The 71,751-nt window shown below is 45.6% G+C and overlaps 3 protein-coding genes and 2 long non-coding RNA genes across 6 annotated transcripts; 1 reads left to right on the top strand and 4 right to left on the bottom strand.

Moving 5' to 3' along the window:
• Positions 1–7,731: 7,731 nt before the first annotated feature.
• On the bottom strand, positions 7,732–18,138 carry LOC125970621 (uncharacterized). The gene is made up of 3 exons (XM_049723136.2): positions 16,617–18,138; positions 9,205–9,337; positions 7,732–7,962 (listed from the first exon to the last, which is right to left on the bottom strand). The coding sequence occupies exons 1-3, from the start codon at positions 16,865–16,867 to the stop codon at positions 7,732–7,734; spliced, it is 615 nt and encodes a 204-aa protein (XP_049579093.1). The 5' UTR covers positions 16,868–18,138.
• Positions 18,139–18,163: 25 nt separating this feature from the next.
• LOC125970600 (uncharacterized) lies at positions 18,164–33,291 on the bottom strand. The gene is made up of 3 exons (XR_007482152.2): positions 32,346–33,291; positions 18,819–28,357; positions 18,164–18,356 (listed from the first exon to the last, which is right to left on the bottom strand). It is a non-coding gene; the product is annotated as an uncharacterized lncRNA (long non-coding RNA).
• Positions 30,830–34,825, top strand: LOC125970614 (cuticle collagen 1-like). Its single transcript, XM_068651175.1, has 3 exons — positions 30,830–30,990; positions 33,442–33,497; positions 33,569–34,825. The coding sequence occupies exons 2-3, from the start codon at positions 33,458–33,460 to the stop codon at positions 34,162–34,164; spliced, it is 636 nt and encodes a 211-aa protein (XP_068507276.1). The 5' UTR covers positions 30,830–30,990; positions 33,442–33,457; the 3' UTR covers positions 34,165–34,825.
• Positions 34,826–35,769: 944 nt separating this feature from the next.
• LOC137840390 (cuticle collagen 2-like) lies at positions 35,770–36,918 on the bottom strand (the record flags this gene model as incomplete). The annotated part of the gene is made up of 1 exon (XM_068651178.1): positions 35,770–36,918. A coding segment is annotated over one exon (870 nt), but the record flags the coding sequence as incomplete, so codon positions are not given.
• A 16,389-nt stretch (positions 36,919–53,307) lies between these two features.
• On the bottom strand, positions 53,308–59,414 carry LOC125970550 (uncharacterized). Of its 2 annotated transcripts, XR_011087010.1 has the most exons (4): positions 58,670–59,414; positions 58,490–58,567; positions 58,144–58,415; positions 53,308–58,057 (listed from the first exon to the last, which is right to left on the bottom strand). It is a non-coding gene; the product is annotated as an uncharacterized lncRNA (long non-coding RNA). The 2 variants fall into 2 exon arrangements; XR_011087009.1 differs by having other exon boundaries at positions 58,490–59,414.
• Between the last annotated feature and the right edge of the window lie 12,337 nt (positions 59,415–71,751).

The following is a 71,751-nucleotide window of genomic DNA, read 5'->3' on the forward strand; positions in this document are numbered from 1 at the left end:
TGTCTTGTTTGGAGGCCGATCCAAACCAGGCAGTGATGGAGGTGCATAGGACAGACTCAGGGTTAGTTCAAGGTTGCAAATGTTGAAAAATGGTTGCCAGACTTTTGCCTGTACTTATTTATCACAAGAAAATTTTGAACATGTCCAAATCCACTAAACCTGTTGGAGAACGCCTGGCAACATTCGGCAAACATTTGCGACCTAGGACAATCTCTCACGCACACTGACGTGAATATGCATTTACCTTCGTCTTCGTCATTAGTCATAAATGATTGAGCCTCAATAATATACCGCATTGGCCCGAATATAAGACGATGTTTTTTGCATTGAAATAAGACTGAAAAAGTGGGGGTCGTCTAACATTCGGGGTCTAGACATTATACCAATTCACAACGCTAGATGGCGCCAGATATTTTTAAAGTGAATGCTGAATTTAACGCCCCAGGCCAAAGCGACCCCCTGTCACAAAGAAGAAAAATAAATATAGCGGTAGCACGAAGAAAAAAAATAAAAAATACATCATGTTTAAAAGTCAAAATAAAACTTCTAAATTGAGGAATTAAAGCACAAAACTTGCCCACACGCCAGCAGAAGGCGAGGAGTGCCCACACAATTGCAGTGCGTACACTTGTATCTTTTTACAAAAAAAATGGTATTCGATGATCGACTTTGTAGTCGTGTCATCGGATTTGCGGCCGCATGTTTTGGACACTCGGGCAAAGAGAGGGGCGGAGCTGTCAACTGATCACCACCTGGTGGTGGGTTGGCTCCGATGGTGGGGGAAGATGCCAGTCCAACCTGGCAGACCCAAACGCTCTGTGAGGGTCTGCTGGGAACGTCTGGCAGAATCCCCTGTCAGGAAGAGCTTCAACTCCCACCTCCAGCAGAGCTTTTCCCACATCCCGGGGGAGGCGGGGGACATTGAGTCCGAGTGGACTATGTTCCGCGCCTCCATTGTTGAGACGGCCGACCGGAGCTGTGGCCGTAAGGTCGTTGGTGCCTGTTGTGGCGGCAATCTCCGAAACCACTGTTAGACACTGGCGGTCGGGCCGTTTTGGCCTGCGGGACTCCGGAGGCAGCTGACAGGTACCGGATGGCCAAGCGGAATGCGGCTTCGGTGGTTGCTTAGGCAAAAACGTGGGAGGAGTTTGGCGAGGCCATGGAGAATGACTTCCGGACGGCTTCGAGGAAATTCTGGTACACCATCCGGCGTCTTAGGAGGGGGAAGCAGTGCAACGTCAACACTGTTTACAGTGGGGATGGCGTGCTGCTGACCTCGACTTGGGACGTCGCGAGTCGGTGGGGAGAATACTTCGAAGACCTCCTCAATTCCACCTACACGCCTTCCATTGCGGAAGCAGGGCCTGGAGACTCTGAGGCGGACTCTCGAAGTCACTGAGGTAGTTAAAAAACTCCTCGGTGGCAAGGCCCCGGGGGTGGATGAGATCCGCCCGGAGTCGTTAAAGGCTCTGGATGTTGTGGGGCTGTCATGGCTGACACACCTCTACAACATTGCGTGGACATCGGGGACAGTGCCTCTGGATTGGCAGACTGGGGTGGTGGTTCCCCTCTTTGAGAAGGAGGACCGGAGGGTGTGTTCCAATTACAGGGGAATCACACTCCTCAGCCTCCCTGGTAAGGTCTATTCAGGGGTGCTGGAGAGAGAGTCCGTCAGGAGGTCGAACCTCGGGATCAGGAGGAGCAGTGTGGCTTTCGTCCTGGCCGTGGAACAGTGGATCAGCTCTACACCCTCGGCAGGATCCTCGAGGGTGCATGGGAGTTCGCCCAACCAGTCCACATTTGTTTTGTCGACTTGGAGAAAGCGTTCGACCGTGTCCCTCGGGAGGTTCTGTGGAGGGTGCTTCGGGAGTGGGGAGTGCCGAGCCAACTGATAAGGGCGGTTCGGTCGATGCCAGAGTTTGTTCCGCATTTCCGGCAGTAATTCGGATTCGTTCCCAGTGAGGGTTGGACTCCGCCAGGGCTGCCCTTTGTCACCGATTCTGTTCATAATTTTTATGGACAGCATTTCTAGGCCAGGTATGGGCAAACTACGGCCCGCGGGCCACATCCGGCCCACGGGACCGTTTAATCCGGCCCGCCAACCCTAAATAAATTGTATTATTAAAAAAAAAATGTCGGTCATTTTGCCTGCAATGACTGTGTTTCCCCAGTAGATGCGCATTTACTACCGGAAGCCGTGTCAGAAAGCTCGGTGCACACTCACAAGTGCGTGTACGTACTCAGTAGTACGGAAATGGCGCACTCGCGCTCTATTTGTATCAGTGCCGAATTTAGAGCGTGGGTTGTGACGACAGCATTCTTGTAATTTGCGCGCCGAGCTTTCGGATACAGTTTTACGCTAAAGCCACCCACAAACCTTCCCCTGGAATCCTTCCATTAAAATGAGTCGCCCAAGGAAAAGCAAGGTGGACACTGAGTGCCGAGTGTTTAAAAAGAGTGGCCAATTTGGCTCGACGTACGCGACGTGACGTTCAGCCACATGAACATCAACATCAATCCGTCACAGATCTAGGTAAACGGACCAACACCTCGGATCTCTCCTAAGAATTGCCACCACAAATTTTACTCCAGACTATGACACACTAGCAAAAAAGGGAGACCAACAACACTGTTCCCAATGAAAATGAAGGGGAGGCTTTCAAGTTTGTTGTAAAAAAATGCATTTTGAATATGATGTGTACAAATAGCAGGGATTGAAACTAGCGACCATTCTCATTTTCAAACAATGCAGGATGCTCAAGGACATTGATGTTTGTGACTAATCTTAACCTGTAAAGTTCTTAAGGCTTACTTTAAGGAAGTGTTTCCCGTTTCCTCACCTCTGTTACCAGGTGTTTGTGAGTTAAAACTCTGCTCTGATTTTCAGATACCCCTCACCGTGTTGCCGTTTTGATTACTTTATTTGGATGTATGCTTTCACCGATTCTTCAAGATGATATATTTGGTCAGAATGTTTGCCGTTTGATGTGATCTCATAAAATAAACATCTTTCATTAATCTGACCTGCAGGCACTGAAGTGATGGAGACTGTTATTCATAATAACAGTGTCGTATTTTATGAGAATCACTGATAGCAGTTTTTTAGGGATTTTTTTTTTTTAATGCAGTTAATAAATGCATTTGTTTTCCAAAAACTTTTTTTGAATATCCATGCTTTACTACCTACTAAAGGCCAAAACCTTTTATGCAATGACCTTTACAGGTCGTTTATATTACTTCACACAAACACTACATCCATCTGCTCCTGGTTCGGCCCCCCGGTCAAAATTTAGAACCCAATTCGGCCCGCAAGTCAAAAAGTTTGCCCTTGTCTGGTCTATCCCATGGGTGGGCAAACCTTTTGACTCGCGGGCCAGAATGGGTTCTAAAATTTGACGGAGGGGCCGGGCCAGGAGCATTTGGACACGCAATGTAATTGATTAAACCTGGGGATTGAAATGTATGAAAAACAGAGACAATTGAAGGTGCACATTTAAAGAAATCAACGTTTACTGGAAAGATCAATGGAATCATTTTCAACATTCAGAACATATTATTACCCAACAAAAGAAAGCGGTCTTTAAATTGAGAGCGATGTGCGGCATGTTAATTAAGCTACTGTACCACTGCTGTTTGTAAATGCGCAACTTGCTATTTTTTTTCATAACACAGTAGAGAAACTCACATTTCAATGGGAACAGTGTTGTTGTTCTCCCTTTTTTGCCAGTGCATCAAAGTTTGGAGTTACCGTATTTGCCGGTGTACAGGTCGACTCGGTGTATAAGTCGACCCCCTAAAATTCGACGGAAATTTACGATTTTATGATATATCCTTTGTATAAGTCGAGCTCAATTGTTGCATTATATTAAACTTCAAAATTCAATATGCGAAATTTATTGACGAAATGTGTTCAAATTCCGGAAGGCCGTGCGCATGCGGCTGTTTATAAGCACCGCGGAGGAGATCGCGGAGCCTCATTCGACTTCCAGCGGCCGGCGAGCTCGCGCACGCCGCCCGGCACCAACGGGAGGCCGGAAATAGCTCCAAGCCGAGCGGATCGGCACTTTATAAGCACCGCGGAGGAGATCGCGGAGCCTCATTCGACTTCCAGCGGCCCAGCGAGCTCGCGCACCCGCCCGGCACATCCGGGAGGCCGTGCGCACGCGCCAAGTGGCCGAAAATAGCCCCCACCCCCGAGCGGATTGGCTGTTTATAAGCACCGCGGAGGAAATCGCTGAGCCTCATTCGACTTCCAGCGGCCGGCGAGCTCGCGCACCCGCCCGGCACATCCGGGAGGCTGTGCGCACGCGCCAAGTGGCCGAAAATAGCCCCCGCCGAGCGGATCGGCTGTTTATAAGCACCGCGGAGGAGATCGCTGAGCCTCATTCGACTTCCAGCGGGCCGCGCACTCGCGCACGCCGCCCGGCACATCCGGGAGGCCGTGCGCACGCACCAAGTGGCCGAAAATAGCCCCCGCCGAGCGGATCGGCTGTTTATAAGCACCGCGGAGGAGATCGCTGAGCCTCATTCGACTTCCAGCGGGCCGCGCACTCGCGCACGCCGCCCGGCACATCCGGGAGGCCGTGCGCACGCACCAAGTGGCCGAAAATAGCCCCCGCCGAGCGGATCGGCTGTTTATAAGCACCGCGGAGGAGATCGCTGAGCCTCATTCGACTTCCAGCGGGCCGCGCACTCGCGCACGCCGCCCGGTTCAAATTTTCTAAGTGCAACGCACAATGAGATGCATGAGAAACGGCCTTGGTTACCATCACATTTGAAGCGATGAATACGAAGTTAAATTTTATGACTCGGTGTATAAGTCGAGGTCGATTTTTTTCGGTCGATTTTGGATCGAAAAAGGTCGACCAATACACCGGCAAATACGGTAGTTTTGTTGTCACAATTCTCAGAATGGATCTGAGGTGTTGGTCAGTTCACTGGGCTCTTTGGCAGGCTTTGTTCATGACGCTGAAAGTCTGCTCACAGTGTACATATGTCGGTTACAATGGTACAGGAGTAATTGACGATGTAAGTGGGTCTCTTAACAAGAGAAATGAACGATCACGTGTCTAACCTTTAGGACAATGTAGTATTGCTCTAAATGTTCGTTTAAATTCCTTTAGAGGTCCGTTTTCGCGTGTTAGCACGATCGCGAATTAGCATCTTTCCGCTAACTCGTTAGCCTGCCCAGTACTTCTTGTTAACATGTTACACGCACACAGGTATAATATTCATACTTTCAATATTTATACAAAAATTTCTGTATTTTACTTATACTATTAATGTATTATTTACATGTTTGAAACAATTATTTTATGTTCTAATAATAAAATATGCACTTAAATGGTTTCATATACATCCATTGACACACATAATGTACAGATTAAAAAAAAAAAGTACAGATGAGAGGGTGACCGTACTTCGCGGATTTCACGTATCGCGGGTGGTTTTTGGAACCAATTATCCGCAATAAACGAGGGATTACTGTATACAATGTTTGTTTGTTTGTTTACACCTTGTTAGAGTGTTGCTCACTCTAATTTCTTTGCAAGAACCACACGTGAGACAGTTTGGCCATTTTACGCTTGCAAGCGGAGATGCCATCAGATGCCTGTGTGATACAGAGATGCTTGAAGAGCAGTCTGACTTAGACCTCTTGCAAGGGCATATTTATTGAGAGAAAACAGGGTGGGGGTGATAGTGGACAAGTTTGGTGTTCACCTCAGCAACTGGTTAATCAGTGCAGAGGGTCTTAAGTCTTTATTTTACAAGGTTGTGGAAACAGAAACTAGTGGAGCATTTTAGATAACTAACTAAGCAAGAATGTTTCCACATCTGTTGGATTTTGTCCACAATTTAGGGAGCGCGCTGTCTGCGCCTCACGGCAAAAGCCATTGCCAATCACCTGTTATCCAATTTACTCACTGCGTGCTCGTTTGATTTTTTCAGATTTAGGAAAATGCTAAGACACTGAAGCAGAAATTAGACTTACACAGGTTGGTTGACTTCAATCACAATTCTTGTTAAGAAAGCTCTGTTTTCAGGAAAGTACAATACAGCGCTGGGCCCTTCGTGCGACCATGCTCAAGAGCAGAAAGTCTTGTTGGATTTTGTCCACAATTTAGGGAGCGCGCTATCTGCGCCTCACGGCACAAGCCCTTGCCAATCACCTGTTATCCAATTTACTCACTGCGTGCTCGTTTGATTTCTTCAGATTTAGGAAAATGCTAAGACACTGAAGCAGAAATTAGACTTACACAGGTTGGTTGATTTCAATCACAATTCTTGTTCAAAAAGCTCTGTTTTCAGGAAAGTACAATACAGCGCTGGGCCTTTCAAGAGCAGAAAGTCTCCATTCAGAAAAGGCAACATTCAAAGTTCTTTGGTCAGTTTATATTCATTTGCACATGCCAGTGTGGGCCGAGTTTTATGGGTGATGAGTCTTCGGGGTGGGGCAAGTTCGAAGGAGAGTCTGCTTCCATGGGAGTGGTGCTGGTTATGGGCGATTCGGTGTGTAGGTGGGGGCTGTTGGTGTGTGTGGGTGGGGGCTGTTGTTTTCCATCCCGTCTTTCGGCCTTGGCGATCATCTTTGGCCGAGTTCTTGGGTGGGGGCTGTTGTCTTCCCTCCCGTCTTTCGGCCTTGGCGATCATCTTTGGCCGAGTCTTTGGGTGGCTCCTTCTGGCACCTGCTGGTTTTATCTCCCCGTGACCTCCCTGTGAACATTCTTCTCCAATCTTGGACATACACTGTCGTACCTCATTCTTTCAATTTTGTCATCTAGTACGAAATTATGTTAGCTTTTGGCTGTGACATCATTAATCTATTGCTGTTACCTGACTATGTAAAGTTTGTGCTTTTGATACTTCATGTCTTTTCTTACGTCATTATATTCTTAGTTTAATCATGTTTCCAACCGTATGTTTTCTTTGTTAGGCCAAAATATTTCCCTCTGTGCAGAGCGTTCAGTAGTAATCAAAAAGTTGGCGTCTCGCATTAGGCGACATATGGTGTTTAGTCAAAACACAAGTTATAAAACACAAGATACAATCAAATACTGAACGGTCACGACGACTCTGGCCGTGTCCATGATTTAGAGAAAAACATCAGGCATGCATTACACAGTTCTTTAAAGGTCATTAAGCTATTTAGGCAATATATCAAAATACATTTATTTTGCAGTGCACAGAAATACATATTGAATCGTGAAGTTGTAACAACCTCTGTTATTATCTTATATCAAAGAATGTCTAGTTATGTCGTCCTTATTGGTTGATTACGTGAGTATACTTGTCTGCTTATATACTTTATCCAAAGAGATGTGAGCCTATCTGTTATTGTGGCTAGGCGGGTTTTTTGTCTTTTGACCCTATTCCTTCACTCCCTCTGTTGACCTCAGTTTAACTGAGGTCACCAAAAACCCATATGTCTTCATACTTCCTCTTGGCACACATCAAACTGATAGGTTCGTGTGGTGCCCAGGGTGTAGTCCAGGGACAGCCCACTAAATCGTTCCAAGCACGTGTCAGCCTGTTTGACTGGCGGCTGTTCCCGACGCCACCTTAATGTTACTTGTGTCTCTTGTCTCGTAGGTTCAGAAATGCATTGGAATTTGAAAATGACTGCGAGCGGTACTACAACGATGAGTGTTACGATTAATACCTTACAGGACAGTGTCGCCCACTGCGAGGAAGCGGCGCAAGACGACGACTGATGCAGTGTCACCCAATGCATCAGTCGTCGTCTTGCGCCGCTTCCTCGCAGTGGGCTGGGGCGCACTGGCTCAAGTGGAACCATGTTGCCCCTTTTCCCCTCAAGCGGAGGGCGTGGGACGTCCTCTCGGTTACTTCGTACGGACCGGTCCATCTTGGCTCGGCCCACTTTTGCTTCAAACTTTTCAAGTAGACCCATGATGTAGTGAGAGTCTCCACCGGGTGCTCACTGCTTTTCCCTGTTGTGCCGACCTGTTTGGAGAATAATCGAACAAGACGGTTGAGCGCCTCGAAGTACGGCTTATACCTGAGGGGTTCCATTTTTTCCTCCGTCCCTGTTCCTGCTGCTGGTCCGGGGAACTGCTGTCCTCGAGAGAGAGCTCGTACGGCGTGAACTTGGTCTGTGAACTGACTGAGCTTCGAATGGACAACAATGCTAGCGGCAGCGCATCCAGCCATGTCAATTTTGTTCCTGCCATTATTTAGGCCATTCGGTTTTTTAGGGTCTGATTCATCCTTTCGACCTTCCCTTGTGATTGTGGGCGGTAGACGGATCCGGAAACATGTTTGAGTCCGAGAATTTTTTCTACAGTTTGAAGATGTTTGTTTTTAAAATGCCGTCCGTTATCTGATCGAATATGCCGAGGAAAGCCGTGAGTTGGAATATACTGGTTCACCAAGGCCTTGATGACAGAGGCCGCGTCCTCGCGTTTGCATGGGTATGCCTCGGGCCATCGTGTGAAGGTGTCCACAATCACCAGCAAATATCGCTGTCCTCTCACCCGATCAAGCATATCAGTAAAATCAATTTGTATTTCCTCACCCGGTTGCCGGGGCAATGGAAACGTGCCTTGGCCGAATATTGTGCAATTGACACACCTGACAATTATCCACCACCCTGTCAATTGTGTCTCGCATGTGTGGGTGCCACCAGTACAAAAGTGATTGTGTTATTTGCGTCTTACCCACGTGTGCTGCCCCATGCGCATCCTCTACCAGGACACGGAGCCGTCGAGCCGAGGGAATAGGACGTGCGTCTGGGTGCCGCCACAAGCCAGTGTCATCCTTGGAAGCTCTATTAGCCTTCCAAGCTGTTTTTTCTTCTGGGGAAGCATGTTTTTGGTCTTCTAACAAGGTCTCTACCGTTATCTTTGGAAACATTTCGACCGGATCTACCTCGGTGCTCATCATTTGGTATACCGGACGGTACCCTGCTGTCTGTTTGGCCGCCTGATCCGCGGCCTCATTTCCTTTCTCTACCCAAGTTGTGCCCTTACTATGTCCTTTGCATTTGATCACCGCGACCTTGCTGGGTTTCATCAAGGCCTCCCGCAACCTCATCACTTCTTCCTGATGTTTAATTGGCTTCCCTGTTGCTGTTAAAAACCCTGCTCTAAGCCATTGCATCAATTCCACATGTACAACTCCACAAACATATGCTGAGTCTGTATACACATTCACACTTTTACCTTTTGCCAATTCTAACGCTCTTACCACGGCTCTGAGCTCCGCTCCCTGTGCTGATTGTTTCCCTTCCATTTCTTCTGTTTCTTTGACTTCCAGCTGACCCTGCATGTTTTGCTCCACTATCGCATAGGCGGTCCGTAAGCCTCCTGCGTTGGGATCTCTGAAACAACAACCGTCAATGTACAAATTCATTTCCGCATCCGGGTATGCGTCCCCTTGTAACTCTGGTCTAATCTTAGACTGCTCCACTGCTCTCCTTGCGCACTGATGCCGTTCCCCTTCCAAAAGCGCGTCTGCCGTGTTGATGCCCTTGTGTGTGTATGTAATATCCGGTGCACTCACAATCTTCTTGTCTCAATGGGGATAGTGTAAATGCTGTAGATGTTACGAACGCCATTACACTATGTGTTGTGAGTACTGTAAGTGGGTGAAGCATCACAATGTGTGCAGTTTTCTGCAAGATTTTTGCCAGTCTTGCCACGTATCTGGTGCATGGTGGGTGCCTTTTTTCCGTCTGGTCGAGCTGTACACTTGTGTACATCAAGACTTGTCTGTCCCCTCCCCCCTTCTGAAAAAGAATGCCACCAATAGTGGCGGTCTTTTCAGACACGTCCAAATAGAAAGTCTTTGTGTAGTATGGTCGGTGTAGCTCTGCTGCTGTAGCTAGCGCCTGCTTGAGCGAGATGAACGCGCTCTCGGACTGGGTGTCCCAATCCAAAACTGCAGTTCGGTTGCGCATCCCCTTTGCCGCAATCAGGGCTCGCAAGGGTGCTGTCAGTTCTCCATAGTCTGCCACATAACTACGACTATACCCTGCCAGTCCCAAAAATGACAGGATGTCTCGCACAGTTTGTGGTCTAGGGTGTGATAAAATTGATTCACGGTGTGTTGGTGAGATGGCGGTCCCTGTTCGTGACAACATTCATCCTGTCATGTAACATGGGGGAGAAGAGATGGTGCTAATGGTGAATATGGATTGTTCAAAGGAATAAATTGGTAGAGCTGAAAATCCAAATTTTAGTAGCAGATGGTACACAATTTGAATTAAGGATTACTGAATAAATTGGCAGAGCTGAAATTCCAAATTTGTCCAAGAGATGGCGCCAGACCGAAACATGAGACCAAAAAGGCCCAAAATAAGCTAAACTAGTAAAAATAGGAATAAAACAGGAACACGGTGTCAAATTGGGGGTCACGCATGGAAGCACAAATGTAATTTTTACTTTTTGATTTCTTTGCTTGGCTAAAATGTATTCTGTAACAGCTTAGGCAATATTATCAGTCAATTCGATCAAGGGGCCCGCCGCTGTGAGAATAGCGGCGTGTTGTAAATTGTTTGGAGAAGCACAAATGTGATTTTTATTTTTTTATTTCTTTGCTTGGCCAAAATGTATTCTGTAACAGCTTAGGCAATATTATCAGTCAATTCGATCAAGGGGCCCGCCGCTGTGAGAATAGCGGCGTGTTGTGAATTGTTTGGAGAAGCACAAATGTGATTTTTACTTTTTGATTTCTTTGCTTGGCTAAAATGTATTCTGTACCAGCTTAGGCAATATTATCAGTCAATTTGATCAAGGTGCCCGCCACTGCGAGAATAGTGGCGTGATATAAATTGTTTAAAAAAATAGATCAAAGATTTGGATTTTTTATTTCAGAGTTGATTGAAGTGTAACTTTAAAGAGTTATCCTCATGAAGCAGGAAGTGAAGAAAAGAGGAAGTGGAAGGTTTTACCAGGGGCTAGCTGTACATTTGGTGGAAAGTAATGCGTGGTCGTAATAAGGGTGGAAACAGCTGCTGTAGAGCAACAGGTGCACGAGCGTGGGAAACTGGGCAATCTTACCCTGTGGGGAGGGTATAGGTACCAGAAGAAAGAAGGGGGGGGGGACAGAGAGGTCTATAAAAAGACCTGCAGGGGCAGCTACGGGGCTTTTTCCCCCAAAGAGCGCTCATACGTGAAGAAGCCCGAAGGAGTTTCAAGATTTTTTCCAAAGTCCCGGGATCTTTGTGTGAGACGCAGGATCGTTTGCTTGGATTAACTTGGATTTACTCAAAAGAATTGGACTGGACAACTTTGCATGAGGAACTAGGTGAGGGGAACGACTTTTCAGTATTTACGCGAGGGGGGAATTGCCATCGGGTCGTCGGTCCCCTCGAGGCCAACCTGTTTCTCTAATTTGGATTTTAGAAGTAAGATCGAACTGATCACTCGACTTTGCTTCCACCAAAAATAGCACCCAACTGGTATCTACCTTTTCCCTCTTTCATGAACTGTGTTTTGCAATCGAATTGTTCTGGGATTGAATGATTTTATTACCACGGGTATCAGTGAGTGAAGTTGTTCGGTTTCTGGAGTAATTGAGATTTGTAATTGTATTTCATGTTTCTTCAATAAATGTGTTTTGTATATTCATCCACTTCGTTGTGCGCTAATCTGTACGGAATGTGCAATCGATTGTTTGGGGTTGATTTGACAATTTGATTAATGTGCAGGTGCTTATTATGGTATAACATAGGACCGTAATAAATAAAAGTAACATCGGACAATTTTAGAGAATTAAATAACCTTCGTAGTTATTTGAGGTACAAGTGAATTTCAATCCGTTTGAAAGTTTGCTTCGTCTGAATAAATTAACGGAAGTGTTTAAATCGGATTAGTGTATTGGTGTAGAATTTAAAGTAATTTAATTCTTTGAAGGGCGCAGGCTCGTTTCCCTTTCTGACGGGCCGCGTAAAAAGTAACTCCGAACATGTTAGAGAATTAAATAGCCTTCGTAATTATTTAAGGGAAGAGTGAATTTCGTTAAATGTTAATCCGTTTGAAAATTTACTTCCTCTAAATAAAATAACGACGGTGGTTAAATCAGATTATTTGAGTTGGTGAAGGATAAAAGTGCTTCGATTGTCCGTCGGGCGCAGGCCCGTTCCTAATTTTGTCGGGCCGCGTCAAAAGTTAAATAGGACACGATCGAAAAATAGACTTGCCTTCCAAATCAATTACAGGGCAAATCTAATTAGAGTAGGACATTTTGATTCGTTTTAAGAGAGTTATTATTCTTTTTAAAGCGATCGAGTGGGTTGAAGCACTTCGACAGTTAAGTGCTGGAGCTACGTATAAGAAGTTAGAATTAATAATGTAAAGTGCATTAACTTTCTTCTCAAATGCTATTATTGTCACACTTTTATTAATTCGATTCTCTTTCGAATAAACAAGTTAGTCGTCTCGCTACTTGAGCGACCAAGTAGAACGGACCCATATCAACATTTACTTCGGCAAAACTAGTGCTAGGGTGCGCTATACAAACGAATCCCTGAGGTCTTAACAAAGACATCTAAAAATATCCGTAACATAATAAAAACTTCAAACAGCAAGCGGGGAGCCATCAATACGATGCGGTCACTTTGAAGTCTTGCCTCGAATTGAGTTACTCGGCTCGAGCTTTGGGTGACTTGAGAGGGATTGGCGTCGTAAAGAAATTAGATTGATTCCGGTGGAGTAAATTTAACTCGGGTGGTTAGATTACGGACGAATCTCCGTACCCCGGCCAAGACAAACCCGTTACCGGGAAGCCGGGGGCACCTTATTAAAAAGGTGCGTTTGACAGTCCCAAAAAGGATACTGTAGCCCGGCAACATTGTAATTTCTCCCTAGAAACCTTGAAACCACACTTGTGTAGGTGTCGCAATAGCAAATCAGTGGCTTCCAGGCATGCGGCGTCTGTTGGTGTCGCCAGCAACAAGTCATCCACATACTGAATCAATACCACGCCGCTAGGCAAGGTGAGTGGAGACAAAAGGTCTTTCAACACTTGATTAAAGATTCCTGGTCAAGATTCAAGATTCAAGATTCAAGAGTTTTTTATTCGCCATGTTTGAGCGTGACAAACAAGGAATTTGACTTCGGTAAATCACAGCCTCTGTTCAACATTTAGGTGACTAACAACAACACTCAGGACATGTGAAGAACGAAAGATATTCTCAAACACCCCCTGATCTTAAACTCCCAAGAGGGCAAGGAAAAACTCAAAACTCCAGCTAGGGAAAATGAGAAACCTTGAGAAGAGACCACAGATGGGAGGGTCCCTCTTCTAGGATGACCAGGCTGCAATGGATGCAGAGAGGACACATAGTCCAAACAGTGTAGACAAAAAAGGTGTGGCAAGCGGGATGTTATTGCACAGTAATGACTCTGAGACTCTAAGAGTGGTGTGAGTTCATCAGAGGGACAGCCTGGGGGAAGAAGCTGTCTCTGTGTCTGCTGGTTTTAGTGTACAGAGCTCTATAACGGCGTCCGGAGGGGAGTAGTTCAAACAGGCTGCAACCTGGGTGCGAAGGGTCTGTTGAGATGTTACTTGCACGTTTCCTGGTCCTGGACAGGTACAAGTCTTGGATAGATGGGAGGTTGATTCCAATTATCTTTTCTGCAGTCCTTATTGTCCGTGGCAGTCTGTGCTTGTCTTGTTTGGAGGCCGATCCAAACCAGACAGTGATGGAGGTGCAGAGGACAGACTGGATGATGGCAGTGTAGAAGGTCTTCAGCAGCTCCCGTGGCAGGTTGAACTTCTTGAGCTGTCTCAGGAAGTACAGCCTCTGCTGGGCCTTCTTCCGGAGAGAGTCTATGTGGCCGGTCCATTTCAGGTCCAGAGAGATTGTGGTTCCCAGGAACTTGAAGGTGTCTGATGAGAGAATAGTATTACTGCGGATAGTGAGGGGTGAAAGTGGTGAAGGGCCTCGCCTGAAGTCCACTGTCATCTCCACGGTCTTGAGCGGGTTCAGGTCCAGGTGGTTTTGGCTGCACCAGTGGACCAGCCGCTCCACCTCCTGTCTGTACGCAGTCTCATCACCGTTCTGGATCAGTCCGATGAGAGTGGTGTCGTCTGCATACTTCAGGAGCTTCACGGAAGAGTCACTTGCGGAGAAATCGTTGGTGTAGAGGGAGAAGAGCAGTGGGGAGAGGACGCATCCCTGAGGGGCTCCAGTGTTGGTGGTCAGGGTGTCAGATGTGATGCTCCCCAGCCTCACACGCTGTCTCCTGTTGGTCAGGAAGCTGGTGATCCACTGACAGGTGGAGGCAGGCACCGCAAGCTGGATGAGCTTCTGTTGGAGGATGTCAGGAGCGATGGTGTTGAACGCCGAGCTGAAGTCCACAAACAGGATCCTGGCGTACTTTCCTGGGGTGTCCAGGTGTTGCAGGATGTAGTGCAGTCCCATGTTGACCGCATCATCTACTGACCTGTTTGCCCGGTAGGCAAACTGGAGGGGGTCCAGCAGGGGGCCCGTGACATCCTTCAGGTGGTTCAGTACTAACCTCTCGAAAGATTTCATGACCACAGATGTCAGTGCAACAGGTCTATAGTCATTCATACCTGTGATGGCGGGCTTCTTGGCCACTGGAACGATGGTGGAGCTCTTGAAGCACGAGGGCACCTCACACAGCTCCAGGGAACGGTTGAAGATCCGTGCAAAGGTGGGCGCCAGCTGCTCAGCGCAGACTTTCAAGCAGGAAGGTGACACGCCGTCTGGGCCCGGTGCCTTCCTGATCTTTTGTCTCCGGAACATCTAGCGCACTTCCTCCTCGCGAATCTGGAGTGCGGGCGCGGCCTCTGCAAGAGAGAGAGTCGGTGACCACGGTGATGGAGGTGTGGACAGAGCAGTTGTGGGGGGAGGTGAGTATGTGGATTGTGTGGATTGTGCTGCAGGAGGTCCCGTTGTGTGGGAGGACCGATCAAACCTGCAGTAGAACCTGTTTAGCTGGTCAGCGAGCCTTGGGCTCTCCACAGGACGGGGGGTTCGTTTCTTGAAGCCCGTGATGCTCTGCAGGCCTTTCCACACTGTTGAGGGATCAGGATTAGCAGAGAGGTGTCTCTCCAGGCTCTCCCCGTAACACCTCCTAGCTTTCCTGACCTCTCGGTTCAGTGTGTTTCTCGTCTGCTTGAACAGGTCCCGGTCGCCGCTCCTGTAGGCCTCCTCCTTGACTTTGCGCAGCCTCCTAAGGTTCGGTGTAAACCAAGGTTTGTCGTTGTTGTACGTGCAGAAGGTCTTAGTCTGCACACACAGATCCTCACAAAAACTGATGTATGATGTGACAGTGTCAGTGAGTTCATGCAAGTCTGAATTTGCAGCATCAAAAACACTCCAATCGGTGCAGTCAAAGCAGGCTTGGAGGTCCTGCCTTGACTCCACTGTCCACTTCCTGACAGTCCTCACCACAGGCTTAGAAGTTTTTAGTTTCTGTCTGTAGGCAGGGACCAGATGAACTAGACAGTGGTCCGAGAGTCCTAAAGCTGCACGAGCCACAGAGTGGTATGCATCCTTAATTACGGTGTAGCAGTGGTCCAGTGTCTGTGCCCCTCTGGTGGGACACGTTATGTGCTGTCTGTATCTGGGGAGTTCGTGTGCGAGGTTCGCCCTGTTAAGATCACCCAGAACAATGATTAGTGAATTTGGTAGACGTTTCTCCATATCTGTCACCTGGTCAGCCAGCATCTGCGTGGCTTCACTCGCACGTGCGTGTGGTGGGATGTAAACAGCCGCCATGACGATCGAGGAGAACTCCCGTGGTGAATAGAACGGCCGGCAGTTTATGAAAAGTGTTTCTAGGAGAGGGCTGCAAAACTCTTTCAACACCATGACATCGGTACACCAACGTTCATTAATGTAGAAACAGAGACCACCTCCCTTTGATTTTCCGGAGAGCTCCGCGCTGCGATCTGCACGCGTTAGCCGAAACCCAGCTAACTCCATGGCGTGGTGGGGGGTTCGTTCGCTAAGCCACGTCTCAACAAAACACAGCGCGGCGGATCTGCTGAAGTCCGTGTTCCTTGAAGTGAGGAGCAGCAGTTCGTCCATCTTGTTCGCCAGGGAGCGGACATTCGCCAGATGAATTGACGGTAGGGCAGAACGGAACCCTCTTTGCCTCAGCTTTACGAGGGCTCCCGCTCGTTTTCCGCGTCGCCGCCGTCGCGCTAGCTTGTATAGCACCGCCGCTCCGGCTAAAATCTCCGACAAACAATCTGAATCAGAGAGAACAGGAGAGAAAATACCAGAAGAAGACTGACCGATGTTTAACAGTGCTTCTCTGGTAAAAGTGATCCGGGATGGACAGCAGAAGACACAGAAAACACACAAAATAAGACAAAGAAACAGAGAGCGACTCACCGTGGCAGCCATCCGCGGCGCCATCAGATGACGTATTGGTGACAGCAAAAAACCTTGAGGTAATCTTGTGTAGCGGAGTTGTTCCCCCTCATATGTGAATGAGAAGATATCACGCACTTCCTCAGCTAGGGGAAGGCAAAAGAATGCGTTTGCCAAATCAATCACGGTAAAGAATGCATGCGTGTGATCAATTATACTGAGGGCCGTAAATGGATTTGGTACAGGACTTGTTGGAGTAATGACAATGGCGTTAATGCGTCTGAGATCGTGTGCCATACGATACCCTCCAGCTACTTTTTCCACAGGCAGGATGGGAGTGTTCCATGATGACTGAGAGTACTCCAACACCCCCGATGCTTTTAGGCCCGCGATAGTCTCTCGAATTCCCTCCTCTGCTTGTGGGTCCCGGCGGTACTGGTTCTGCCAGACTGGGGAAAGAGTGGAGACGGCAAACACCACCGGGGCGACCGCCGCGCAAAACCCAACGTCCGTCGGGCCCCGCGACCACAGCCCCCCCGGTAGTGACACAAGCATAGACTCGGGTCTGGGATGATCGGTTTTCTCGCACCCATGATCTCGTGAAATTTGTTGATGTTCCAAAACCGAAGAATTCAATGTGTTTGCCGGAATTCGATAGGCTGACACAGACACAGAATATTCGACGGACGGCCAGGAAGTTGGGACCTAATCTTTAGCTTGTACACACTGCTTTACCATAGGTCCCAAATCCTTTGCCTGGTGTTGTGCCCCAATTGCAAGCGTGATGTGTGGCTCCGCGAACGTGCTCATCTCATACCAATCCCCCTGTTCAGGCGTCAAGGATACATGCGAGGCAATGCCTTTGGTGGTTATATACAAAGAATCAGACACCAATTGGTGTCCCTCAATTTGTTTGGCAAAAGCCTCTTGATAAACCAGATTGGATGTGTGATCATAGTACAATGTACAATGCAGTGGGTCCGCTGGTTGATCAAAGGGGTACAAGGTCAACAGCCAGGGGGACCAAAGTTGAAACAGCGCGTGTACCCCAACCTTAGCCGGTGACTCCGGGTTCAGGACCGCCCAATAAATGTCAGCATATTGTCCTTGTTCAGCCGCCGGGTAGGTGGAGAGCATGTTGTATGCCTTTCCGGACCAGTGTGCACACTCATACTTAGTTCCATCAGGAAAAGTCACTCGCAGTCCTTTTGTTGTACACCAAATGCAAGCTCCGCATTTGATGAGCAGGTCTCTCCCCATGGGATTTAGTGGGCACTTTGATGAAAACACAAAAGAATGTTCAAGTCTTTGTTTGCCCACCTCAACGATGGCAGGGCCGGTTAACGGCAGAGAATCAGGCAGTCCCGAGAAGCCAACGAGAGTGACGGTGTGGTTGGTGACACCGAGACGTGGAGGAAGTTAAATTGTAGAGTACCTTGCTCTATTGTCCAGCATGAACTGGAGGGTCTGTCCTTCCACCATCACCGGGATGCAGGGATCTGCCAGACCCTGCATGTTGAGGCCACTCGGGCAGCCCTATTGTTGTGTAGGGAACTGTCCTGGGAACGTCAGGGCCAGTTGAGCACCTGGTATTGTCGGTGTTGGCGCTGGGGCTGGTAATGCCAGTTGAGTCGGTGGGGCGGGCAGCTGTGGCAAAAACTGACTTTGTGCCGGTGCCATTTGGAAACTCCCTTGCGGCGCCATTTGCCCTTGTGGATGATACTGGGCAAATCCAGATGTTTGCGCAGGCTGGTAGGTACGGGCAGTCCCTCACCCAGTGCCCCCAGCCTTGGCAGTAATAACACACACCGCCCCGAGCACCCGGCCCCCCTCCACCCCGACCCCTCTGTCCACGCCCCCGACCCTTTTTATATCCCTGATAATTGGGATTTGGATTATTCATGAAACATTGTGTTGGCATTGCCTCACCTGGTATTGGCGCGTGAGCAGAAGACGAGGCCTGTGCTGAAGTAGCCAGTGATGTTTGTTGCGTCATTTGCTTGTCTTTCTTATAGGCAGTATTCGCCCGTTTCGCTTCCTGCACCTGTAATTGCAAAAGTTCTTTTCTCATTGCCTCCTCTTTATCCACATTCGATTTTTCTTTCTCCTGAAATCTTGAGTGACGGTGTAAAAAATGCGTTTTCCACTCAGCCTGATCAGCGTTTTTTAGTGACGGATCATCTCTTAGCTGGTCAGCCACTTCTACAGGGCTGCCTTTCAAAACCGCTTCCAGATATAGCTGTGTCATTAACAGGTTAGCTTAATAATTCTAGTCTACATTCCAACATAATCATACAATCAAGATAATTTGTCAACCCTAACAGACCTATTATATCTTTAAATATTAAGGCTTTTCAATACACAAATATATTCATCAAACAAGAGAAAACGTAAGAGTAAACCTTTTACTAGAAGGACTGAGTGAACAACTACGTAACCATTGTATTTGGACACTGCCATTACCTGTACGAAATGTGAATCTCTTTGCCGTTAATAAAACCTCTACCTGCCACAAAATAAGCTGTCATCTCGTCATCTTTGGCCTGTTTGATCCCATGTCGCAACTTCTTCCTGCTCTCTCTGTCCTCCTTAGACAGGTCCTCGCTCCGGCGCCGCTCCCAGGAGTGCAGATAAGCGTTGTTCCTCGCCTCCTGCCTCACCATCTATCTGTAGTGCCGAGCTGTGAATCTGAAGTTGATCCAGCGAGGCTGTCCATCTGGCTACTTTCTACCCAGCTTGTGATCAACAACGTCAGGGATTTTCTCCTTCTCACCTGGGAGTAGATGCTGGCAAATGCCGATAATCTCCTCCTGTACGTTCTCCCTATTGGCTTCAGGCAATCCCTTCAATATGAGATTCCACCATCGTGCATATGTCTCTTGATCCGAGGTCATGCATTTCTTAGTGCATTTCAATTGGCTCACAATTTGCAAATCCATCAAAGTCATTCTTTCATTCAGTAGTTTAATATCGGCAAGTATCACCTCACTCTTTCTCTCGAGGGCGTCAGTTTTGATCAGATATCATCAGAGGGAAGAATAGGTTTTTCAGCAAGAGGAGGCTTGATAGGAGTCATAGGTAGTGGCGGGAAGTTATCTTCATCTCGTATGTTTGAGCATTCCATCCCAGAACCACAGTCATGTTCCTTAGCATAGTGGGGTTATTTCCACCACACGACCATTACCGCCACTAGCTGAGTCTCCTCGGCCGGATTTTAGTAGTTGAAAAATGACCAAAAAAAAGGTCACAAAAGTTCAGAAATCTGTAAAAAAGTATATAATATTTTTCTCACACTTTATCTCATTGTTAGTGTTATTGAAAGTATAAAATAGGGATTTATGTGCTGAGAGCTCAAAAAAGTCCGTCTTATCACGCCGCCATCTTGGAAGCCTTCCATTTGGTCCTCTTCTTCTCCACACAGTCTGTTAGGGTTGATCGATTAGGTCGATCCTATGCTTATGTTGGAATGTAGCCTGTAATAAATAACCTAGCTTGTCCTGTCTTGCACAACGTCGTAAAACACCCCCTGCTATGCTTTGACCAGAGGTCAGGGGCTTCAACTCCATCCTGTTCAGTCTCACCCCCACCCTGTTTCTCTCAATAAAAATGCTCTTGCAAGAGGCCTGAGTCAGACCTCATTCGATCATCGCTGTACGCACAGCGACGAATGACTCTCCATTTGCAAGTGCTTGAAAAGGGCATACTGTCTCCCGTGTGGTTCTTGCAAAAATAAGTAAGAGTGAGCACCACTCTAACATTTTGGTGCCGTGACCCGGATTCTCTCATACCCGCCATCTGGCCGACGGAGGACGACGTGCTGCATTGTCGACAAGCCAGCGTCCATTAGGAGGACCTGGAAAAGAAATACCTGGGAAGAAAATTCTTCGCTGGGCCAGCATCTTAGGTCTGCCTTCGTCTGACAGAGGTGGATTGACGGGATCCGGCAGTGCAACGAACCATGGGACAAGTAAGTTAAAGCCCTAAAGTTGTGTGATTGTGCTGTTGTGAAACGCGTACAAGTAAAAGTAAAAGTGCACAGGGAAAAGTACAAGTAAATAGGCGGGACAGAAGATCTTCAGTCTTGTGGAAGGAGGGGGTGTTGTAGAGTCTCCCTCCGGATGAAGTGGCTCTTCTGGAGCAGTGGTTCTCAAACTGTTTTATATATTTTTGTAAAATCTCACGTACCCCTCCGTGTACCCCCATTTGACAACCACTGTTCTAAAAAGTACTAGTTCGCGTTGGCAGGGCTGGGTAACAGGACTGTTGTCTTTAGTTCCCAGGGAAGGAGGGGGTGTTGTAGAGTCCCCCCCTTCCGGATGAAGCAGCTCTTCAGGACTTCACGTAGGCAGGGATAAAAAACGTGTGTGGTTGAGAGTGTGACTGATAGGATAAATTGACTAAATAGCAGTTCAAGCATTGATCCACGGCAATAACACAGGCTAGTAATTTGTTGAAAGGTCAATTGAAACCTGCATTGAGGATCCTCAAAGAAAAAAAAAACCTTGAAAAAAAATTGTAAAAACTAAAACTACTAAAATTAAGATGGGAAATAAAAACGGTAAATCTCTAGCTCTTGAAGGTGATGAGAAGTCCGCGGATGGCCGAACACACCATTAGCACCCCCCCCCAGTCCGCGGATGGCCGAACACACCGGTAGCACCCCCCCTCGGTGAAGGCACATATGAACCTGATGGGGTTCGGTACCTCCAAAAAGGTTAAGAACCACTGTGCTAGAGTGTGGTTGAAAGCTTCGCAAAGAGATGAGAACAAATTCAAGAGACAAAACATAGAAAGATGAAAACCGATGAGGTCACAAGTGTTTGTCAGACAAGAACACAATAAGGCCCCAGTGCGCAGGTGCAAGGCCGCAGCTCAAGCCGCGGCTCAAGCAAAGGGGCAAGAGGAGCTTCCGCTCCTATGCAAATCATGTGTCCAAATTTAAAAGACCTGAAGCCTCCACCATATGACAGCAAAACATGTCATTGTCAGATTATTAGAGCATTTTTTAGATTATTAGAGCTCCTGTCCATACAAGAAGTATGACAATGCTGTTTGTATGCCCAATGACAAATGACCAGAGATCAAATTGTGTGCACACTAAAGTTAAAATTTGCAAATCAAGTGGTAAATAAATACAACTTGCTTCTAGAAGATAAATAAAAAATTAGAATGTGCTGTCCTCGTGTGCGTGGGAGGGACCAGCTCATGATCGACTGCAGGAAATGGCCAGCCTGTGACGAATCATTGGTGCTGGGACCTACCTTTCACGCACGAGAGCTGTGCATGTGTGTGCGTATGTGTTAAAATGATGAAAATTGGCAAAACTTTTAGTGTAAAGAAATTTGCTCGACTGTGGTCTATCCAATTTGCACCGCAGAACAGAAACGATTTTGAAAGATAAAAATGAGAGGAAAAGAGAGAAATCTGTTTGCGAGAAGAAACTGATCCACACTAGTGCATGTTAGTGTCGAGCCCTCATGAGAAATTCGAATAAAAAAACAGAAAAACCCCCGACAGAACATGCTTTCAGGAATTGCAAGAAACAAAATTGTGAATTTAAGACATTGCAATGCTACATTCAATAAGAATAATTGATTGATTGTGTTATAAGATTATACAAACTTCTATATGTGAGCTAAATCTGAGAGATTGAGTTCTTTAAATTTAAAAACAAAGAAAAAAAAATTCTGATTAATCTGCCAGCAGTTTTTTTGTGTTGAGTTTTTTTTGGATTGGTGGATTGTTCTATCAGGAACCTTGAGTTGAAAATGGTATATGAATGTTGTGTGGGGGGCTTGGATAAATTGGGACCAATGGGATGGAAAGACTCCTTTTTGGAGACTGTGTGTGAGATGCAAATGAGCATTGATGAATGATTGCCTGAATGAAAAGAAAATACAGGTTGAATGGTTGAAGTTGTTGGAGACTACTATGGAAAATTAGTAGAGCGACTTTGAAGAAAGTGTGATTTTGAGTAAGTTGAATGCTAAGAGGAAAAAAAAGTTGCTTTTGGATTGATAATTAACTAGAGAAAAAACTAGAGAACCAGTAACACATGCAGAAGATGTGTGAACTGGGAAATTGAGAAGCGTTTTGGAAAGAAAGTCAAATTAAATGATGATAGAATCATATGTAATAAAGAACACAAAGTGTGAGGCATGGGCGTTGCCAAGCCTCAGAAGGAGGGAGGGAGTAGGACAGATAGTGAAAGATAGTAATAATACAACACTTTACGACATATGGATTCTCTAATAGATTTGGCGTCATACCATTAAGTTAAAATTTTCTCAAGCTTTTCAAACTTTTGCTTGAAGCAATCGGAAGATGATTGAAAGGTGACTAAATAAGCTATGAGGAAGTGGTGTAGCTGTTAAGGGCACGCGCTTAGGCGCTTCCCTGGCTAATCAACACTTGTTTGAATGAAAAGGAGGAGGGGGACTTGGCTGGGCTTCCTGAAAAACTGTGGACAAAGGGCCAATCTGATGTAGGACTTTTACCATCCATTACCCCAGTACAAATCCAACCAAGATCAGAGAATCTCCTTTAAAACAGGAGGCAATAAATGGGAAAGCCCCTGTCATGAATGGTCTTTGGTTAGGAGGAATCATTAGGAAGTGCTCAAACTCTTCCTGCAAACACTCCTATCTGCCCAGTTCAAAAGGGCAATAAAATTGACTACAAGAGTTGCAAAAAGCAGACGAAGAACATTCCATGGCAGATAGCATGATCAGAGCACTCAAACTGAAAGATGTGTCAAATGCAAATTTACTGCCGCCTGATCTTTCTTCCCCACAGGTCAACAACCGCTCCAAGCCAGGAGACTGAGACGACATAAAGGTCGTCAAAAAGGACAAACTGGGCCAGCCATGGTGGGAGGGACCATTACAAGTCTTGCTGACTACCCCCACTGCACTGAACATTGCTGGAATGCCCAGCGAAGTTTCATCTCAGCCACTGGACGTTACAGAGAGTGCTGTACCCCATTTTCGGAGTGGGGGGAAGTCTGACTACAAAGGGGCCTCGTCGTTTAGGGCGGGGCGTCTCAATGTTGGTGAAGAATGGAATCCATAAGATCCCCACTCTGACTAGGCAATGGGAAATATCGGTGTCTCTGTCATCCTAGTAGCAACGGGGCTCCACATGCCAGGTGGATCCTCTGCTGCGTTGTGGTTGGAGCGTGCTATGGTCTATGGACTCATCTGAACAGACCAAGTGACAATGTTGACCGAGGTAAAAGATGGTCACATGATGAGAACTTTGAGGACTGGTCATGGGACCCCAAAAACCCATACGAAACCAACACTTGGTACCGGTGTGTGACGTTCACTGTGCGATCCCACACACAGGAGGGATGCTGTGTGTTCCAAACTCCCCCCCTTCCTCCACACAAGTTCACTTGGAGGCCAGAGCAATGAATGTCACTGAAGCAAAATGTATGGCATCCATGGGAGGAGTTGGATATCAACACCGTGCTGTCACAGTCAGTGATGCCGACCCTTCCCGCCCTGGACCTGCAGACGGTACCTGTGATCAGCTTTTCTGAACAAATCTCAATGTAACTGTTAAAGGACGAACATTGCCGCAAGTGGCCTACACAGAGAGACCAGCTGGAGTGAACTACACATGTTACATCCAAGGTAACAAAACCCACGAATGCATTAATGACTGCTCTCCAGGAGGAAACTGGATGGGAGCTTTGGACATCACCGCTGAGTGCTAGGATGGGAGAGCCATTTCAAGGCGTAAGGGCTCTCCTACCAACATGGCTGCACCATCGGACGAGACCTACTTAATTCAGAACGGATCGTGGCTTTGTGGTCACAAGGTTTATCCGATGCTGCCCGCCAACTGGACAGGAGTGTGTGCACCTGTGTGGGTGACAGACCACACCTACAGGATACAACATCATCAGCTGGCGATGGCACACAACTCTTCTGGACGTCGACGCAGGGCTGTTGCAGCCTTTGAACCACATGATCCCGTTTGGGGCACGAATGTCCCTGACAGCCATAAAGTGTGGTCTGTCTGTGACAAAGTCGTTCATGCAAAACGCTAGCCTTTTAGTTACACCGAGGGCCAAGAAAATGTCTGCAGGTTCTAGAGCATTCTCTATTCGGGCTCCAGAGCTTTGGAATGCCCTACCAATGGATATTAGAAGTACTACATCAGTAGAAACATTTAAGACACGTTTAAAGACACATTTCTATGAGATGGCCTTTAACTAACTTGTAGTGGCCGATTCGGCCGGAGTTTGTTTTGTTCTCTCTGCCCACCCCCTCCCTGGCTGGGGAGGGGGTTAGGGGGCGCAAAAGCTGATAGCGGCTAGCTGGATTCTCGGGGACCAATTCAAGATGAAGAAACTGCAGCTCAACCTCCTTGAAGACACTGCCAGGACAATCGAGGGCACCTCCGACATCCATTTTTTCATTGATTTTCATATTATGTATTACTTGTGCCCTCTCTGCATCCATTACAACCTGGTGATCCTGAAAGGGGGATCCTTCCATCTGTGGTCCCTTCTCAAGGTTTCTCATATTCCCCTGGCAGGGTTTTTTTGAGTTTTTCCTTGCCCTTTTGGGAGCTTAAGATCAGGGGATGCTTTGAGAATAATTGTCAATTTTTGGCTATGTGAAGCCCTTTGAGACTGTTTGTGATTTAGGGCTATACAAATAAACTTGACTTGACTTGACTTGACATGCGCTTTTTCCTTGGATCGGAGTTGGAAAACAATCACTCTTCATCGAGACACTTAACTATCATTTTCAATCCTTTGTGAATCTCTCACTAAAAGTCAACGGTGGACAAAATAGAGAGATTCAGGCTATTAGACTGATGGTCTTGCAAAACAGGATGGTTCTGGACTTGTTAACGGCAGCACAAGGTGGTGTGTGCCACATCATTGGGACTTCCTGTTGCACATACATTCCAGGAGATAACAACACGCACATCAAGGATGCCATGAACTCACTGAGGCATTTACAGCAGGCCATGTCGGAGGATAAAATCCCACATCAATGGGATTTCTTTTCATGGCTATTCTCTGGCGCTTGGTGGCAGTTGCTGTTGAAACTAGTGGTTCCTGTGCTTGCTGTGCTGGTATTGTTGTGCTTATTTACGACCTGTGTTATCCCATGTTTGAAGTCTGCTGTGACGAGGGTTGTGTCTTCTACCGTAGCACAAGTACATCTACAACTTCTCAGACATGGCGGATGTGATGACTATAATGTGCTGCGAAACGTGGATTACGTAGATGCTGTTTAGCTGAGCATGTTTTACAGAAACTTGATGATTTGACGATCGAAAATGCCTCGCAAGTGATGGATACAATGATGTACTGTTTCTGTGTTTTTCTTTTTCTTTTTTTATTGATAGCATTCTGGTCGCCTAAGGCAGAGGGACCGTGTGAGACTTTTCCTGCATTAAAACATCTTGCCGCAGGTTTTTCACTCGCACACTAAATTTGGACTGGAGTATTGAGGAAAAACCTCATCTTCACTGGAAATTATTACTGTCATTGTTTGTTGTTTTTATCATGTATCACCCTTCACGATTCCCCAACCCGTCCCCTATCATCTGTTTTTTTTGTTGATCTTTTTATTATTATTATTTTTTCTACTCTTCTTCGTTATATTTTCTTGCTTGTATTTGTTGATTGGGGTGACATAATCATATGATAAACAGGAGGGATATGTTAGGGTTGATAGATTAGGTTGATCCTATGCTTATGTTGGAATGTAACCTGTAATAAATAACCTAGCTTGTCCTGTCTTACACAACGTCGTAAAACACCCCCTGCTATGCTTTGACCAGAGGTCAGGGGCTTCAACTCCATCCTGTCCAGTCTCACCCCCACCCTGTTTCTCTCAATAAAAATGCTCTTGCAAGAGGCCTGAGTCAGACCTCATTCGATCATCGCTGTACGCACAGCGACGAATGACTCTCCATTTGCAAGTGCTTAAAAAGGGCATACTGGCTCCCGTGTGGTTATTGCAAAAATAAGTTAGAGTGAGCACCACTCTAACACAGTCCACCGATACACAATGTGGTACGTTCCCGAAGCTGATTGGCTGACGCGAGGCGTAACTTCACTTCATATCCCGCGGAGAGGCGGGATGAACGTTTCAATTCCGACTCCGGCTTTCCTCTACGGAGTTTGCATGTTTCTCCCAGGTACTCCTGTTTCCTCCCGCATTCCAAAACTGTAAATTGTAGACCAATTTACCATTCCAAACTGTTTTTAGTCAATGTAATTGACTATGTGTCCTGCGATTGACTGGCGACCAACTCTAGGTGTACGTCCCCCTCCTACCGCCCAAAGACTCCTTGGATAGGCTCCAGCACGCCTGTGACCCACGTGAGGATAAGCGGCTTGGAAGATGAATGAATGAATGAATGAATGAATGAATGAATGAATGAATGAATGAATGAATGAATGAATGAATGTGGATAACAGAAAATTATTTTATTGTCTCGAAGCAAAGCTAAATTGATTTTTAAAAAAGTCAATCTATTTTGTATTTATATCAATCACGTTTACCAGGCTTCATGGAGGCCAATCATGACTGCCTAGCTCACAAGATTAGGTCAATGTGGCAAGTAGACATTTGAAAAATGTAATGATGCTAGGTGGAGAACTCTAATTACAGATTAGTTGCCATTCAACAAATGTTGCTCGCCAAGACTCGCCCATTAAAAACATTTATACCTGCGTGAGAAATATCAATTAAACGCCTAGACTAATAACCCTAATGACAGCGTGACCTTTCCAATAGGCATACAAACTACAAAGCAAGTTGCGTCTTTCATTAGCAGCTGTGAGTCAACAGAAAACATCAGACCAGTACCGACAAGCGGAACAGCAAAGCGATTCTCCAAAAGCACATTTCTTTGGGCGTGGTAATTGTTTTGTACATCTTGATGTGTTCTCAATAAACACAGCATCCATATTGGATTTACAGTGGATTAAAAAAGTCAAAACGTGAAAATCCTGAATACATTTGTGGATTGAAAAAACTCATGAAAATCTTGAAGATATTTGTGGATTCAAAAAATATGTGAAAATGACAAACATCATGTGTGAAAATCGCAATTGTATTTGTCTGAATACTTTGGACACAAATCTCTCCTGATAAGGTTAAGGGGCCAATTACTTTTTTCAGAGGGTGAGATAGGTTTGGATGTTTCTTGGTAAATAAAATTGATTTAGAAACTGCATTCGATGTATCCTTGGGTTGTCTCAGTGTGATATTAACATTGATTGGATGAAATGAAACCTTTGTGAATTTTTATTGGCCATGTTTGAGCATGCCAAACAAGGAATTTGACTTCGGTACATCTTAGCCTCTGTTCAACATTTAGGTGACTAACAACACTCAGGACATGTGCGAAAATTGACAAATATTCTCAAGCATCCCCTGATCTTAAACTCCCAGGAGGGCAAGGAAAAACTCAAAATTCCTACTAGGGGAAATGAGAAACCTTGAGAAGAGACCACAGATGGGAGGATCCCTCTTCTAGGATGACCAGGCTGCAATGGATGCAGAGTGGACACATAGTACACATAATACAGACAATTAAAAATAAAGCGTCGGGAGCAGGATGTTATTGCACAGCAATGACTCTGAGACTCTAAGAGCGACAGCCTGGGGGAAGAACCTGTCTCTGTGTCTGCTGGTTTTGGTGTACAGAGCTCTGTAACGCCGTCCGGAGACTGCAACCTGGGTGTACGTTTCCTGGTCCTGTACAGGTACAAGTCCTGGATAGATGGGAGGTTGATTCCAATTATCTTTTCTGCAGTCCTGATAGTCCATTGCAGTCTGTGCTTGTCCTGTTTGGAGGCCGATCCAAACCAGACAATGATGGAGGTGCAGAGGATAGACTGGATGATGGCAGTATAGAAGGTCTTCAGCAGCTCCTGTGGCAGGTTGAACTTCCTGAGCTGTCTCAGAAAGTACAGCCTCTGCTGGGCCTTCTTCCGGACAGAGTCTATGGGGCTGGTCCATTTCAGGTCCCGAGAGACTGTGGATCCCAGGAACTTGAAGATGTCTGCGGAGAGAATAGTATTACTGCGGATAGTGAGGGGTGAAAGTGGTGAAGGGTCTCGCCTGAAGTCCACTGTCACGGTCTTGAGCGGGTTCAGCTCCAGGTGGTTTTGGCTGCACCAATGGACCAGCCGCTCCACCTCCTGTCTGTACGCAGTTTCGTCACCGTCCCATCACCGGTGTTTGTGAGTTAAAGCTCTGCTCTGGTTTTCAGGTATCTGTCACCTTGTTCCCGTTTTGATTTCTTTATTACTTTATTTCGATATATTTTTTCACTGATTCTTCAAGATAATGTATTTGGTCAGAATGTTTGCCGTTTGTGATTTCACCTCATTAGATAAACATCTTTCATCAATCTGACCTGCAGGCGCTGAAGTGATGGAGTGAGAATCACTGATAGTCGTGTTTTGGAATATGTATTTTTTAATGCTGTTAATAATTTCATTTGTTTTTAAAAAGCTTTTTTTATTATCCATGCTTTACTACCTACTAAAGGCCAAAACCTTTTATGCAATGACCTTTACGTGTCGTTTATATTACTTCACACAAACACTACATCCATCTGCTCCTGGTTCGGCCCCCCGGTCAAAATTTAGAACCCAATTCGGCCCGCAAGTCAAAAAGTTTGCCCACCCCTGGTATAGACAAAACAACCATTCACACTCTCATGTGCATTTAACACATTTGCCAGACTCATTGGTACAACTGCATGCCATAATTTCCGCCGTTGGGACAGAAAATAATGGAAAAATGTTGCGGAGAAATGAATGTATTGAAGTCGGCCTGGCTAGAGGTTGGTAACATAAGCTGTCCATCGGTGGATTAACTTCTCCCTACGGTGAGTAAGCAGCATTATTAGTCTAGTTCCTGCTAACCATTTTTGGCACCAATGGAGTTAAAATAGGTAATGCGGAATATTTTCTGAAAAACAAAATGAATCAAGTGAAACCTTTTATTTTCAAAGGAGAACTTGTGTCTTTTATGAAAGAGCAAATGATGAACAACCATTTGAAACAAACAATGGGAGGAAAACATAGAAAACTTGTGTGCTGTGTCACTGGTATCGGCACCCTTTCCTGGAAATCAGGAAAACAAAGGAGGCACGTCTACCTCACAGTTCAGAGGTTGTGGGATCGATTCCACTTCTGGTCCGGTTTGCATGTTTTCCCCATGCCTGCGTGGATTTCCCCTGGGGACTCCGGTTTCCCCCACATCCCAAAACATGCTTGGTAGGCTGATTGGGCACTCCAAATAGCTCATAGGTGTGAGTGAGTGTGCGGATGGATGTTTGTCTTTGTGTGCCATGCGATTGGCTGGACCCCGGTTCAACCCCGCCTACTGCCTGATGACGGCCGGGATAGGCTCCAGCACACCCGCGACCCCCGTGGGGACAGAAAATGGATGGATGGATGGATGGATGGATGGATGGATGGATGGACGGACGGACGGACGGACGGACGGACAGACGGACGGATGGATTACTCCTATGGTGTGGGAAGTGTTTGGACTTCTGTCTGGATTGTGAAACCTCTGTGCCACAGCCAGGCTCAGCTCTCCACCCGTCAGGCCACCGTTTACGGATTGAGGATAACAACGTAGCTTTCGCGCCCGTTCTACCCGCTCTATTGCGTGTGGTAGGCGGGTCTGTAGCTACACACCTAGCATATTTGACAATTCACACACAGAATTGAATATTTATAAATGATGAATACACACACTACCCGGGACCTGAGGTATACTATAGGCAGAAGGATGCTGAGGATGGAGTCAACAGGCAGGAAAAGAAGAAGGAGGCCAAAGTGGAAGTCTATGGATGTGGTGCACATGCAGAGGTGGTTGGTGTGACAGAGGAAGATACAGAGGATAGAGTCAGATGGAAACGATTGATCTGTTGTGGTGAACCCTAACGGGAACAGCCGAAAGACGATAACTGCACACACAACAGTAAAAAACATAGTATGTGAAAATCCTAAATATATTTGTGGATCCAAAAACAATGTGAAAATTACGAATATATCTGTGTATCCAAAAAACACGTGTGAAAATCACAAATGTATTTGTCAGAATAATTCTGAAACAAATCTCTCCCGATAAGGTTTAGGGGGCAATTACTTTTTTCACAGCTGGTCTGATAGGATTGTATCTTTTTCCCCTCTTTTTGCTTATGGGTACATATTCTTAACACACCCCACTGTCCTTTCTGTACCAAGTGTGCAATTTCATCCTGATTAGTCATTGCTGTTTACCAAGCGAATAAAAAAAGGAAACATGTACCCAGCATACAGGTTGTTTGAAAACAAGAGAACTCCAAGTACAACCACAAAAGGATACAGCGTCGGTGACCTTTTGTGTGCCCTATTCACTTCAAAGTGACTTAATCAACTTTAAAATGGCAGAAGAAAAAAATGCTAACTGGCAGGATTGCACTAATGGAAACTAATTAATGAATGCAATTTTGTTAAAATGAATGAAAAAGCAATTAAATGCCTCACCTTAAAGGCTACACCTTAAAGGTGGCCGGACAAGTGATTTAAAACCTCTGCTGAAGGCTTTGAGGCGACAGAAGATTCACGGGAGTAGGACCAATACCAACGCAAGAGCCGAAAGGGTCACCAAGAGCCAGCTTGACTAAGCGTGGTGAGTACTTTCTCTCTTTAAGGCTATGTTCACACCGCAGGTCTTAAAGCTTAATTCGGATATTATGGTGAAATACGATTTGTGTGTGTGTGTGTGTGTGTATGCGTGTGTGTGTGTGCGTGCGTGCATGTGCGTGTGTCACTTGATGGTATGCACAATAATTTAGAATGATGAACACACACACACGTTAAAAAACATGGAAAAACAATGACACACCCATTACAACATCAATGTTAAAAAATGGTAAACCTCACACAAAGTTAAGTCAAGTCAAGTTTATTTGTATAGCCCTAAATCACAAACAGTCTCAAAGGGCTCCACATAGACAAAAATTGACAATTATTCTCAAAGCATCCCCTGATCTTAAGCTCCCAAAAAGGCAAGAAAAAACTCAAAAAAAACCTACCAGGGGAAAATGAGAAACCTTGAGAAAGGACCACAGATGGAAGGATCCCCCTTTCAGGATCACCAGGTTAAATAATTGAATAGTTGAATAAAACAACAACACTCGGTTGACTACATTTTACTTTAAGCTACTTCGTACAATCAAACTCTCTAATATGGACAAAAACCTAATTAAAAGCTGTTTTGAATGAGTTTTCTGCATTAAACAGCACTATGTCCTCTTTTTGTGTAGGCCTACTATGAGACTACCTAAATGAAACAACAAAAATGGCACAAGTAATGGCCAACTTAACTGACAGCAGTTGCGCCGGAGGTTTAGTTTTGAAAGAGCAGAGCATCTCCTTGTAGAGTATGTCCTCTGCATAGATCTTGTCACCAAGGGTAGCGTAATAACAATTACTTAATTGAAGTTGATAAAATATGTTTTGATAAGACAAAAAGTCTTTCACAAGCACTAAAAAATGCAAAAAGGGAACAAATAGGGTATCGCCCGGTATCAGGGCGCCGATAGCATCTCCCAATGCGTGTGCCAGGGGCTTAGTGTGACTGTGGACTTTGAAGAGCATGGTTGGTGCTAGTGTGATGGTCATGTTTATAGCATTTGAAGCAATGACAGTATAATAAATGAGCAATTAGCAATTGCACACATTTTAAGTACCTCCAAAAAAGTAGTTTTGGGTGCTATGAGGATTCCAACAGCAACGACATGAAGATTAGCAGAGAATTGTAAGCCCTATTGCCAAGGACAGTCTAGGTCAGTGTTCCCCAACCTTTTTCGCGCCACGGACCGGTTATGTGCCAGAAATATTTTCGCGGACCGGCCTTTATATAAATAAATAATACATTTATATAAATAAATTATACATTTAGAATAAATATATAAATACGATGAAATAAATTGATACGACTGGCATAAAAACAAGTAAAAACGACATAAAAATAAAACTCACCATTACGTTGAATTAGTGGGAGCACTGAGCTTGTTTCTCATAAACAAGCCGGTCCCATGTAGGCGTAATCGGAGGCAATGAGACCCAAAGTGGTTAAGGTTTGTCTTTTAATACAGGATGCTTGGTCTCCATGTGCCAAAGCAGTTTTGAAGGCTTCATTACCTCGTCAGCTAGCCTGTCGCCACATATTATGCAGAGTGGGCTTGGGGCGTCAGAGTCATCTGTTGGCGATAAATCCATATTTTAAATAGGACTCCAGAAATTTTCTTTTAAATGCAGCTTTCCTTTTCTTAGAAGTCGTAGCCTCTTCTTCTTCCGGCTTTTTTCCCTTTCCGAAAAAGCTTTCCAAACATCTCTGTTTCTTGCTCATATTTGCTTGCTTCGCGGGCTCGGACATGTCACATGACCGAGACGAGCGTCTTGACCTGAACCGACGGATGTAATTGGGAGAGAATCGCCAATTTGTTTTTATAATTTTCAAAATAAATTCTTACTCATTTTTGCTAGCTTTGCGGGCTCGACTGGGGAAACATGTCACATGACCGGGACGAGCGTCTTGACCTGAATTAATTTATTGTCGATAAACAAAATATATATATTTTTTTCTGTGCGGCTTGGCGGTCCGGTACCAAGTGACCCACGGACCCGTACCGGTCCACGGACCAGGGGTTGGGGAGCCCTGGTCTAGGTAACCTGTGGCAAGCGATGGAAACTGAGCCCTGACAAACTCACACTGTCAAAGCAGCCATTTCTCACATGATGCCTCCCTGATAGACTTTCTCTAGATCAGGGGTGGCCAACCAATCAGAGACTAAGAGACACATTTTTTACTGTGTTACCGCAAAGAGCCACATCATACACATGAGCACACATCAACTATCACCCCCAACTGAGGTTTGACTGTATAAATATATATTGAACTCAAGCGAAGCGAACGTGCACAATCCCCCCCCCCCCCCCCACACACACACATGTTTATATGAACGTAAAGGAGCCGCATGAAACTAGGAAAGGAGCTGCATGCAGCTCGCGAGCCGCGGGTTGGCCACCACTGCTCTAGACATATGTTCACTGTTCCTTTTCACTTGTCTTTCAGGACATCATCAGCCATAATGATCATTCTCAAGGTGTTCATTGTTGCCCTCATGTTTGGTAAGTCATCTCACTCCAGGTAACAAAAAGTAATGTAAAGGTTACAGAGATGTCAATGTCAACTATTGCAGGAGCCAGCTGTCTGGGTGCACAGATAAAGAGACAAGTAAATGTTACTCAAGATGACAGTTCTGCGCAAGCAGGGTCAGGCAGAGAAGTTGGAGGACCACCCGGTCCACCAGGACCATCTGGACCTCCAGGACCACCAGGGCCAGGTGGACCAGATGGTCCAAGAGGACCAAGTGGTACAACAGGACCAACAGGACCGACAGGACCAACAGGACCAAAAGGCCCACCAGGACCACCTGGAGCAGATGGTGTTCCAGGACCAGAAGGCCCACCAGGACCACCTGGAGCAGATGGTGGCCCAGGACCAGAAGGCCCACCAGGACCACCTGGAGCAAAAGGCAGACCAGGACCAAACGGTATTCCAGGTCCAGTTGGACCAACTGGATCTCCTGGACCAGAAGGACCACGTGGACCACCAGGACCACCTAGTCCACCAGGACCACCTGGACCCCCAGGACCACCTGGTCCACCAGTATTTTTTCCGAATTTTTCTCAGGCACCATGGCTACCTTGGCCACCAAGACCATATCCATATGGCCCAAATTTGCCATGTGGCCCACTACCAATTTTGCCACCTGGGCCAAATTATGTTCATTAATTTTATAGCCCAGGGGTCACACAGACCACCTGGTACTGCAGAGGAAAATTATTCACCTGGACCACCACCAAGTGGTATAGTATTTTAGCAACTTCCTGGCTGGGCCACCATTTGGACCACATTCTATTTCATATCACAATTAGCCACCCAGACTAATAATACCAGACACCAGTACAGCCACCTATTTTCCTGGATGAAAACCACCTGGACACCAAATTACCAACCTACCCCACCACCTGGACCACCTTCAGGACACCCCCTGCCATTACGGGTTACTCCAGCTAAAAACAACTCACCTGGAATAGCACCCTGCCAACGTGGATCACTACCTGGATCATCTGTTACTCTGGATGAAAACAGTCAATCTGAAATTTGACCTCGCAAACCTGAACCATCGCCTAGACTTCCACCAAGACCTGCCTGGCCAACACCAATTGCTCCAGATGAAAACAGCCCACCTAGACCACCACCTTGTCCACTCGCACAACCTGTTACTGCTTATGAACACAACCCAGCTGGACTACCATCCATTTCCGTTTGTCAAGCATTCAGGTCTAATGATAAAAATCTTAAAAAATGTGTCCATCAATGTCTAAATGCAAGATTTCCATCCTCGCTACCCGCATTCAATTATAACAATAAAAATGATTCTCTGTCTGAACGACTTGTGACATGAGATGCTCTTTCCTTTGTGATCACAGACACAATTGTGCTTCCTGGGTATGAAATCAAACTGCAACCACTAACTGCCTTGTAAACAAATAATAATAATAACATATAGTTATAGTCCAACAAATGACTGTTGCTGAGACATAGAAGATTGGTAATACTTCCAGGTGATAAAGTAGCTCTCTTCTTCTGTACAATATGGCTCGCAAGAGAAAACAACATTTCACAGGGAACGGATGTCGCAGGTGTGGCTAAGTACTTCTGTGCGTAACAGGCCTGCCTGCTGTGTGAACCTGCATGTTTGGACAATCACTCCAATAGACTGGACTCTGCACCGATGGTGGGCTCTGCTCTATATTGACGAACACTGTTCTCCACTGAGCCCTCATCCTATTCAGAGTCAGACTCAGATGAAGCAGCCAACAGGCTCATTACAAAGACATAAACCTGTTCTGCTTTAAATTGAGATTCACAGAGAATGTTTTATTTAACTGCAAATTTAGCCCAGTAGATGTTCAGGCACTTTAATTTATATGACAATTACAATAAAAAGTGTGTAATACACTAATTTGGATTTTTGTGGATTTTGTGTATCATGCAATTAATCGTGATCAGTCGCAAAGACCTAATGCAATTGCTCGCAATTAAGGAAGGCTGTAGCCGCAGTCAAGCCCCACACCCCTGAACTGTGAGGTGGAGGTACTAACGATTGCGCCACCATGCCTCCCTATTATGCTACTATGCAAAGGACAAATTTGACCACACCCAGATGTGTGTGTGACGATCATTGGGACTTTAACTTTAACTTAACTTTATCATTATTAGTAATAATATTATTAGCGTTATTATTATTATTGTTTACAAGACAGCAGGCGACTGCAGTTTGATTGCATACGCATGCGCGTCTGATTTGAGGTCACATGCAACCATCGAAACTGGAAGAAAAATCATCTTTATTATGTGAAATGCTTTCATTGATACATTGGTATCCAAATTAAATTGGTGTCCATGTGGGTGGTTTTTATCCAGAGTAACAGGTGACTGCACTGGTTGGCTATTGGCCCCTGTGGTTAATACGTGATATGAAATAAAATGTGGTCTAAATGGTGGTTCGGAATGCAAGGTAGATTATTACTGCCTGTCATTCTCAGTAACAGGTGCTCTGGGTGGATCTGTTTTTTTTTATTATGGATCAGTCCATGGGGATGGTGCTGCTTAGTATGGTGGCACATGCTGCCCATATGGACAAGGTTTTGGTGGCCCAATTAGCCAGGGTGGTGGTGGCCAATATGGACCAAATAGTGGTAGCCCGGGTGGTCCAGGTGGTCCTGGAGGACATGTATTACATGGTGGTCCTGGTGGGCCTGCTGGTCCAGGTGGTCCTGGTGGACCAGCTGGACCAGCTGGTCCTGGTCCAGCTGATCCCGGAGGACAAGGCGCACCCACTGTCCCAGGTGGTCCGCTGGGACCAGGGGGGCCAGTTGGTCCCTGTGGACCAGCTGATCCCTGCGGACCGGCTGGCCCTTGTGGGCCGGATGGTCCATTTGGTCCCTGTGGACCCTCTGGCCCTGGTGGACCCTCTGGACCTGATGAGCCATTTGGTCCTGGTGAACCTTGTGGTCCTGGTGGACCTTGTGGTCCTGGCGGACCTTCTGGTCCTGGTGGTCCCCCAGGTGGTCCCCCAGGTGGTTCCCCGGGTAGTCCTCCTGGTGGTCCCCCTGGTGGTCCTCCTGGTGGTGCCCCTGGTGGTCCCCTGGGTGATCCTCCTGGTGGTCCCCCTGATGGTCCTTCGGGTGGTCCCCCTGGTTGTCCCCCGGGTGGTCCTCCGGGTGGTCCCCCTGGTGATCCCCCGGGTCCCCCTCCACCAGGTCCACCTCCACCGGGTCCCCCACCAGATGGTTTCCGGGTGGTCCCCCAGGTGGTCCGCTGGGTGGTCCCCCGAGTGGTCCTCCGGGTGGTCCCCCTGGTGGTCCCCCGCCACCGGGTCCCCCTCCAGATGTTTGCCCAGTGATGGATTTTAGTGTCTGCCAGAGGATTTTGGGGTTCGTGGCGGCCTGAGTGAATTGCTTCTGGAAGTAAGTGTTTTTAGCCTTACTTATCTCTAAGGTGCATTTATTTCTTAGATGTGTGAGAGCTGTTTTATTTTCAATAGTTTTTATTGACCAATACAATTTCAGTGCAGTGGTTTTCTGTGCGATTACATTGAGAATATCTGAGTTTATCCATGGTAATTTATTCTGTCGTAGACTGAGTTTTCTCATAGTAGTGTATTTTTTCCGTATGGCTTCTATACGATTCTGGAAATCTGCTAAGATTTGCTCTGGGTCGGTGAGTGGTAGTTGACTGCTCCAATCAATATACTTTATTTCTGTTTCATACTGTGGTAGCTTAGATCTTGGTATATTTGAAATAGTGCACTGTTGATGATTTTTCCGAGGTGTCTGTTTTTTTTCTAACTGTGTATATGAGAGAATGGTCTTATACGGCTATGTGGATGACTCCTGATGTGCTATATTTTGCGGGTTGATTGGTGAAGTGTCACGGTCGGGTGGAGCATGGAGCAGGACGACCAAGTGCAGCTTGGACCAGGGTTTATTGAAGCAACTCAAAAGGCAAACTGACATGACTTAACAAACAATAACTTGACTGACTGACCGGGACGTGAAACAAGAAGACAGCAGGGCATGACGGCATCAAGACAGTACGACAACACCGAACGACAGCAACCAGTGATCCGACAGGAAGTGAGGGGCAGACAGGACTTATATACATGACAGGTAACGAGAGGCAGGTGGGAATAATCACACTGATCATGGGCACACAGGAGGGGAGGGGCGAGCACACAGACAGAAACCAAGACAACAGACACACAGCGGAGCAGTTGGGGACGAGACGTGACAGTGAAGATGAGATCGAGAATAGAGCTGCGAGTGTGACATATTCGAGTCGGTTCTTTTATCAGTTGGTGGAGTCCTAATTTTTCTGCCATGCTTTTTAGAGGTTTGGATGATTTGTCTTTGTAGTCTGAGTTCTAAGTTATGATATATTCCTTTGTTTTTATATTTTTTATAATATTGGATAGATTTTTAATATAATCTGTGGGGTTTGTGTTTGGCGGCCTGTAACTGGCAATAACTGTGATTGCATGTTGGTTGGTAAAGCTGATGACCAGTTGCATTGTTTCAGTTTCTGTTGTGATTGGGGTTACTGTGTGTGCATATGATTTATTTACTAGTAATAGAATACCACCGCCAGGTTTATTTGGCCGGTCTCTTCTGTGTAGTTGATAATTGTCTATGGAGATAAACGAGTCTGGTGTGATAGGAGAAAGCCACGATTCTGTCATGATGAGAAGATGTGGTTTGCCTTGTTCAGTGAGTATTTTCATTTCATCAAGCTTTGATGTGATGCTTCTTGCATTAAGGTGGCATATATTAAAACCTTTAATATTGCTTAATTGGGATATGGTTTGAATTTGTTTTATGTGATTCTTATTTTTCCGTTTTGTCATTTGTACGTTATTATAGGTGCAAGATTGGGTGCCGGCATCTGTTTGACTGGAATAAGATTGCGTGATGGGCTGGGAGCGAGCTCCAGAGGCATGTAGTTTTGGGCTAAGGTTTAGTGGGATATTTATGAGGTTATTATGATTGATTAATTGTGCATGAGATCGATAGACGGTGGTGGATACTCTAAAAGAGGTGTGGACATGAATTTTTTGCAGTGGGAAAGTAGTGTGTGACAGTGGTGTGGTTTTTCCTTTGGTGAAGGTGGAGGTGGAGAGAGAGAATAGAAGAAGGCACTAGGCCTTGATGTCTATTCATATGCAAATGAGTTAGGGGTCATAAAATTTTATGACCTTTTTATGACTTGTTATGGTATCATAAATCACCCCCTTTTGAATTGTGGCGGGGTTGGGTGCATCAAGATGGCGCCAGTCGTGACGGCGCCATCTTTGACTGTCGCCATTTTGGTTTGCTGGCGCCATTTTTAAGATGTGGATATGTATGGGCATGTATTTTTATGAATCAAGACAGGCGTAGCATCTGAGCTAGCTTTGCTACCACCCCTCTGAGCTAGCTTTGCTACCAGCCCGCGCGTGTGGGTTGAAGGGCCCGTTTTGTTGAGAAGGCGAAGGGGAGGGGTGTTTGTGTCAGTGTGGGGTCGTGAGAGTCGTCATTATTGGTGCCAAAGTTGTCTGGACGAGAGTCGCATATAATTTGAGAAACAATAGTTTAGCCAAAGTTGTCTGAAAGCGAGACGCATGTAATTTGGCAAACAATAGTTTAGAGGATCAAGGGGGTTTTGTTGAGAAAATCATTGAAGTGTCGTCAGCATGGTGCGAAAAAAATCAAGGTGTTGATGCATAATTTGAGAAACAATACTGACTGGGGCCAAAGATATCTGATGAGCTAGAGACTGTTGGAATCGTTTAATTTTGGAGGGAGACAGACGAAGGCCTCTGTTTTTATGAAGGCTGTCTAAGTTTAAAACATATCCTGATTAAAAAAAAACAAAAAAAAAAAAAACACGTGATACACAGAGGTGTGGTTTGAGAGAGGGGGCTGGACCTGTTGTGCATATATTGCGCCAGAGTATTGTGCTGATAGTTCATAGAAAAGAGCTAAGCTAAAGCTGTGGTGTTAAACTGCAAACCTGAAGCTCAAATCATGATAGCAGAAACGCCGGTCAGTATCCATCTTTGCCGCAGAGGCCCCGATGGTTTGCTAGATGCCCCTAGGAAGAAACAAATGTATCTAAGGCGTATGCAACAAAGGCCTACAGAAAAACTTGAGCGGAGCTGGCATCTAACACCAGAGACTCTATGGGGATTTAAAATTTTTTACGAGACTGGTGAGTTGTCTTTCTTTATGAGAAACCAAGAGAGCTCAGGATCAAACAACAGCAACTATGAGCAGGCCGGTGCATATGGTACGTTGAACTCAAATGACTGGGGTGTTTTAAATCAACTCCTGCCAAAGGTCTTGTCTGAATTTCTCAATGAATACGGGTTAGAAGGTGAGCTGAATGCAACATGGATTTCAAAAATCACAGCCGGCGGGAGATGTTTTTTCCGGTTTAAAGTTTCTCCTCAAACTGTTGATGGGACAGAAGATGGAGAGCTAATCGATCTATTGTATCTAACGCTAGAAGTGTTTAGCAGCGAATGCGGACTTTTCCAGACGATATTGAATATACCATTGACCACATGGTATGAAAGGATGCAAGCATTTGGTGAGAGTATTACGGGACTTTTTCTATCAAGCCGTGTCTGGACAAACGTCGTCGGGGTGAAACGTAAACTGACTTTAGATTAACCCTTACTAAAAAATTAACTTTAAACCCCTGGCCCTCCACAGCACACAAGACTCTGTTCCTCCTACCCCCTCCGACCTCCCTCTTTTTCTCACCTGCAGACACAGAAAGGTGGGGTTGTAGTCATTAGCATAACTATCTAAAATGTATAAGAGCAGACTTGCAGGCACCTCTTTCACACACGCACGCACAAGAGAGAAAGAAGATGGCTCAAAAAATGCTTGCCAGAAGACTTTTACCACATTTTGTACCTATGGGCAATGAGCCGGGCATCACATTCTGGTCCAGCCCTGACAACTCTGATGCCGAGACAGATGATGCGGACACAGCCTTCATCGAGGCGCCACGGCCAAGCACGGTGGCTGAACAACCGGAACCAACGCCAGGGGGCCTGAGACAAGGGCGGAAAGGTTTGAGATTCTTCCACTGCCTACACCCGACCCGAACAAACGCATGTCACCGATCTGCTTCGACGATCTGCAACCCGATTCTCGCTATGGAGCTTTGTCATCAACTTTTGACGTGTTTGAAACCCCTGAAACCTCGGGGTACAACCTAGCAATCACGACGGGGCAGCAGGAGCAGCAGGAGGAGCAGCAGCAGCAGAGGCCTCACCAGCATGAACCGTGGTCATCGTCACGAGCTATCGAGTTGTTTGATGACGCCTGCGCATGCTATCCTGAAAATGGCATGGATTTGCCCTGCTTGTCTGCTGCTGACATTAGAATCATGGTCAAAGAGACAGAGGCAGAGGTCCCCGGTGATTTTGAGGAGGCTGACGACACGATCGCTGACAATGACACCTCGCCCACAGCTGGAAACATACCACGGATGGCTCTTGAGTTTGGTGTCGTCCCTCCGGTGACGTCGACGCCTGGGAAAATCAACACACAACAGGGCTCAGAGTATAATATGAGGGTCGAGCCGCTTAAATGGTTGGTGATTGAAGATTATACCCGTCTTAAACTTATGCTAGCGCATCTTTTGTATGATGCGTTAATTAAGCATGCTAAATTTAAGTGTGACGGATGTGCTCTTGATGATCTTAGCCAGATGTATCATACGTGCCTGTATGTTGAGGATCGAAACTTTTATTTCTACGTGAATTACGAAGCAGTGACGGCTGAGTTGTGCAATGCTGACTTCCTCCACACGTTGTCGACAATGCTTTTCTATTTTAAAACCGCTGCATCGCTTATAAACATTCGCAATTCTGTTTCTGCCATTCTACATGACCTAGCTCACGAGTGCAAGATCTTTACACGGCTCCGTGCGATAAAACAAGAGGCGCGTGACACTGTGCTGAGTAGCAACGAAGTCGCTCTATTATTTAGAACGTTTGGAAAGACACAATGGGAGGTTTTGTGAAGAAAATGTGGGGCCAATTGATGGCTTTCCTAACAGTACTTCTAGATTTAACAGGGGAGCAGCTAAAGAAGTTTAAAACTCTAATAGGGTCCAAAGTAACACCATCTATGTTATCTTCATTCATGCGTTATGTTAAACCTTAGGATTTATAGAAAAACATTTTTTTACCATGTTTTATACTTGTTTCTGTTTATTAGTAATGTTTTTTAAGAACTAGTTTGATTTTTTCTGTAATAAACTATTGTGACCGGAAAAGCGATTGTTTCTCTGTGTTTATTCAATTTAAAATCATAGCTTGTTTTATTAACAGCGTCACACTCTGATATCCAACAGAACTTACCTAACAATGGGTGGCGATAGATGTCTTCAGAGACTCTATTATTGTGCTAAGAATCCAGCTAGTTTTGGGGGAGAGACACGCCTACACAGAACAGCGGCTGTTAGCTGTAAAAACACTAACATTAAAAAAGTGAAAGCTTTTTTATCCGATCAAGATGCTTACACTTTACACAAACCAGCCAGAATAACTTTTCCTAGAAATAAAGTTTTTGTTCGAGGTCCTATGAGACAATTCCAAGCAGATTTATGCGATATGCAATCACTAGCACGCTACAACGATGGATATAAATATTTACTAACCGCAATCGATATTTTCTCAAAACGTGCATATGTACGCGTTTTGAAAGCTAAAACAGGTACGCAGGTCACCAAAGCATTTGAAGATATCCTATCAGTTAGCGGTTCACCATTACGCCTTCAAACAGATAAAGGGGCGGAGTTTTTTAACAAACATTTCCAGAAATTAATGAGAAAGTACAATATTACACATTTTTCCACCGCATCTGACACCAAGGCGCAAAATATCGAAAGATTTAACCGGACTCTAAAATCACGAATGTTCAGCTAAGAACACACAACGATACGTGGATGTAATTCAGGATTTTATTGTCAGTTATAACGACAGTTTTCACAGCAGTATAAAAATGACAACAAATGCCGTAAACGAGGGTAATAAAGATATTGTTTTTACCAACCTGTACGCCAAAAATCCTTTCCGACGGGGGGACAAGTTCCGGTTCGCGTCGGGTGAAACTGTGAGAATTTCCAAAATAAAAGGCAATTTTGAAAAAGGTTATTTACAAAGTTACACGGATGAAATTTTCAGAATAAGACAACATCTCCATCGCGTTCCTCCCGTCTATAAAATATCGGACTTGGATGGTATGCCTGTGGAAGGCAGCTTTTACGAAGCGGAATTACAAAAAGTAAAAATAAAAAAAAATAAAAATTTTCGCATACAGAAAATTCTTAAATCACGCACCGTGTCAGGCAAACGCAAGTCACTCGTCCACTGGGTGGGCTGGCCAGCCAAATTCGACAGTTGAGTACCCACAAAGAGTATTAAAAACATCTGACGATCTTTAAAACGGCCATTCTGTAAAAATTACAACATAGGGGAAGGCCAGAGAGAATTCTACGTGACATTAGCGTCAAATGCTAGTATGCATCTATTTAGCTCAAACGGCCTCACAGAATTTAAAACGGAACTGGCTCAACATATCGATTTAAAAGGTTTGTGGGAGGTTGGTCTATGTGAGATTTCATACATCAACTCAATACCCACCATTCCTGAGAAAAAACGGAATTTCTATCTGAAACAGCCTAAGTTCCCACTTCCGAGAGGTGATACGTTTCAAGATGAGTCAGAAGTTCGGACCATGCTCAAAACTAAAAGAGGGCTTTATCAAAATCATGACTCGTTAGCTTTGGACATTCAAACTCTATTAACTAAAGCGAGTAACAAAAAGATTGACGTCCAATTTGATCAACATAAACAGAGGTTCATGTTTTCGGGTGAAGAAGGATTGAGAATTATGTTCAAGAGCCCCCTGGCGTACATTGTTGGAATGAATCCTGAACATTGGCTCTCACTCAAGCCGGAAGGCGTAAACGCACAACATCCTGCCGACAGACGAGCCGGATCATATTTCATGTTCATCTACACTGACGTCATACATCATCAGACAGTTGGTGACAGAGAATAAGTCAATGCGGCAAGCTTTGATGTCTATTCATATGCAAATGAGTTAGGAGGTCATAAAATTTTATGACCTATTGATGTTAAGATTTATGGCTTTTTTTTTATTGGGGGTCATAAATCACCCTTGGGGGCATCAAGATGGCGCCAGTCATGACGGCGCCATCTTTGACTGTCGCCATTTTGGTTTGCTGGCGCCATTTTTAAGATGTGGATATGTATGGGCATGTATTTTTATGAATCAAGACAGGTGCAGCACCTGAGCTAGCTTTGCTAACAGCCCTCTGAGCTACCTTTGCTTCCGGCCCGTACGTGTGAGCTTGAAGAGAGCCTTTCTGTTGAGAAGAGGAAGAGGAGGAGGGGGTTAGAGAGGCGTCATTAGAGGTGGCAAAGTCATTAGAGGTGGCAAAGTTGGCTTCAAGAGAGTCGCATATAATTTGAGAAACAATAGCTCAGCCAAAGTTATCTGAAAGCGGGAGACGCATGTAATTTGGTAAACATTGCTTTAGAGGATCAAGGGGGTTTTGGAGGATCAAGGGGGGTTTTGTTGAGAAAATCACACGGCTACAAGTCACAAGTTATCTCTAATGTAATTTGACAAACAATAGTGGAGTCGGCATTACTGGGTCCAGGTGGAACCGTTTAACTTTGGAGGGAGACAGACGAAGGCGTCTGTTTTTTTTATGAAGGTTGTATAAGTTTAAAACATATCCTGATTTAAAAAATGAAAAAAAACAAACACGTGATACACAGAGGTGTGGTTTGAGAGAGGGGCTGGACTTGTTGTTCGTATATTTACGCGAGAGTATCGGGCTGATAGTTCATAGAAAAAAGAGCTAAAGCTGTGGTGCTAAACTGCAAACCTGAAGCTCAAATCATGATAGCAGAAACGCCGGTCAGTATTCATCTTTGCCGCAGAGGCCCTGATGGTTTGCTAGATGCCCCTAGGAAGAAACAGATGTATCTGAGACGTATGCAACAAAGGCCTACAGAAAAACTTGAGCGGAGCTGGTATCTAACACCAGAGACTCAATGGGGATTTAAATTTTTTTACGAGACTGGTGAGTTGTCTTTCTTTATGAGAAACCAAGAGAGCTCTGGATCAAGCAACAGCAACTATGTGCAGGCCCACGCATTTGGTACTCTGAACTCAAATGATTGGGGTGTTTTAAATCAACTCCTGCCAGAGGTTTTGACTGAATTTCACAATGAATACGGGTCAGAAGGTGAGCTGAATGCAACTTGGATTTCAAAAATCACAGCCGGCGGGAGATGTTTTTTCCGGCTGAAAGTTTCTCCTCAAACTGTTGATGGGTCAGAAGAAGGGGAGGTAATGGATTTTTTGTTTTTAAAACTTGAAGCATTCAGCAGCGAATGTGGCCTTTTCCAGACAATTTTGAATATACCGTTGACAGAATGGTATGGAACGATGCAAGCATATGGGGAGAGTATTACGAGGCTTTTTCTATCAAGCCGTGTCTGGACAAACGTCGTCGGAGTGAAACGTAAACTGGCTTTAGATTAACCCTTACTAAAAAATTAAGTTTAAACCCTGGCCCTCTTCAACACACAAGACTCTGTTCCTCCTCCTACCCCCCTCTTTTTCTCACCTGCTGTCACAGGAAGGTGGAGTTATAGTCATTAGCATAACTATCTAAATTGTATAAGAGCGGGCTTGCAATCGTCTCTTTCACACACGCACACACAAGAGCAAGAAGATGGCCCAAAAAATGCTTGCCAGAAGACTTTTACCACGTTCTACACCTACGGGGATCACGTTCTGGTCAACCCCTGACAACTCGGATGCAGAGTCAGATGCTGACGATGGGAACACAGCTTTCCTAGCGTCGCCAAGACCGACGCCAGTGGGGCCTGAGACATGGGCTGAAAGATTTGAGATTCTTCCGCTGCCACCTTCTGATCCGAACGAATGCGCCTCCCCGATTCGACTCGACGATCTGCAAACCGATTCTCTCTATGGAGCTTTGTCATCAACTTTCGACGTGTTTGAAACCCCTGAAACCTCGGGGGAGCAGCAGCAGCAGCAGCAGCAGGAGGAGCAGCATGAACCATGGTCCACGTCACGAGCCATTGAATTGTTTGATGGCGCCTGCGCACGCTATCCTGAAAATGGTATGGATTTGCCAAGCTTGTCTGCTACCGACATTAGAGTCTTACTCAGAGAGGCAGAATCGCACCTGCCCGCTGATTTTGAGGAGGTTGACGACACGATGGCCCTTGAGTTTGGGGCCGTTCCTCCGAGGGCCCCGGCGCCTGCGAGAATCAACACACAGATGGACACGGAGGCTGACGACACGATCGTTGGCACTCCGATGGTCCTTGAGTTTGGGGTCGTTCCTCCGATGACCTCGACACCTTTGAGAATCAACACACAGATGGACACGGAGGCTGACGACACGATCGTTGACACTCCGATGACCTCGGCACCTTTGAGAATCAACACACAACAAGACGCAGAGTATAATATGACAATAGAGCCTCTTAAATGGTTGGTGATTGAAGACTACACACGCCTGAAGCTGATGCTGGTTCATCTTTTGTATGATGCCTTAATGAAACATGCTAAATCTAACTGTGACGGATGTGCTCTTGATGATCTTAGCCAAATGCATCATACGTGCCTATATGTTGAGGATCGAAACTTTTATTTCTATGCGAATTATGAAGCAGTGACGGGTGAATTGTGCAATGCTGACTTGCTACACACGTTGTCGACAATATTTTTCTATTTTAAAAGCTCTGCAACGCTTATAAACATCCGCAATTCTGTTTCTGCCATTCTACATGACCTAGCTCATGAAGGCAAGATCTTCACACGGCTCCGTGCGATAAAACAAGAAGCTGGTGGTTCTGTTCTGAATCGCAACGAAGTCACTCTATTATTTAGAACGTTTGGAAAAACACAATGGGAGGTTTTGTAAAAAAAATGTGGAATCAATTGATGACTTTCCTAACAGTACTTTTAGATTTAACAGGGGGGCAGCTAAAGAAGTTTAAAACTCTAATAGGGTCCAAAGTAACACCATCTATGTTATCTTCATTCATGCGTTATGTCAAACCTTAGGATTTATAGAAAAACTTTTTTTTACCATGTTTTACACTTGTTTGTGTTTATTAGTAATGTTTTTTAAGAAGTAGTTTGATTTTTTCTGTAATAAACTATTGTGACCGTTTCTCTATGTTTATTCAATGGTGAGAGATGTCTTCAGCTAAGAATCCTGATAGTTTTTGGGGGGAGAGGGGGGAAAAAAAAAAAAAAAAAAAAGCCAAATCGAGAGTCACGCCCACATAGAGGTAAGAAAAAAAATAAATAAATAAAGCCAAATCGAGAGCGAAGTCCGCCCAAAGCAACAGTGCGTTCGAACCTCTCATCTCGTGCGTTTACTAACCTCGACTTAATCCCCCGCTAAAAATTTGAAATAATGCCCTCTAAAAAGGGCCTCGTGATGGACGCGCTGGAAGACCTGTCCAAGGAAAACTTCAAAAAGTTTGTTAACGCTCTGGTGAGCCGCCGCGGTAACATAAAGCTGGCAGAAAACAAGCTGCAAGATAAGAACTTTATGGACGTAACCGAGATGCTGGTGGCCACTTTCACCGAGGATAAAGCTCCAGCCGTGGTCTTTGAATTGCTCATCTCTATTAAGTGCGTCGACGAGGCCGAAAAGCTCTGTAAACTCATGCGTTATGTCAAACCTTAGGATTTATAGAAAAACTTTTTTTTTTTACCATGTTTTACACTTGTTTGTGTTTATTAGTAATGTTTTTTTTTAAGAAGTAGCTTGATTTTTTCTGTAATAAACTATTGTGACCGTAAAAGTGACTGTTTCTCTGTGTTTATTCAAAATCGCGAGATATCAGACCTGTTTGCTTTATTAACAGCGTCACAATCTGATATCCATCAGAATTTACCTAACAATGGGTGGCGACAGGTGTCTTCAGAGACTCTACTATTGCGCTAAAAATCCAGCGAGTTTTGGCGGCGAGAAACGGCTGCACAGGGAGGCGATTAATAGCTGTAAAAACACTAACATAAGAAAAGTAAAAGCTTTTTTATCCGATCAGGATGCGTACACTTTACACAAACCAGCCAGAATAACTTTTCCTAGAAATAAAGTTTTTGTTCGAGGTCCTATGAGACAATTCCAAGCAGATTTGTGCGATATGCAATCACTAGCACGCTACAACGATGGATATAAATATTTACTAACCGCAATCGATATATTCTCGAAACGTGCATATGTACGTGTTCTGAAAGCGAAAACTGGTACACAGGTCACCAAAGCATTTGAAGATATCCTGACAGTTAGCGGTTCACCATTACGCCTTCAAACAGATAAAGGGGTGGAGTTTTTTAACAAACATTTCCAGAAATTAATGAGAAAGCACAATATTACACATTTTTCCACCGCCTCGGACACCAAAGCCCAAACGATTGAAAGGTTCAACAAAACGTTAAAAACGCGGATGTGGAGGTATTTCACTGCTAAGAACACACAACGATACGTCGATGTAATTCAGGATTTTATTGTCAGTTATAACAACAGTTTTCACAGCAGTATAAAAATGACACCTAACGCTGTAAACGAAGAGAATAAGAATATCGTTTTCACTAACCTCTACTCAAGAAATCCTTTTCAACGGGGATGCAAGTTCCGGTTCGCACCGGGTGACACTGTGCGAATTTCCAAAATAAAAGGGAATTTTGAAAAAGGTTATTTACAAAGTTACACGGATGAAATTTTCAGAATAAGACAGCGTCTCCACCGCGTTCCTCCCGTCTATAAAATATCGGACTTGGATGGTATGCCTGTAGAAGGCAGCTTCTACAAAGAGGAATTACAAAAAGTAAAAATTAAAAAAAATAAAATTTTTCGCATACAGAAAATTCTTAAATCACGCACCGTGTCAGGTAAACGCGAGTCCCTCGTCCACTGGGTGGGCTGGCCAGCCAAATTCGACAGTTGGGTACCCACAAACAGTATTAAAACCATCTGACGGTCTCTAAAACGGCCATTCTGTGGAAATTACAAGATGGGTGACCACCAGAGAGAATTCTACGTCACATTAGCGTCAAACGCAAGTGTGCATCTTTTTAGCTCAAACACGCTCACAGAATTCAAAACCGAACTAGCTCAACATATCGATTTAAAAGGCTCGTGGGAGGTCGGTTTATGCGAGATTTCCTACATCAACACAATACCCAACATTCCTGAGAAAAAACGGAACTTTTACCTAAAACAACCTAAAAATCAGCCCCCTAGAGGTGATACGTTCCAAGACGACTCATCAGAAATTCGACATTTGCTCAAAACAAGGGGAGGTGTTTATCAAAATTATGACTCGTTAGCTTTGGACATTCAAACTCTATTAACTAAAGCGAGTAACAAAAAGATTGACGTCCGATTTGATCAGCACAAACAGAGGTTCATGTTTTCGGGCGAAGAAGGATTGAGAGTTATGTTCAAGAGCCCCCTGGCGTACATTATCGGAATGGCGCCAGAGAATTGGTTGTCACTCAAACCGGAAGGCGTCAACGCACAACATCCTGCCGATATACGCGCCGGATCATATTTCATGTTCATCTACACCGACATCATACATCATCAGACAGTTGGTGACGCGTACGCCCCCATGCTACGAACTCTGCCTCTGGAAGGCGGATACGGTGAAGTTGTAAACAAAACTTTTAATCCGGTTTACTATTTAGATGTGTGCAGAAGCCATATTGAAACCATTTCGGTTTACCTACGAACAGACCAGAACAACCCGATAGATTTCGAATACGGGAAGGTTATTCTCACTCTGCATTTTAGATCTAAATAATAATAAATTTAAAAAAAAAAAAAAAAAAAAAAAAAAAAAAAAAAAAAGACGTCATCGTCAATGCATCCCGACTTGTATCGTTTTGTTGATTATTATGAAACACAAGTGGGGGGCTCTTTTCAAGCCGGTTTTTCGGGAAGCCCTGTGCAGTACGGACGAGGGATTGGGTCTATTTTTGCAAAATTATTTCGTTTCGTGATGCCTATGTTTAAAAACGGGTTTAACTTGGCGAAGCCGCATCTTCAAGCAGCCGCTAAAAACATAGCAACGGATGTAGCGGGGCGCGTCATTCAAAGAATCCACCAGAAACAGGGCCCCGAGCAAGAAGGTTCCGGGCTTGCTGTATTGTCACGTGGGACGATCCATCCTGGGGGGCGGAGAAAAAGAAGCGTTAAAAGGAAAAGACGCTCCTCCACCCGTCTCAGACCAGTTGTCAGAAAAAAGCGGAGAAGAAGCAAGACAGATATTTTCTCTTAAAAAATGGCCCTTCTACATTTTAAAAGTCAAGAGGCGGCGCTATCAAGTTTGGATCTGTTTAGTGCGCCCCTGACGCAACTCTCCATAGAAGATAGCTCATATGTCGAATTCCAACCGTTAACAGCAATCGTGGACCAAGGCCCAATAGAATTTTATATACCCGGGGACGGCTCAAAATATTTAGATTTATCCGACACTTTACTACATCTCCGTGCAAAGGTGACGCGTAGGGATGGGACAAATATTCCACCGCAAGAACAAGTCGGCATCGTGAATTTTCCTATAAACACAATTTTTAGTCAATTAGATATTTCGTTGGGTGGACGGTTAATCTCACAATCTAGCGCCACGCACGCCTACAGATCCATCATCGAGCTGCTGTTAAACTTTTCAAACGATTCTTTGGAGTCACAATTCACAGCAGGAATGTTCGCAAAAGACTCTAGGGGGCGCATGGACTCCATTTCTTTCGAAGAGGGCGTGGCTAACGCTGGTTTTGTGCGGCGCGCACAACAGATTGCAGGCTCACGTGAATTTCATCTTATGGGACCGCTTCATGGAGATATTTTCTTTTCCGAACGCCATCTACTGAATAATGTGGATCTGCGTCTAAAGTTAACTAGAGCTTCTGATGATTTCTGTCTCATGAGCGCTCCAGACAGTGATTCGTGTCTCAAAATACTAGGAGCATCCCTGTTTGTGAAAAAAGTATCAATCTCACCGGCTGTAGCTATAGGTCACGCCGCCGCATTACAAAAAGGTAATGCTCTCTATCCCGTCAGTCGCGTAAACATGAAAACCTTCAGTATCCCGCAAAACTGTAGAATCTGTCAGCAGGATAATCTCTTCCTCGGACACATCCCCAAGCAAATTGTATTAGCTCTCGTAAACCACAACAGTTTTATGGGACGGAGAGATTTAAACCCGTTTAATTTTTTGCATTATAACATAGAGTATTTAGCTCTCAGCCACGAAGGTCGACAAATACCTGCCAAACCTTTTCAGCCCAATTTCGAAGCTGGACTATGTACACGTGAATTTCATAATTTATACACAGCAACGGGGCGTTTCCTAAAAGATTTACCTCTCTGTATAAACCAACAGGATTTTACTCAGGGCTATTCACTTTTTGTTTTCAATTTAAGTCAGGTGGATGACTCAGGCGCGTTAACGCCGATCAATAACGGGGTGCTGAGACTCGATTTGCGCTTCAGAACCCCATTACCGCATACAGCAACACTCATTGTATATGCGGTTTATGATTCGCTTATAGAGATTAATGCTAAGAGGGAAGTATTGATGGACTATTATTAACGCTATGAACGGCCGTGAATTGGACATGATTATGACCCGGATGCAGAGAACCTTATTTGGAGGCGTTTTCGCATCGGATGAGCTAGGTGACGTCAGAGAGACGCCTCCGAAACATTACATAGTCAATACGCATCCAAGACATTTACCCGGAGAGCACTGGCTCGCTTTGACTTTAGAATCGGACGGCTCGGCCACATTCTTTGATCCTTTTGGGCTACCACCGAATGGGTCGTACTACCCGGCCAGTATATACAGATTTTTGAAGAAGCATTCTAAACGGATCGACTATCAGAACGGGCAGTTGCAGCACGAGCTCACAGACACCTGCGGTCAACACTGTGTGTATTATTTAACCCAACGCGGATGGGGGCACACTTATCGTGAAGTGCTGACTCATTACAATTCCGACCCTCTCCATAACGACGCGATGGTTAGAGAGTTTGTCAAAAAATGTCGAAGACCAGACCGGATGTGCGGCGGGCAAACATCATGTTCGTTGCATAAATTTAAAAAATGTCATTGTCTGAAACCATGTTAATGTTTTATAAAATCTCTTTTATTCAATAAACATTGTTAAAGAGAGTTACAGAGTCATGCGTTGTTTTTTCCACTAACAACAATAGTGTCATCTAATAACTAACCCATTTTACTACCGGTGATGTCCTCTTTCTTTTTTTTTTATTCATCATGTTTACATCTTCTACATAAGAAACATCCCCATCTTCACCTGTAGCGTATTTTAAACGTTTAAAATCTGCGCGAGCCAAGGGGTTGGAGATGCTTGTTTCCGGCAAGTTTAACCGTGCTAGCGTTCGGAGAAATTCACTCCATCCTACCGGCTTCTCGTTGATTTTTTTCCCACTCGTACACAAATGTCTCAACAGATCGCTCATATGGGAGCCTTTGATAGTTTTTCCTCTAAAAACAAATTCACTTAACGGCGTCCAGCTTACATCTTCTGCCGATAGTCTTTTCAGCACATAGCTGGCATTGCGTCGGAAACGTGGACCTATGGCGTCCAGAATATCATCAGTTGCGCTCTCATCAGCGGCCTTTATTTCACCCCTCTCATTGTCTTCGTGGCGAATTGTAATAGGAATTTGCTCGGAGTCTTTTTGTTTGACCAACCCCAAGTAACGCTGCATTAAGGTCTGATAAATTTTGATCTTTTCATATTGATTTAAATTTTTATTATCCAAAACCTGTTTCATCTCTTCATCCAAAGAATGCTCTGCTGTATCACGGATGGTCGGCGCTGGTCGATTCAGCCTCTCGGGCTGATAAGGCGAAATCAGGAACATTTTCTGAGCCGTTTTCAAACTCATTTTATGCTTTGTTCATAAAGCCACTAATGACACTCCCGAGAACAGGTGCGAAAGCGGCCAGTAACGGTAAAATAAAACCACCTTTCTGAACTAACACAGCTCTTTTCTTCTTCAAAGTATTTTTCTTATCAGCCAAAAAGCGGATATTTTTCTTTTGCTTTTTAAGTCTCTTGTAAAGTTTTGATTTTAAGGGTACATGTCCTTTAAGAAGATTTAGAGCAATCTCACATAATGCTTTCACCAAACTACTGGGGCCTCTGAGTAGCAAATGCTTACGTTTGGCCGGCTTGGATGTAAACAGAGATTTGAGTAACGGTGCGTTTGTTTTTAAAAGCTTCGTCATCGTTTTATTGTTTGGGTATATAAACGACAGGCCACTGGTTATGTAGTACACCTGTACGTAGTCTATATTGTTCTGGGCATGAAGGTGTCAAATCTACCAGTAAATACCCATGCGGCTCTCTTGTAGCATCTTCAAAGCATTCCAGGAAAAACTTCCGGTTGCTGGGAGAAATTTGATTCGCCAGGACACTCACCTGCAGTTTATCGCGGGGGTTTTTGAACAAAATCAAATAATTACTGTTCAAACTAATAGTCCGGCTAAATTTCCCCTGATGGAATACATTCTGCGTTAGCATTATAACGCTTAAATTTTTATGATGTCTATATTGGGTGAATATTCGAACCACTTCAGGGTTATCCGAAGCTTGGAAGATGACGTCATCCAGAATCAACAGATGGTGCTGCTGTGGCGGGAACAGCTTCTCGTCGTCAAAAGATTCAGGCAGCCCCTTGATAAAAACAATGTCTTTATTCAGGTTTTTGAGCTCATCGTACATTGGCTGGTATGAAGTATAAACCCAGACAATATTATCAGGTTTTTTTCTCAGAACATGTTCAGGATTTTGCAATACATTTTTTACAAAGAAAGTCTTGCCACAACCCGAAGGCCCTGCTACTAGAGATGAAAAAGGGAGTTCTAATCTGGGGTCGAATTCAATCTGATTAAAAGCCATTTCCACACACAGACACACGTATGGATAGATAGAAATATCAGTAGCCAAACGGTTCAGTGGTGCCTCGCTCTAGCAGCCTTCTTTTATCATACACCACACGAAGCCGCTTGGAAAATGACACGTTTCTGAGATGAAACCCTCTCTTATCGCGAACGATATTATGCTGGGGCGCGTAAAGCACATCTGAGGTCGCACCTGCTGTATCGAGGTAGCCTTGAACCAAACTGAGCATGCTGTCGAGATTGATGCTCTGACCGCTTTCGTGATTTTGTGTGATACCCTTTACCTTCATGACAGTCTGAGATGACCCTCGTGTTTTATAAGCGTATGTTTTGGGGCCGGCTGAGACAAATTCTAAAATGCTGTCGTTCGAAAGCTCATCTGTCAAATCACCCAGATAATCACCTAGCGGGAGAACACTTTCACCTGGCTTCACAGTGTACACGAGGCTGTCTGTATCTGTGTAAAGGACACGCCTCTGTAAAATTTCTAAATAGCTGTACATTTTTAGGCGTGCATAGGCTGTTGTGAAACACGCTGCAGCCACGTTTGATGTTTTTGAGGCGGGGATCTCGTTGTTTATGTTGATACAATACTGCACAATTGAGAGCTTCTCATTGATAAAATGGAAGAATTTCACATTGTACAGACCTGAAAACAAAAGTTCAAAAAAATCCTCTGATTTTGTCACAATTTTTGCGTTTGTCATGTTGTCACGTTGCGCGAGTTTTCCCCACAGATTGTTAAGACAGAGTTTTGACACTTGCCTTTTGCCAGGGTTTACAGCAATTTTGGAAGGATCGAGTTGGATACCCTGATGAATGGCATACCCTTCTATGTATCTTTCTCTGTCAGCCTGGTTGACCACGTGAGGCGGATAACCTGAAGATTCTTGTTTACCTTTTAGAAATGTTCGCATGTAATCACGGAAAATTGTGTCGCTCGTTCTTGTGTAATGCCACACTTCTGTAATTTCCGCAACCGTGTACCCGAGATCGAGTGCCTTAACAAATTCAGGGGTTGTCCAAACACCTGTTAACGATCTTTGCTCATCACTATGTGTACAAGCCGTCTGCTGGTTGTTACACTCGGCACATGTGCGGCACAGTGTGAAGACGAGTTTACCTTTAGCTGTTTTGAACGGTAGAACGGGAAAATATAAACCACGGGGTGGGTTGACTGTGGCGCTGATGAAACCAAAATACGACCTAGGGTCTTTAAAATCACCGTGGATAATCGTTGGATGATCGATTGGGTATGTGGCTGTACTGTTGATGAAAGGATATAATGATGTCACATCAACATACAACACACGCTCGTCTGGCTCTGCCGTGTATTTTAAAACGAATGCGTTTGTTCGGCCCCCAAAAAGAGCCTGCCTCGGTTTGAGCGGTGTAGGAAATTTGTTTTTTTTAAGGAATTCCTTCACCTCTATGTCCATCTTTTTCATTTGCAACCATTCATGCTCCCACATAATTACAAGGTACACATCCTGTCTAAGCTGTAGATCCTGAATTTTCTTTTGTGTTTTATCAAACCTCTCCTGAAAAGGGCGTTTGGTTGTCGGGCATATTTTAGAGAGGTCGAAGCATTCTGCGCAGCCGTGGTGATAACAACCAAAATACTCAAACACTATTTTTACGCCCCCGATTTCACAATAACCATCTACACAGTAGTTGTCTATCCTAACTTCACCACCGTTCAACGCATGTCTAATTTGGATATTTTGGCTGTGCATGATCCATTGCATGTACTGAATAGAATCGTGCGAGAAAGCTTTGTACTGACGCATATAGTTGTCTGATGGTGTAATGGCTAGTGTTTGAGGAGTCAGAAAATTAGCTCGAAAAACTTTCATGCACGCCGACGCAATTGTTACCGCATTGAATGGATCTGTTCCGGTGGCCTCAAAAAACTCACTCCTGAATTTTTCACACCCTTGCATTAACAGATCAACATCATTCTCGCAGTAGGCTATTGCCTGTTTAGCAAAATCAAACACATTGCTAGCTTCTTTGGCATACCACTCGTCAAACTTTGATCGTTGGGAGGGTGACATTCGCTCGGTGCCGTAGTACGTGGGGTCAGGGTGAGACCCTACGTAGTTTAGATGCTCTAAAGAGCTGAATTTGTGTGGGAAGTAACCCTTTGATTTGTCTTCAAACCCCAGGGCCTTAGGCATTGCGCTTAGAGGCATCGTCAAGAATGAGAGAGAGTCTATGAATCGAGATTTTGTGTCTAAATCGACAAATGATAGAACTTTACTCCCTTGCATCAGAATGTCGAGTTTGAGACCTAATTCAAGCATTCTCCTTATCAGTATGTATGAATCAAAACCTCTCGCATTATGTGCAACAAACGTAGTTTGTTTAAACCGTGGCCTTCGGAAAAATCTGAGAAATTCATCAACACAATCTGTGCCATACCAATGCTTCGCCAGTCCATTATTTGATTCGCAACAGATGAGAAAAGGTTTGTGTAAACCGTCTGAATCTACATAAGTTTCGAAATCGTAGTAGACTACATTTTTGCACGGTGGCTGAGGTTTGATGGGCTGAATGTAGCACATGTGAGGGTTCAACAAGGCGTCATCTTGATTTATGATCTCATCACACACTGCGCATTTTTTAACGGGGCAGCGATGTTTAGCACCGGTACCATCAGCTTTCACATAATAGTGAAGACCACACTCTAAGCATTTTTTGTATGAAGTGCAGTTGCTCACACGATTCATTGATCGAGACTCTTTATGTTTGATAAAGCATTCCTCATTACGACAAGATTTGTCACAGTCGGGGCAGATGACGGGTTTAAACCCTCGCTGTTTACAGCATGGATCAAGACAAACGCCACAGTGTCCTTCACAATGGTGCTGTTGCCAATTCTCATGCCCTTTGTAACAATGCCTGCAAAAAAATGCGTGGCCGACAAAGGCCTCAATCGCTTTCACGCCGTAAAAATGGCCCTCAAGATTTAAGACAAATAAGGTATCGTTATCTGTTTTGGGGTAACGCGTGTCGAAAAAGGTCATGGGGCGGCAGTCCTCTTTTCGATACATTACAGTTATTTTCCGTTTGAGGACTTTCTCAAATTTATGGACATCGCCCAGACTCACAGGTGTTTGACAATCCAATCCTACACTCTCATGTAAGAGCCGCGCTTGTCTTGTGGCCTGTTTTGTCGTGAGTGTGTCATTTAGCAGATAGGTTAGTGAGAGAGCGAAACACAATTTATTGTCTGTATTACGAGGTATGTATAGGTGTCGTTTTTTCAACCTCAAAATCTCTCTGTTGGTAGTGTTCAACAGCCTTCGACGCATTCCACCGCCACCACGCAATGGTGTGACTATTTGTACAATGAGCTCTAAGCCCTCATCAGCCAGAAGCTCTGTGTTTGATTGGGCTAAACGTTCAAGCAAGTTTGATACATTATCTCTGATAGAGTTTATATCACTAGTTTGCTGGTAGATGTGAGCTCTATCGTTACCAGCCGCAAGCTCTATCTGAATTACATCACCTGTTTGTGCCCTGCTAGCTACCTCTTGCATGACATCATCTATTTTATCTTCAATCTGGAGGTAGAAGGTTGCAAAATCATTAATGTTCTGTTGCGATGGTATATTTAACCGTCGCCTTACCTCTACATTATTGAAATGTGGCCTATTGATTACAATAGAACCGCCGTGTTGGTCAGCTAATACAGAACCGTTGTTAGATTGCTGGGGCGTGTGTTGAAATGCTGGTGTGTTGTTGTCAATAACGTCTATTTCGTGATCAATTATAACAGAGCAGTTGTTAGGCTGAAATATCGGCTGAACATCGTCAACAGCAAACGATGATGAATCGACAGTGTTAGCGGTCAACGGGTCAACCAGAGGCTGTGTATTTAGATTTTGGATCATGTTTAGCAACTGCACAGGAATGTCAGGACTGATACGCCCGTTGTTGCCATTAGCTTGGTTGTTTAATTCCGCTATCATGTTTAGCAATTGTGACGGGATTTGTGTCGGACTCTGTCGACCTTCATTCATACTCTGATTGTTCAATTCATCTATGACAGCCTGTAAATGAGTGAGAATAGCAGGACTGTCTGGTCTCTCCCCCTCTGACAAAGCCGCGGTCACATTGTTGAGCAAATCTGTTATTTGACTCGTAGACGTATTGTTAACGTTTGATAAATCTAGCTCTGGTGTGTCACTTCTTTGGCTTGGCCCGCTAAATGACGGTAAATCTATTTCAGAAATGTTTGCTAAGAAATCTGACTCCGTTGACGTAAGGTTTGGATGATCCATTATATTTTCTTTTACAAAACACAACAGAAACAACACAAACCTATTTTGATTCGGCTAAATCTGTAAGAGCACGTATAATCTTAAAACACTCTTGTAACCGTCTTTTGTAGACACAGTTACCACGACACTTTAGAGACCCCCTGCTGGTTGAGTGGTGCGTGTTGTAGAAGGGGTGCCCTCTCCTCCTCCCCCGCCTCTTCCTGTCTCTCGTGTCACGACGCTCACCTGGAAGTGGCTATAAAAAAACAAAAAAAACGGTTAACCCTTTATATTATCAAAAATAGCAAGTCGAATGATAACATAGAAGGAAATGCTTCTAACTTTGTTTGTCGACTCTTGATGATGCTTCAAGCCCTCGTAAGTAGACAGAGCTTCAACTAGTTCTGAGTCCGTCGCTGATTCCGGCTGAACGGTGCGGGTTGAGATTGGATTGGCTTCAACAGTAGCACGTGACTCTGATGCCGCCGGTCGCGCTGGCGCTGACGTTTCGACTGCTCCAATATGGCGGTCGGACGTTTCGACTGCTCCAATATGGCGGTCGGAGGCAGCTTGTGTCGGCCGATTGTTTTTTCTAGTGGCAGCGGCCAGGAGATCTGACGCATACAAAAAATAAAATCAGCAACTAATACCCTCTATATGAACTATCTTAGATGCGCGATTGACTCACCGTAGTCTGATTGTGTTAGGTAAACGTCGCTAAAATCGTCGTCAAAAGATGCGTGGACATCGGCAAAAACGATGTTGTCTGTAAACAATACATCTTGTTTTATAAAATAACCTATTATTATTATTTATCATTATTATTATTTGTTATTATTATTGTGAGAAATGTAGTAAAATGACTTACCTTTAACCATTCTCGAAAACAGCTTTTTGACGCGCTTCGACCCCCGTTGGTCCGAGCGATGGGTTGTCTTGTCTTGTCTTCTCCAAAATGATGCTCGTCCACACCAAACTTTAAATTCGGCGGGGATAAGACCACGCCTATGAGCTCACGTGTCGCACGAAATCGGATAACTTTGGCCGCTTGTTGATGACGCATCAAAGAGGTCTTTCTCATATCGTCGGACCCAGTATTGTTTGTCAAATTATGCACCAACACCTTGCGACTTGTAGCCGTGTGATTTTCTCAACAAAACCCCCCTTGATCCTCCAAAACCCCCTTGATCCTCTAAAGCAATGTTTACCAAATTACATGCGTCTCCCGCTTTCAGATAACTTTGGCTGAGCTATTGTTTCTCAAATTATATGCAACTCTCTTGAAGCCAACTTTGCCACCTCTAATGACTTTGCCACCTCTAATGACGCCTCTCTAACCCCCTCCTCCTCTTCCTCTTCTCAACAGAAAGGCTCTCTTCAAGCTCACACGTACGGGCCGGAAGCAAAGGTAGCTCAGAGGGCTGTTAGCAAAGCTAGCTCAGGTGCTGCACCTGTCTTGATTCATAAAAATACATGCCCATACATATCCACATCTTAAAAATGGCGCCAGCAAACCAAAATGGCGACAGTCAAAGATGGCGCCGTCATGACTGGCGCCATCTTGATGCCCCCAAGGGTGATTTATGACCCCCAATAAAAAAAAAAGCCATAAATCTTAACATCAATAGGTCATTTTGGTTGGGCGGCTCGGTGGCGCACTGGGTAGCACGTCCGCCTCACAGTTAGGAGGGTGCGGGTTCGATTCCACCTCCGGCCCTCCCTGTGTGGAGTTTGCATGTTCTCCCCGGGCCCGCGTGGGTTTTCTCCGGGCACTCTGGTTTCCTCCCACATTCCAAAAACATGTTTGGTAGGCCGATTGAAGACTCCAAATTGTCCCTAAGTGTGAGTGTGAGTGCGATTGGTTGTCTGTCTCTGTGTGCCCTGCGATTGGCTGGCAACCGGTTCAGGGTGTCCCCCGCCTACTGCCCGATGACGGCTGGGATAGGCTCCAGCACGCCCGCGACCCCCGTGGGGACTAAGCGGTTCAGAAAATGGATGGATGGATGGACCTCCTAACTCATTTGCATATGAATAGACATCAAAGCTTGCCGCATTGACTTATTCTCTGGTGACGCCTACGCTCCATTGCTTAGAACCCTACCTCTTGAGGGTAACTATGGCGACGTTATAAACAAAACTTTTAATCCTGTTTACTATTATAGATGTGTGCAGAAGCCATATTGAAACCATTTCGGTTTACCTGCGAACAGACCAGAACAATCCGATAGATTTCGAATACGGGAAGGTCACTCTCATTCTGCATTTTAGATCGAAATAATAATAAATAAATTAAAAAAAAAACAATTACGACATCGTCAATGCACCCCGACTTGTATCGTTTTGTTGATTATTATGAAACACAAGTTGGCGGGAATTTCCAAGGTTTTGCAGGATCGCCGGTGCAATATGGGCGTGGCCTAGGGTCTATTTTTGCAAAATTATTCCGTTTCGTGATGCCTATGTTCAAAAACGGGTTTAACTTGGCGAAGCCGCATCTTCAAGCCGCCGCTAAAAACATAGCAACGGATGTAGCAGGGCGCGTCATTCAAAGAATACACCAGAAACAAGGCCCCGATCAACAAGGTTCCGGGCTAGCTGTATTGTCACGTGGGGGGCTCCATCCTGGTGGGCGGAGAAAAAGGAGCGTTAAAAGGAAAAGGCTCTCTACCCATCACAGATCAGTCGTTAAAAAAAAGCGGACGAGACGCAGGACAGATATTTTCTCTTAAAAAAAATGGCCCTTCTACATTTTAAAAGTCAAGAGGCTGTCATGCGGTCACGTTATTTTTTCAGTTTTTTGTCTCGTCAATTGTCGTAACTTTACTTCCGGTTTTATTTTGTCATCCCTTCCGTTTCAGTTCGTGTTTTCTTCCTCGGTGTTTGGTTGTCTTGTCTTCCCTGATCCCGATTGTGTGCACCTGCGTAATCGACACTAATTGTCATCACCTGTGTCCCCGCCCTTTTGTGTGTATTTAGTCCGTGTCTTCCCCTTGTCTTGTGCCAGTGTGTCTTGCCTCGTCCCGACCACCAGCGATCCCTTGATGTCCGAACTCTCTGTAAGAACCCTCCTTATTATCTCGCCACCGAGCGACGCTTTTGTTTGTGCTTTGGTCTCCATCGCCTTTTTGTCTCGCCCCAGTGCGACTCCTTTAGTTGGTACTTTTTGCTACGTGTTTTCCCTCGTAAGAGGCGTTTTGATTTGTACTTTTAGCCTTTTGACTCGCCTCAGTGCGACACCTTTTGTTTGTACTTTTTGCCACGTGTTTTCCCTCGCAAGAGGCGATTTGATTTGTACTTTTGCTCAGTGTGCTTGCTGGAATAAATCCCAGAAAGAAACGACTCTGCATCCGAGTCCTCCGTCTTGTCCCCTGCCTGACAGTACACACTGGCCAGTCATGGACTCGGCAGAGTCGGAGCACCTGTGCGCCGCAGTGCGTTCCCATGCCTCACAGCTCGCCCAGCACCAGAAGCAAGTGGGCGACTTGGGGAAAGAAATCCGAGGAATCGCTAAGTGCCAAGAAGAATTCAGAGGAGCGGTCGCCACCCAAGTAGCACAGCTGGGTCAGCAAATGCAGGACGTGCTCTCGCTCTTGAACGCGGGACCAGCAGCGACTTTCAGTACACCCGCTGCTTCCTCAGTTACTCCCCTTGCCATAGCTCCCATGACCGGCGGTGCCAGACTGGCTCCTCCAGAGCGCTACTCCGGTGAACCCGGCCTTAGCCGGGCATTTATTACAGAATGCGGGATGCATTTTGAGAGGGCCCCAGCAGATTTCCCCACCGAGCGCTCCAAGGTGGCCTACATGGTTTCATACCTGACGGGAAGGGCCCGCACGTGGGCCACCGCGGAATGGGCCAGGGTTTCCGTCTCCTGTCACTCTCTCCCCGCTTTCATCAAAGCTCTGCGAACGGTGTTCGATCCAATCTCCGCTGACCGAGAAAAGGCTCGCCAACTCTGTCAGATAGTCCAGGGACCAGACACCGTCGGGGACTACGCCATCCGGTTCCGCACGCTGGCCGCGGAGTGCGGTTGGAACGCGACGGCACTATATGACGTATTCCTCCGGGGCCTCTCTGGGTCCATACAGGATCAGCTAATCCCCTTAGACCTTCCCACCGACCTCGACGCCCTCATCGCTCTGGCTATCCGCACTGGCAACCGGCTGCAAGAGTGGAGGAAGCACCGAAGCAGGACCACCCCCGCCTTCGTCCCAGTAGCCGGCCCTGACGTTCACCACTCCAGGCTGGACGGGGATCGGCAGCGCCAGGAGCCAGAACCGAGGCAGTTGGGCAGAGCTAAATTGACCGAGGAGGAGAAGTTACGGCGACGCCAAGAGGGAAGATGCTACTACTGCGGTGAGCTCGGACACCTCCTTCTCTCCTGTCCAGTAAAGAGGACCCTGAAGGTGAGCGCCTTCTCTGCGGCTCCGTCCCCGGAGCGAGTGCTTCCCAAGGGCAGGATTACACAGTTGGGAAGAGAAATAGAACTCGAAGTACTAATAGACTCAGGAGCAGATGAAAGCCTGATAGACTGGGCATTTGCTCGCCGGTGGGGGGTAAAGACTGAGCTGATGAACACCCCCGTGAAAGCTAAGGCACTCAATGGACAGGCACTTTTTGAAATAACTCACATAACAGAACCAGTCTCGTTGTCGATAGGTCCCCACCAGGAGAATATAAGGCTACATGTCGTGACCTCTCCAATGAACCCTCTCATTCTCGGGTATCCATGGCTTCAACGCCACAACCCCGTCATAGACTGGGGATCAGGGGAAATAACGGGATGGGGTCCCGACTGTCATGATTCCTGTGTCAGGTCTAACCCGCGCGCTGTGCCTCCTGCTCGAGACGCGCAAACCCCCGACTTAACCGGGGTCCCTGCGTGTTACCACCCATGGGCCGAGGTATTCAGCAAGGCCAAGGCTACCTCCCTACCTCCCCACCGTCCATATGATTGCGCCATTGAACTCCTGCCGGGTTCAACTATACCTAAGGGCAGGCTTTATTCTCTTTCGGGCCCTGAAAAGCAAGCCATGAACGAATATATAGACTCCTCCCTGCAAGCAGGACTGATTCGACCATCATCGTCGCCTGCGGGGGCGGGGTTCTTTTTCGTGGACAAAAAGGACGGCACCCTACGCCCCTGTATTGATTATAGTCCTCTCAATCAGATCACAATCAAGAACCGGTATCCGCTCCCACTGATGTCGACCGTGTTCGACCAACTACAGCAAGCCCGGGTGTTTACAACGTTAGATCTGCGCAACGCATACCATCTAGTGCGCATCCGAGAAGGGGACGAATGGAAGACCGGGTTCAACACCCATCGAGGACACTTCGAATACTTGGTCATGCCATTTGGTCTCACCAATGCGCCCGCTGTGTTTCAGGCCATGATCAATGATGTTTTGAGAGACTGTTTGGACCGTTTTGTATATGTATATTTGGACGATATTTTGATTTATTCTCCAGATCTGAGAACCCATAGGATTCACGTCGAGACGGTGCTGCGACGTCTTCTTGCACACCAACTATACGTAAAGGCCGAGAAAAGTGAATTCCACAAGGACACCGTATCTTTTCTCGGCTTCATCGTGGCCCCGGGCAAGGTTGAGATGGACCCGGCGAAAGTCAGCGCGGTTAAGGAATGGCCTACCCCCGACTCACGCAGAAAGGTGCAGCAATTCCTGGGCTTTGCCAATTTTTATCGGCGGTTCATCAAGGGCTTCAGTGCCACGGCGGCTCCCTTGCACGCACTCACGTCTCCTAAGGTGCCCTTCCGCTGGTCAGCAGAGGCGGAGGCGGCCTTCCAGGAGCTAAAGAACCGTTTCAGCACCGCTCCCATCCTCACGCTTCCTGATCCGTCGCGACAGTTTGTGGTGGAGGTGGATGCCTCCAATCAAGGAGTCGGGGCCATCCTATCACAGAGAGCCAAGAGCGACAACAAGCTACACCCGTGCGCGTTCCTGTCTCGACGGCTGACGCCCGCCAAACAAAATTATGATGTGGGGGATCGCGAACTGTTGGCAGTTAAACTGGCACTGGAAGAATGGAGACATTGGCTGGAGGGTGCACAGCAGCCTTTTTTGGTTTGGACAGACCATAAAAATCTTGAATACATCAAGTCAGCGAAAAGATTGAATTCCCGCCAAGCCCGCTGGTCACTTTTTTTCAACCGCTTTAACTTTTCTCTATCTTACAGACCGGGATCCAAAAACACCAAGCCTGACGCCCTCTCCCGTGTTTACAACTCAGATCCAGAACTCAAGAAACCCGAATCCATCCTGCCTCCTCATTGCCTGGTGAGAGCAGTGACCTGGCCAATCGAAGGCCGGGTACAGCGGGCCAATGGAAACAAGCCACCCCCTAGTGGCTGCCCGGAAAACAGACTTTTTGTCCCAGATCAATTCCGATCCCAAGTCATCCATTGGGCTCACACCTCCAGACTCTCTTGTCATCCAGGCATGCGCAGAACCCTGTTTGTCATCCAGCAGCGATTCTGGTGGCCCTCCATGAGGGCTGACATCAAAGAATACGTGGCAGCCTGTCCCGTCTGCGCCCGGAACAAGAACTCCCACGGCGCCCGTATGGGGTTGCTGCATCCCCTACCCATTCCTTCGCGTCCATGGGCAGAGATATCCATGGATTTCGTCACCGGACTTCCGGTCTCGCATGGGCGGACCACCATACTCACAGTAGTAGACAGATTCTCAAAGATGGCTCACTTTATCGCCTTGCCCAAGCTCCCGTCCGCTAGACGAACAGCCATAGTAATGATGGACCACATATTCCGGGTTCATGGGTTCCCGAAAGACATTGTCTCCGATAGGGGGCCCCAATTCGTATCCAGGTTTTGGAGGGAGTTTTGCAGGCTCATAGGGGCAACCGTGAGTCTCACGTCAGGTTATCATCCGGAGGCGAACGGGCAGACGGAACGGGTCAACCAGCAGTTGGAGACAAGTCTCCGCTGCCTGGTCTCCCAGAACCCCGCCTCATGGAGCAAGAACCTCTCCTGGGTGGAGTATGCCCACAACTCCCTGCCCACCACGGCCACAGGTATGTCCCCATTCAAATGTGTGTATGGCTACCAGCCCCCAGTCTTCCCTGACAGTGAGCCGGAGGTGACGGTGACTTCGGCCCACGCCTTGGTGCGCCGCTGTCATCGCGTCTGGGCGGCGGCTCGGGCCACGCTGGTCCGACAGGGGGACCGGGTCAAGCGGATGGCGGACCGGAGGAGACGTCCGGCTCCCGTGTACCAGCGAGGTAAACGTGTCTGGCTGTCCGCCAAGGATCTTCCCCACCGGGGTGACCCCAGGAAACTGGCGCCTCGCTTCGTGGGTCCGTTCCCCATCGCCAAGGTCGTGCACCCGGCCGCGGTGCGTCTCCGCTTGCCCAGGTCCCTTGCAGTCCACCCCACCTTTCACGTCGGGAAGGTCAAGCCAGTGGTGGACAGTCCATTGGTGCCGGATCCTGCGCCGCCTCCGCGGACTGTGGGAGGTGGGACGGTCTACACCGTAAAACAACTATTGGATGTGCGCAGAAGAGGCCGGGGCTGGCAGTACCTGGTGGACTGGGAGGGTTATGGGCCGGAGGAGCGGCAATGGGTCCCGCCTAGTTATATTTTGGACCCGGGACTGTTTGATGACTTTTATGCGGCTCACCCTGGGGCTCCTGGGCCGTCTGGGATCCGGCCCTAGGGGGGGGGTTCTGTCATGCGGTCGCGTTATTTTTTCAGTTTTTTGTCTCGTCAATTGTCGTAACTTTACTTCCGGTTTTATTTTGTCATCCCTTCCGTTTCAGTTCGTGTTTTCTTCCTCGGTGTTTGGTTGTCTTGTCTTCCCTGATCCCGATTGTGTGCACCTGCGTAATCGACACTAATTGTCATCACCTGTGTCCCCGCCCTTTTGTGTGTATTTAGTCCGTGTCTTCCCCTTGTCTTGTGCCAGTGTGTCTTGCCTCGTCCCGACCACCAGCGATCCCTTGATGTCCGAACTCTCTGTAAGAACCCTCTTTATTATCTCGCCACCGAGCGACGCTTTTGTTTGTGCTTTGGTCTCCATCGCCTTTTTGTCTCGCCCCAGTGCGACTCCTTTAGTTGGTACTTTTTGCTACGTGTTTTCCCTCGTAAGAGGCGTTTTGATTTGTACTTTTAGCCTTTTGACTCGCCTCAGTGCGACACCTTTTGTTTGTACTTTTTGCCACGTGTTTTCCCTCGCAAGAGGCGATTTGATTTGTACTTTTGCTCAGTGTGCTTGCTGGAATAAATCCCAGAAAGAAACGACTCTGCATCCGAGTCCTCCGTCTTGTCCCCTGCCTGACAGAGGCAATTTTATCAAGTCTAGATCTATTTTCGGCTCCTCTGACACAATTCTCCATAGAAGATAGTTCATATGTCGAATTTCAACCTTTTTATCCGCAATTGTGGACCAAGGACCAATAGAATTTTTTATACCCGGGGACGGCTCAAAATATTTAGATTTATCCGACACTTTACTACATCTCCGTGCAAAGGTGACGCGTAGGGATGGGACAAATATTCCACCGCAAGAACAAGTCGGCATCGTGAATTTCCCTATAAACACAATTTTTAGTCAATTAGATATTTCGTTGGGCGGGCGGCTAATCTCACAATCTAGTGCCACACACGCCTACAGATCCATCATCGAGCTGCTGTTAAACTTTTCAAACGATTCTTTGGAGTCACAATTCACAGCAGGAATGTTCGCAAAAGACACTAGGGGGCGTATGGACTCCATCGCTCTCGAAGGGGCGGGGGCCAACGATGGTTTTGTGCGGCGCGCACAGCAGATTGCAGGCTCACGTGAATTCCATCTAACGGGACCGCTTCATGGAAATATTTTCTTTTCCGAACGCCATCTATTGAATAATGTGGATCTACGTCTAAAGTTAACTAGAGCTTCTGATGATTTCTGTCTCATGAGCGCTCCAGACAGCGATTCGTGTCTCAAAATACTAGGAGCGTCCTTATTTGTGAAAGAAGTAGCAGTCTCACCGGCTGTAGCAATAGGTCACGCCGCCGCTTTACAGAAGGGTAATGCAATTTATCCATTAACTCGAGTCAACATGAAGACCTTCTCGATCCCACAAAACTCACGGATTTGTCATCAGGATAATCTATTCCTCGGACCTAAACAAATTGTAATAGCGCTCGTAAACCACAACAGTGTCATGGGACGGAGAGATTTAAACCCGTTTAATTTTTTGCATTATAACATAGAGTATTTAGCTCTCAGCCACGAAGGTCGACAGATACCTGCCAAAGCTTTTCAGCCCAATTTCGAAGCTGGGATATGTACACGTGAATTTCATAATTTATACACGGCAACAGGTCGTTTTTTAAAAGATCTACCTCTCTGTATAAATCAACAGGATTTTAGTCAGGGCTACTCACTTTTTGTTTTCAATTTAAATCAGGTAGATGATTAACGCCAATTAAAAACGGGGTTTTAAGACTAGATTTGCGTTTCCGTGCGCCGCTACCGCACACAGCCACTCTTATTGTATACGCTGCATACGATTCGCTTATTGAGATTAATGCTAAAAGGGAAGTATTGATGGACTATTATTAACGCTATGAACGGTCGTGAATTGGACTTGATTATGACTCGGATGCAGAGAACCTTATTTGGAGGCGTTTTCGCATCGGATGAGTTAGCTGATGTCAGAGACACGCCTCCAAAATATTACATCGTCAACACCCATCCAAGGCATTTACCCGGAGAGCACTGGCTCGCTTTGACTTTAGAATCGAACGGTTCGGCCACATTCTTTGATCTTTTTGGTCTGCCACCGGACAGCCCATACTACCCATCGACTATATACAGATTTTTGAAGAAGCATTCTAAACGGGTCGAATATCAGAACGGGCAGCTGCAACACGAGCTGACAGACACCTGCGGTCAACATTGTGTGTATTATCTAAGTCATCGTGGGTGGGGGCTCACCTATCGTGAAGTGCTGACTCGTTACAATTCCGATCCTCTCCATAACGATGCCATGGTTAGTGAGTTTGTCAAAAAATGTCGAAGACCAGACCGGATGTGCGGCGGGCAAACATCATGTTCATTGCATAAATTTAAAAAATGTCATTGTCTGAAACCGTGTTAATGTTTTATAAAATCTCTTTTATTCAATAAACATTATTAAAGAGAGTTACAGAGTCATGCGTTTGTTTTTTTTTCACTAACAACAATAGAGTATCATCTAATAACTAACCCATTTTAGTAGCGGGGATGTCCTCTTTCTTTTTTTTTTATTCATCATGCTTACATCTTCTACATAAGAAACATCCTTATCTTCACCTGTAGCGTATTTTAAACGTTTAAAATCTGCGCGAGCCAAGGGGTTGGAGATGCTTGTTTCCGGTAAGTTTAACCGGGCTAGCGTCCGAAGAAATTCACTCCATCCTACCGGTTTCTCGTTGATTTTTTTCCCACTCGCACACAAATGTCTCAACAAATCGCTCATATGGGAGCCTTTGATAGTTTTTCCTCTAAAAATAAATTCACTTAACGGCGTCCAGCTTACATCTTCTGCCGACAGTCTTTTCAGCACATATTTGGCATGGCGTCGGAAACGTGGACCTATGGCGTCCAAAATATTCTCATAGCGTCTAGCTGTTACCTCGATTGTGGCTTCATCCGTGGTCTTTATTTCACCCCTCTCATTGGTTTCGTTGCGAATCGTAATAGGAATTTGCTCGGAGTCTTTTTGTTTGACCAACCCCATGTAACGCTGCATTAAGGTTTGATAAATTTTGATCTTTTCATATTGATTTAAATTTTTATTATCCAAAACCTGTTTCATCTCTTCATCCAAAGAATGCTCTGCTGTATCACGGATGGTCGGAGCGGGTCGATTCAGCCTCTCGAGTTGATAAGGTGAAATCAGGAACATTTTCTGAGCCGTTTTCAAACTCATTTTATGATTTGTTCATAAAGCCACTAATGACACTTCCGAGAACAGGTGCGAAAGCGGCCAGTAACGGCAATATAAAACCACCTTTCTGAACTGAGCTCTTTTCTTCTTCAAAGTATTTTTCTTATCAGCCAAAAAGCGGATATTTTTCTTTTGCTTTTTAAGTCTCTTGTAAAGTTTTGATTTTAAGGGTACATGTCCTTTAAGAAGATTTAGAGCAATCTCGCATAATGCTTTCACTAAACTACTGGGACCTCTGAGTAGCAAATGCTTACGTTTGGCCGGTTTGGATGTAAACAGAGATTTGAGTAACGGCGCGTTTGTTTTTAAAAGCTTCGTCATCGTTTTATTGTTTGGGTATATAAACGACAGGCCACTGGTTATGTAGTACACCTGTACATAGTCTATATTGTTCTGGGCATGAAGGTGTCAAATCTACCAGTAAATACCCATGCGGCTCTCTTGTAGCATCTTCAAAGCATTCCAGGAAAAACTTCCGGTTGCTGGGAGAAATTTGATTTGCCAGGACACTCACCTGCAGTTTATCGCGGGGGTTTTTGAACAAAATCAAATAATTACTGTTTAAACTAATAGTACGGCTGAATTTGCCCTGTTGGAATACATTCTGCGTTAGCATTATAACGCTTAAATTTTTATGATGTCTATATTGGGTGAATATTCGGACCACTTCCGGGTTATCCGAAGCTTAGAAGATGACGTCATCCAAAATCAGTAGATGCTGCTGCTGTGGCGGAAACAGCTTCTCGTCATCAAAAGATTCAGGCAGCCCCTTGATAAAAACAATGTCTTTATTCATGTGTTTGAGCTCATCGTACATTGGTTGATATAAAGTATAAACCCAGACAATATTATCAGGTTTTTTTCTCAGAACATGTTCAGGATTTTGCAATACATTTTTTACAAAGAAAGTCTTGCCACAACCTGAAGGCCCTGCTACTAGAGATGAAAAAGGAAGTTCTAATCTAGGGTCAAATTCAATCTGGTTAAAAGCCATTTCCACACACCCCGACACACGTATGGATAGATAGAAATATCAGTAGCCAAACGGTTCAGTGGTGCCTCGCTCTAGCAGCCTTCTTTTATCGTACACCACACGAAGCCGCTTGGAAAATGACATGTTTCTGAGATGAAAGCCTCTCTTATCGCGAACGATATTATGTTGGGGCGCGTATAGCACATCTGAGGTTGCACCTGCTGTATCGACGTACCCTTGAACCAGACTGAGCATGCTATCGAGATTGATGCTGTGACCGCTTTCGTGAGACTGCGTGATCCCCTTCACTTTCATGACAGTCTGAGATGATCCTCGTGTTTTGTAAGCGTATGTTTTTGGCCCCGCTGAGACAAATTCTAAAATGCTGTCATTCGAAAGCTCATCTGCCAAATCACCCAGATAATCCCCTAGAGGGAGAACATTTTCGCCCGGCTTCACAGTATACACGAGGCTGTCTGTATCGGTGTAAAGGACACGCCTCTGTAAAATTTCTAAATAGCTGTACATTTTTAGGCGTGCATAGGCTGTTGTGAAACACGCTGCAGCCACGTTTCATGTTTTTGAGGCGGGGATCTCATTGTTTATGTTGATACAATACTGCACACTTGAAAGCTTCTCACTGATAAAATGGAAGAATTTCACATTGTACAGACCTGAAAACAGAAGTCCAAAAAAATCCTCAGATTTTGTCACAATTTTTGTGTTTGTCATATTCTCACGTTGCGCAAGTTTTCCCCATAGATTGTTAAGACAGAGTTTTGACACTTGCCTTTTGCCAGGGTTTACAGCAATTTTGGAAGGGTCTAGTTGGATACCCTGATGAATGGCATACCCTTCTATGTATCTTTCTCTATCCGCCTGGTTGACCACGTGAGCCGGATAACCTGAAGATTCCTGTTTACCTTTTAGAAATGTCCGCATATAATCGCGGAAAATTGTGTCGCTCGTTCTTGTGTAATGCCATACCTCGGTAATATCTGCAACCGTGTACCCGAGATCAAGTGCCTTAACAAATTCAGGGGTTGTCCAAACACCTGTTAACGATCTTTGCTCATCACTATGTGTACACGCCGTCTGCTGGTTGTTACACTCGGCGCATGTGCGGCACAGTGTGAAGACGAGTTTACCTTTAGCTGTTTTGAAGGGTAGAACAGGAAAATACAAACCACGGGGTGGGTTGACTGTGGCGCTGATGAAACCGAAATACGACCAAGGGTCTTTAAAATCGCCGTGGATAATCGTTGGATGACCGATAGGGTAGGTGCCTGTACTGTTGATGAAAGGGTATAATGACGTCACATCAACATACAACACGCGTTTGTTAGGCTCAGCCGTGTATCTTAAAACGAATGCGTTTGTTCGGCCCCCAAAAAGATCCTGCCTCGGTTTGAGTGGTGTAGGAAATTTGGTTTTTTTAAGGAATTCCTTCACCTCTATGTTCATCTTTTTCATTTGCAACCATTCATGCTCCCACATAATTACAAGGTACACATCCTGTCTAAGCTGTAGATCCTGAATTTTCTTTTGTGTTTTATCAAACCTCTCCTGAAAAGGGCGTTTTGTTGTCGGGCGTATTTTAGAGAGGTCGAAGCATTCTGCGCAGCCGTGGTGATAACAACCAAAATACTCAAACACTATTTTTACGCCCCCGATTTCAGAATAGCTGTCTACAGTGTAGTTGTCTATCCTAACTTCACCACCGTTCAATGCATGTCTAATTTGGATATTTTGGCTGTGCATGATCCATTGCATGTACTGAATAGAATCGTGCGAAAAAGCTTTGTGCTGACGCATATAGTTGTCTGATGGTGTAATGGCTAGTGTTTGAGGGGTTAGAAAATTAGCTCGAAAAACTTTCATGCACGCCGACGCAATTGTTACCGCATTGAATGGATCTGTTCCGGTGGCCTCAAAAAACTCACTCCTGAATTTTTCACACCCTTGCATTAGGAGATCAACATCATTCTCGCAGTAGGCTATTGCCTGTTTAGCAAAAT

The sequence above is a fragment of the Syngnathus scovelli genome, chromosome 6 (assembly GCF_024217435.2).
Source record: "Syngnathus scovelli strain Florida chromosome 6, RoL_Ssco_1.2, whole genome shotgun sequence".
Taxonomy (NCBI): Eukaryota; Metazoa; Chordata; class Actinopteri; order Syngnathiformes; family Syngnathidae; genus Syngnathus; species Syngnathus scovelli.

Bases quoted from the DNA above. Each gene is read 5' to 3' on its own strand.
- LOC125970621 (XM_049723136.2), bottom strand. From the start codon at position 16,867: ATGCTTGTGTCACTACCGGGGGGGCTGTGGTCGCGGGGCCCGACGGAC. The intron at 9,338-16,616 runs GTATCGTATGGC...TTGTTGTTTCAG, and splicing joins GTGGAAAAAGTAGCTGGAGG to AGATCCCAACGCAGGAGGCT. The intron at 7,963-9,204 runs GTAAGAGCGTTA...TTCTCCAAACAG, and splicing joins GAGCGGAGCTCAGAGCCGTG to GTCGGCACAACAGGGAAAAG.
- LOC125970614 (XM_068651175.1), top strand. From the start codon at position 33,458: ATGATCATTCTCAAGGTGTTCATTGTTGCCCTCATGTTTG. The intron at 33,498-33,568 runs GTAAGTCATCTC...CAACTATTGCAG, and splicing joins CATTGTTGCCCTCATGTTTG to GAGCCAGCTGTCTGGGTGCA.